Raw genomic sequence first — 72089 nt, forward strand, 5'->3', positions numbered from 1 at the left:
TATCAAAAGTGGTCAACATAAAAGTTTTAGCCATATGTGTTTTCTTGCATCTCCAACTAGTTTCATATCATTTGGAGGTCTGAGTAAAAAGTTATGCTCAATCTACCAAAATGTGTCATTGTAGGTATGACGATACACACGACAAACTTCAGGACGCTTTTGGCTTGTTTTTCCCAATGATTTGGACAAAACCCAAAACATGAAAGTTGTAGAATTATATCTTAGCTTTCTAATGGTTGTGGCCTCACACAATTTGGATCAATATTCAAATCATTATGTTAAAACCCGTAAGAACTGCCGTATTTTCATCTCATTTCCTGCATTGCTATACCAACTTTATTACACTACTTCTACCTACACATCTTACTATCGTTATTTATACACATATTGGTTCTCAATAAACCATGGACAATATAAAAATCATGTTCAATCTCAATATTGATACTTCAATCATCACGTGAAATCTAATGAACTAAAGAGCTACATGATAAACGACATAAACGTATCATTATCATTTGTACGAGTAACCGGGCATTACATAGTGGGTGCTCGGTTTTTTTTTCATGTTCTTGTTGAAACAAATTTTAAACTTCCGTTGCGCAACCGGGCACCGTAACTGATCCCCTTTCAAAGAAAGCCAGTGATTTTTTGAATTTGAAGCAATGAACCATGTCAATGACTGAATATATACAACAATTCGAGGCTGGAGTCCAATATGTACCATATATTGCACAGGATGACACAAGTAAGGGCGAACATTTCATGCGGGGACTTCGCTCTGAAATCAAAAGAGATGTACGAATGTCGAAGGTTGTTACGTATTGAGAGATAGTAGAAATAGCACTTATGGCAGAACAGATTGAACAAGACATTGACAGAAATAGACAACAACGAAGGCAGCAATACTTTCAAAAGAGCCAAGGAACCGGACAAGGCAAAAATACCGATAGCAGAGATACTCGACCAGAGGAACAACGTGGCAAGGGTCCTCCTCCACGTAAAGAATAGGACATACCACCTTGTCATAAATGTGGCAAACTTCACGGCGGGGAATGTATGCAGGGTTCCAATGTTTGTTATCATTGCAAAAAGCTAGGACATCTCGCCAGGAATTGTCCAGGGAGTTCTGCAAAAGTACCGGGATGCTTTTTCTCCATGACTAAAGAAGAAGTGGATGCGGATACATCGATGATCACTGGTATGTTCTTGATTTCTGGTATCACTGCTATTGTTTTACTAGATTCAGGAGCCACCCATTCCTTTATTTCGGAATCGTTTGTAAGGAGACTGGGCATTACAGCAAGAACAACAGAGACACAACTCGCCATAGCCTTACCTTCTAGGCAAAAATTACACACAGATCAGATTGTGCGAGAGTGTCCAATATATGTCCAAGGCCATCAGATGTATGCTGAATTGATAGTTCTGAGGATGACTGATTTTGATGTGATATTGTGAATGGATTGGCTCTCCAAGTACAGAGTTACTATTGATTGTGGCATAAAGATGACCAAGTTTGCACCAATAGGAGCTGAACCATTCACAGTAGCAAGTGCAGGTATATCCTTACATGTTCAGATAATCTCTTGTACGAAGGCTTGTAGATTATTACAGAAGAGGTGTCAAGGATATTTAGCATCTGTTTTAGTTATTGCTCCACTGATTCGTGACCTAAAAGATACAGATGTTGTGTGTGAGTTTCCAGAAGTATTTCCTGATGATGTAACAGGCTTACCTCCAGATAGATAGATCGAATTTGTAATTCATGTTGTGGCAGGAACTCATCCGATCTCAAAAGCTCCTTATCGATTAGCTCCTACAGAAATGAAAGGATTGAAAGAACAATTACAGGATTTGCTTGATAAAGGTTTATTAGACCGAGCTTTTCACCGTGGGGTGCACCTGTTTTATTTGTGAAGAAGAAAGACGGTACCATCCGTCTATGTATTGATTATCGGGAGTTGAACAAAGTGACAATCAAAAATAAGTATCCACTCCCCAGAATTGATGATTTGTTTGATCAATTACAAGGAGCTGCCATCTTTTCGAAAATTGATTTACGATCAGGCTATCATCAACTAAAAGTGAAATCAGATGATATCTCAAAGACTGCCTTCCGAACGAGGTATGTGCATTATGAATTTCTTGTAATGTCATTTGGACTAACAAATGTACCAGCTGCTTTTATGGATTTAATGAACAGAATTTTCAAGCCATTTTTAGACAAGTTCCGTTAGAGTAGGTGCACGTCGAGCCAAGTGTTGGCCGAGTGTTCACAATGACACTCTATGTATAAACAGTCTTTATTTTAATAATATTTGAAATTATTGTTTTGGCACTTCTTTATCTATATACCCATGCTAGTTGCATAGATAAAGTCCTTGAATATACAAATAGTAGAAAGCATATGAGAATCATGAAACTCATATTTGCAATATTGTATATTCTAAACAGTTCCTAGTCTATTCAGCCGCCGCTAAGAAGGATATAGGCCGCTCGTGTTCGAGACTAGTATCTGCGATGTGAGTACCATGTTTCATTGGTAGGGGACATTGTGATGTCCAAGAATGCAGATAGGTGCTCCTGATAGAGTGCACTGAACAACCCTCCATAAAGGACTTTCCAAGGGGTTCTCACTTATCGAGTGGAAACGTCCTAGTTTATGGTTGTACACCATTAGTCCTTATGACCCGGGACAACATTGAGACTCTATATGCTAGCGTTGCACTTTGACTTGTTTACCGACTCTCATGGGGTCATTAGGTGGCAAGGTTGGGTGTTCTGTCGAAACATATAGGAGTCGATACATTGTAGTCGGGGATTCACCGCTTACCTTCGGGTATGGATATCCTATGTGATCTCATGTGTATGTAGTTTGAAATCTCTGATCAGAGTACGGTGGTAATTATGAAACGGGTTTCATAGATTACACCATCGATGCAACTACGACATGACACATAGTATCGATTCATTGACAACTCTCGATATACCAATGGTTGTCGAATCGGTCGGGATATATGAGTTGAAGGGACCGTACTGTATTCTAACCATAATAGAATGGTTCTTGCAGGCACTATCATTTGATATGTAGGGAATCATGTAAGCGATGCTGCCAGGCGTTTAACATGATTGGTTGGGTACTATAAGACTTGAGTTCTGACGTTCTTGTTATCAAGGAGCTGATAAGTAAGAATGGGACAATTGGGGTATGCTCAAATAAGGACATGTTTAGTCCGAATCACATGGAGATGTGAACCCACGGCTGGTTGTATCAATGAACCATTGAGGGTCACACAAGTGCTAACTTTCTAGATCCAGTTGAGAAGTAAAATAGTTCAATGAGTTGAACGGTTTATAAAGGAGTTTATAAGCGTAAGGAAAAATAGAAGTATGACTTCTATAAGGAGAATGTAACTTTTAATTTATGAATGTGTTCCTAAATTAAAAGTTGGCCAAACAAATAATGTATTTGAAAATTGTGATTTTCATAAACATTATTATGGACTAAATTAAATTTATTCAAGTGTTGAATTAATTAAACACTAGTGGACCTAGTAGAGTTCAAATAATTAAATTAATTCGAGTGTTGGATTAATTAAATTACATTGGGCCTTGTAGAGCCCAATTAGAAATAATTATTTACCTAGTGGGCTTGAGTAAATTCAAGTAAAGTTTAAATGATCTCAAATGTGTTTGAGATATTTAAATAAAAGTCCATGGGCTTTGTAATTGTTACAAACCCAAATAGATTGCATGCATGGGAGATGAAAGGGTGAGAGACAACTTTTTGTATAAAAAAGGCAGGGCATGCACATGCTTAACTCAACTTTTTCAAGGACCAACAAAAGTCTTCCAACCTCATTCTACATACCTTGATGGCCGATACTTTCTTCAAAAAAATTCTCTCCAATTTTTCTCTTCATTTTGGTTGAGGAAAATATACTCTACTCAATGAAAAATACTCTAATTTTTCTAGTGCAAAATTAGAGTGGTTCTAATTTGTTAGTGGTGGACCTAATTTGAAGAAAGGAGTCCAAGAACAAGGAAGCTTGAAGATTTGCCTTGCCATTCAAGAGCTTAGTTGTATATCAACTAAGTTGGAGCCAACATCAATCTTTTAAGATTGATAGGTATTTTTCTTAAACACACTATGCAGGTAATTTTTGTGTTTTCGTATTTGCTACACTACTAGAAGGTGCTCGATTTTGTTCTTGTTGAAACAAAAATTTTGAAACTTCCGTTGCGCTACCGGCACCGTAACCGATCCTCTTTCAAGTGGTATCAGAGCTATGGTCAAAATTTTAGTGTAGCAAATACATGATATTATATTGAGGTCGATTTCTAACCACATGAGCTGAAGTTTTGCAACAAAAATCAAGGCAATGTGAGGGGTTTTTGGGGCTGCATGTTGCTGCCCATTTCGGGCAGCAAGGGCAGCCCAAGGGCTGCTCGAACCCCCCTATGATTTTAATAAAAAAAAATTTTTTTGGTAAGTTGGCCGGAATCCGGCGACGGCGATGACGACTAGGGTTTCCAAAAGTGTTTTGGATTATCAAAGTGTCATGGGCCTTGAAGTTGTTGGGCCATTAGATGGCTAACATATTTGTGAAATTTAAATGGGCCAAAATGTTTTTGGTGAAAAATGATTTTTTGGGCCCTTAAGTTTAAATTTACAAAAGTTGCAAATATTTTCTCATTAAATAAATAATTGAAGTTGGACTTTAATTATTTATAGTAAATTGTGATTTACAAGAAATTAGGTTATAAATAAATTAATTGGAAAGTAGACAAAGGAGTTTGTATACTTTGTTAATTTAGTTTATAATCGTGGCGGTTTGTGATTGGATCAAGATATATAATATTGGATCAATTGATTATTGAGATAATTAATTGATGGTGTATGATATGTGATATTATGCATGAAGGATGATCAAAAGCTCAAGCCCAATTTGCTAGGTGTATGCTAGGATATTTTGTGTTGAATGATTGTAATAATTATCAAATTTAAAGTGGGCTTGGTTTATGGCCCGTTCCCACCCCATGAGATGTATCCCTATTTGCCATGGATATTTATTTGTAAATATTAGTTTAGTGGAAGATCAAGATTGGAAGATGGTGGCCTTGATGGTTATGAAGATCGAAGACATGTAAATATTGGAAGAATATGTAATAGTTTTATTTGCATCCCATGCATTTCCCTAGTGATGCAAACATGGGTGATCGAGCGCCAAGGAAAGCATGGGATCCTTTGGAGTTGCCGGAGGGACCGATCACGAGAGTACGGCTGAAGAAGTTAAAGGAAGCACTACAGGGAGTCATGAGCAATCAAGGAGGACTTACGTGCAAGGAGTCAAGTGCCGAAGGGTTCGTGATGCATGGGAGTGAGTTCGGGAACCAAAAGATAGGTTGTGCATCCCTAAATCATCCATTCGTGAATTACTTGTTAGGGAGGCACATGGGGGTGGTTTGATGGGACACTTTGGTGTGACAAAAACCTTGAATGCTTTGCATGAACATTTTTATTGGCCACATATGAAGCGTGATGTTGAGCGAGTTTGTGATAAGTGCATAACTTGCAGGCAAGCTAAGTCTACGACACAACCACATGGATTGTATACACCACTTCCTGTTCTTAATGAACCTTGGATTGACATTTCTATGGACTTTGTTTTGGGGTTGCCTAGGACTAAGCAGGGTAGGGATTCGATATTTGTTGTTGTTGATAGATTTTCTAAGATGGCACATTTTATTGCTTGTCGCAAAACTGATGATGCCTCTCACATTGCGGATTTGTTCTTTAGAGAAGTCGTTAGGTTGCATGGCATGCCTAGGACTATTGTTTCTGACCGTGATGTTAAGTTTTTGAGTTACTTTTGGAAAACGTTGTGGGCTAAACTTGGCACAAAATTGTTGTTTTCTACTACATGTCATCCTTAAATGGATGGACATACTGAAGTTGTTAATAGAACTTTAGGGACACTTTTGCGTGCTATTCTTAAGAAAAATTTAAAGATTTGGGAAGATTGTTTACCATTTGTTGAGTTTGCTTATAATCGTTGTGTGCATTCTACTACAAATTATTCGCCATTTGAAATTGTATATGGTTTTAATCCTTTGACTCCGTTGGATTTGATGTCTTTACCTTTGAGTGAAATGTTGAACATGGACGGCAAAAAGAAGGCTGAATTTGTTAGGGGGTTGCATGAAAAGGTCAAGGCCAACATTGAGAATAACACAACACTATACTTGATTCAAAAGATCGGGACAACATTGATTCCTTGTTCGTAATTGAATTGAGGGCGCGGTTATAAATTAATCGTGTTTGCTATTCTTACGTACGAGGATTCGTATCATTTGGTATCAGAGCTTAGGTTCATTGAATTCAAGTAAGTTTATCACGTTATTTTCTCGTCTATTATCTGATCTGTTATCATTTCGTTCCTTTTTCAGATCTATATTTTTAGTATATCGTTCTTCGTCAGTTTCTGAAATTTTTGATGATTTTTTTTCTTGGGATTTTCGAGTAAGTACTCAAAAAAAAATACCAAAAATCCGAAAATTCAGCATTATTTCTTTTTGGTATTTTGTTCTATTCCTTTTTGTGAGTCATATACAAGTGCCTCACACAGTCAAAAAAAATATATATTTACCTTCAAATTGCTTGGCTACGCAGTCTAAGTGAGTCGATCACATTTGTTCACAAGTTGAACTTGATTGTTTGATATACAAATACAAAGCTTGAGCACACCTTCGAGAATACTATCAAATTTGAGTGAAAATACTTGAGTGCGAGTGAATTTTCTTTGGAGTGAACGGTGAGAATTTGTTATGAGCAAAAAAAAAAACTAGAGAGGAGTGACGAGCGACTTTTCTTTGGAGAGACCGTGAGGATTTGGGTGAGAAATATTTTGTTTTCTACTAACGTTTTCTTGCAGGTACAAATGTGAAAATAAATGGAGAAAGAGGTAGGAGATAGTTCGAACCCGTGGTTGTCTAAGGTCCAAATGGAGGCGTTGTTTGGACATTTTAGTAGGATGATGAAGGTAGAGTTGGAGCCATTACATGAGCGGTTGGATAGGCTTGAAGTTAGTACTAGTGGAGATAAACCTAAGCCTAAAGATTTGGGTAGGATAGAAGAAGAGGAAGATTATGATTTGGGAGGAGATGAGGAGAGCCAAAATGAAAATTGGGGTAGGAATGGAAGAGGTAGAGGATTTGGTAGAGGAGGGAGAGAAGCCACACGGGGTAGATACAATGACGAGAATAGGGAGGATGGTAGTATGGGTAGTATTAAGATGAAGATTCCTTCGTTCCATGGGAAATCTGACCCGGAGGCATACTTAGAAATGGAAAAGAGGGTAGAGTTAGTGTTTGAATGTCACCACTACTCCGAACAAAAGAAGGTTAGGTTGGCGGTTGTGGAATTTCTAGACTATGCTCTCATTTGGTGGGATCAATTAGTGACCACTAGGAGGATGTATAATGAGAGACCCATTGAAACTTGGGATGAGATGAAGGGGGTCATGAGGAAGAGGTTTGTGCCCAACCACTACTATAGGGAGATGTTTAAGAGGCTACAAACTTTGAGGCAAGGAGTAAGGAGTGTTGAGGAATACTATAAGAAGATGGAGGTAGTCATGATTAGCGCAAATATTGAGGAAGATAGTGAGGCGACGATGGCTCGTTTTCTTTGTGGTTTGAACAGGGAGATTCAAGATCAAGTGGAGCTTCGGCACTACTTGGATCTAGACGAAATGGTGCAAATGGCCATAAAAGTGGAGCAACAACTCAAGAGGCGTGGAGTTGGCCGCACCAATCAAACCGGGGGTTAATCATCTTCTTGGCTACCAAATGTGGCAAAACGTGATGAAAATAAGGTGGTGATCAAGCCCAAGGTTGAGACCAAACAAGAGGCGCCTAAACAAGGAGTGCAAGGTAAATCTGAAACTCCTTCTAATCGATCTAGAGATGTTAAATGTTTTAGGTGTCAAGGGTTAGGTCATATTTCTAGTGAATGTCCTAATAAAAGGGTAATGATTCTAAATAACTATGGTGAATATGAGTCTCATAGTGAGGGTGATGAAGATGAGATGCCTGCATTAGAGGATCCTGATGAGGGATATGAGGCAGTTGTAGGTGAAGCACTAGTGACTAGGCTAATCATGAGTGCCCAAGTCAAGGAGGAGGAGACTAACCAAAGGGAGAACTTGTTCCATACTAGGTGTTCTGTTAACCAAAAAGTTTGCAATCTAATCATAGATGGGGGGAGTTGTACTAATGTGGCTAGTGTTGAAATGGTGGAGAAATTGGGGTTACCTACATTAAAGCACCCTCAACCATATAGGCTCCAATGGTTGAATGATTGTGCGGAGGTGAAGGTTACAAAACAAGTGCTAGTGCCTTTTGCTTTTGGGAAGTATGTGGATGAGATCTTGTCTGATGTGGTACCCATGCATGCATGTCATATCTTGTTGGGTAGACCTTGGCAATATGATAGGCGGGTGACAAAAGATGGGTTTAAGAATAGGTACTCCTTTGTATTGAAGAAAGAAACCATTGTATTACTTCCTTTGGCCCCGAAGCAAGTGTTGGAGGACCATTTGAAAAAAAAGAAGAGAGATGAGGCCGAAAAAAAGAGTGAACTAAAAAGTGAGATGGCCTTTGAGAATAAAAATGAAATGGCTGAAAAAAGAGTGATCAAAAGAGTGAGACGGCCATACAAAAGAAAAATGAGAGGAAAGAAAATGAGCGGAAAGAGGCCAAAAATAAAATCATATATGGCCCAAAAAAGTGAGTTGAAGCAATTGATGCACACACATGAACCACTTGTGTTGATTCTTTATAAAGAGATCCTCTTTAACACAAGTGATATAGCCTGGACCCTTGCGAGCATTGTTGTTTCACTTTTGCAGGAATTTGAAGACGTATTTCCGGAAGAGTTACCTCAAGGCTTACCACCATTGAAGGGAATCGTGCACCAAATGGATTTTGTGCCTAGGAGAGCATTGCCAAATCGTCCAGCTTATAGGAGCAACCCGGAGGAGACCAAGGAGCTTCAACGGCAGGTAAGTGAGTTGTTAGATAGGGGTTTTGTGCGTGAGTCCATGTCTCCTTGTGCTGTACCTGTTTTGCTAGTACCTAAGAAGGATGGATCATGACGTATGTGTGTAGATTGTAGGACAATCAATTACATAACCATTAAGTATAGGCATCTCATACCTAGACTAGATGATTTGTTAGATGAATTCATGGTGCATGTGTCTTTAGTAAAATTGACTTGCAGAGTGGTTATCACCAAATTAGGATGAGGGAAGGTGATGAGTGGAAAACTGATTTTAAAACCAAGTATGAGTTATATGAGTGGATGGTAATGCCATTTGGCTTAACTAACGCCCCTAGCACCTTTATGAGGTTAATGAATTATGTTTTGCGTGCACACAAAGGAAAGTTTGTTGTTGTTTATTTTGATGATATCCTAATGTATAGCAAAAACTTGGATGAGCATGTTAATCACTTGGGACTTGTACTAATCACACTAAGTGCTGAAAATTTGTATGCTAACTTAAAGAAATGTGATTTTTGTACAAACAAACTTGTCTTTCTTGGTTTTGTGGTAAGCTCACAGGGTGTACAAGTGGATGAAGACAAGGTAAGTGTAATATCTCAACCTTTTAGCATTTTATTGTTTATAATATTATTTTTAATCGGGTGTTTAGAAAATATGGTTATTGGATATTTATGGTTTATTATGGTAATTGATATTTCATATAGTATTATGGTTGAGATTATGTGTAATGGTTATGTTTATTGGAATGGTTAATATATGGTCATTGTTTATGGTTATTGTTTTGGTATTATGTTCATAGTTGGTGATGATTATGGAAATGAATGGATATAATAGAAAGTTGATTTTGAGTCAAATAGGAAATGGAAGTGCAGAAACAGTATGAAAAATTTGAGAGTAGTTGTATTTTTTAGCATAATGTTTTGTATATTGATCCAATTGATGTGAGGTTACTTTCATTAGAAAGACAAGATATAAGGCTATAACTTTCATGTTTTGAGTTTTGTTCAAATTATTAGGGAAGACGAGCCAAAAGTGGCCCGAAGTGTGTCGTGTGTTTCGTTGTTCCTGCACTGACACATGTTGGGAGAAAGAGCGTAACTTTTTACTCAGACCTTCAAATGACATGAGGCTAATTGAAGATGCAAGAAAACACATAGGGCTACAACTTTCATGTTGACCACTTTCGAAAATTCTGAAGCCAAAAATGAGTTTTTCGGCAGAATGTGGCGCGCATAGGCGCCATAACTCGCGCATATGCGCCGGGTGCTGAAGTTTAATGTTTGGGCAGAAGGGGCCGCACATATTCGCCCGGAAAGTCGCGCATATGCGCCCGACAGCCTGTATAAAAAATAAAACACGTTTTTTATGGATTTGAAGTCTTTTATACCCATTTCTAGATAATTCATCACACTTCTCATTTCTCTCCTTTCCTTTGATCGTTCCCAACCCTTTTCTCTCAAAGTTTTCTTTCCTGCATTTCTCTACTCCAAGTGCTAGGATTTTAGTTGAATTCTTAGGTTTCTATCTAATTCTCCAAGATTCAAGGTAAGAACTTTTATATTCTTGGAATTGGAAGGGTTTGAAGTGATGAAGGGTTAAGTTGAATTCTTTGATTTATGGTGATGATTTATGGTTATTATTAGGTTTATTGTTGTAGGATTCATTCAAGATCACTTTAGCCATCATTTACTTGTTGGGTTGTAAGTAGAAGCTTCCTTTCAAGTGCTCACATGATTTTATATGTATCAAGCCATGTTATTGCTAATTAGCTCCTTTCATTGGTATATAGTTGATCTATATATTGTCATATGTTCATTGTTCAAGAATTTCCATTGAATTCATTGAACAAAGAGCTAATACACCATTGTGCCTACCAAGTGTTTGTTTAAATGTCTCAATGAGATTTCCTATGATTAAAGCCAAGGAATGATAGTAATTCATGCATGTCATTGGCCAATTTCATGATTATGAGTATCTCTAACAGTTTTGGTATATTTATATATCAAAGAGATACTATCCACAGGTCACAGAACTATCATTTCTTTTCCTTTAATTCATGCCATGAAATACCATCTATATTGCTTTGTTATCTATTGTTCATTGAAGATGGTATTATTCATTGTTTATTGCTATTTATTTATTGTCCATTGCCACTGATTCATTGTTCATTGTCATTGCTATAGCCATGTTTCAAGCCAATCCTATGTATATGTATTTGTTATGTACAGCTTTCTACTTACTGAGTTTTATATCATTCCAGTTAATATCATGTGATGCAGGTGATAAAAAGGATTGAAGCGGATTGTCTGAGGTCGGAGAAGTCATATAAAAGGCAATGGGAAAGATTTTATTTGGTCATGTCACTTTTGTTTTGGCTTTAGTGAACATGTGATATTTTAAAATATCATGTAGTTTGCTAAATGAATGATGGGGAAAAATTTATGTTGGCTTTTGGCTATGTGTTGAAGGATATGATTGTGAATGGTTATGTATATTAGTTTTGGACATGTTTATGAGGTACATGGTATATTGTTCTTTCCCTTTCAAATGTTAATGCTTCCGCATATGTTTTTGCTTTTAAATTTAAATGTCATGAGAGGGGGTTGTTTTGTGGGGACCCGGACGCTAATCATGTTCTTAATCGTCATTGGGACTAATTAATCAATTATAATAAACAGGGTCTAAATTTTTTTTTGGTTAAATATAATATCAAATGCGGAACGTAATGGAATCACTCTACTATACATATCAGTATAAAAGTAAAGTACAAGTCTTGTACTATATACAATGATTTACAAACTAAGGTTCAATCACTAAATATCAAGTGTTCAACCCTATCTCAGATCAAGTCCGTAGTCTCCACTCTAATCACGATCTCTCTCTCTTCATCTCCTCGACCCTGAACCTGTCCCACCTGTTGTCATGCACACATACAAACACAACAACAGCCGGATAACTCCGGTGAGAATAACTCCCAGTATAAATCAACGAAACATGCAATCATATAATTAATATAAGCATGAAGCAGATATCAGATATATATCAAAATCTGAAACATAATTAATATCAAACTATCAATCATACTCGTGACTCCACGACTCAGACTAGACTCCATCCTAGTATAGGGATCCCGGTTTCCAGACGTTGGTATTCCTATATCGACCAACAGTAATAGAAGGAACTCCGATTCTATCCACGTCGATAAAACCAAACATCCAGTGTCTTGACCTATCCGTCACAGACTGTGGCACTATCGCCAATACACTATCTTGTGACATCGTGCAATGTGCTCGTGGCGATCCCACCACTATCAGGTACTTATGTCACAAGATCACTCATCAATTATGCATCTAACACATGCTCTCTATACATCAATAGAACAAGCATATCAAATCAAATCAATGCAATTAATAACAAATAGTATGTGATTTAGGGAAACACAAGTATATCTTACTTGTGTCAATCTCCCAATACCACATTGACTTATACCTTTCGTTTGTAGCAGTTCTGACGACGTTCCCGTTTAGAATTCACAGTCTGTCAATACACGATCTGGCAATGTACAATATCAATTAATCTCATATCAATATACTGTTCAAATCAATACCAATCTGATCAATCTGGATTTAACTTAAAATCAACGGCATAACGGGACAATCTCAATATCTCCGTAAATACCATATCAACATATATCAATTACCAATCATAACCTATATCCAATACAATCTGTAATTCAACCATAATCCAAATCTGTCCAATACCACTCAATATAATCTGAAAAATTATAACAAATCCGTAATCAATATGTTTCTTAATCTTACTTCGATTCTATGATGTCTAACATGTCAAGAACATCATATATGAATTTTATTCAATTCTGACAATAGCATAATTTCAACACATATCAAAACATAACAAAACTTACGTCCAGTTGTAGCCCGCGTAGACAGGAACACCGTACTGAAGTCAGATTTAAAATCTAACGGGCGGATCGAAATATAAAGGCGTAAGGATTTTCTATAGCTTTTCTCGTTTCCTTTCTCGATTTCTTCTTTCTTCCTCTTGAATTCTGAAGAAGAATTGTTATATATATATATATATATAACAATTCTTCTTCAGAATTCAATTGCATGCTTGAAGAAACGTGGCACAATTCCTTGAATTTCAGTCGGCGCTCGGGCGGTTGCAATCTACCGCTCGGGCGCGGATGTTCTGTCCGNCAATCTACCGCTCGGGCGCGGGATGTTCTGTCCGATACATATCCTTATTGAACATTGGCGCTCGGGCGGTCAAAAACTACCGCTCGGGCGCGGAAGGTTCTGTCCGAGCTCTTGCTTGTTATCCACTGGCGCTCGGGCGGTCAAAAACTACCGCTCGGGCGCCAAACGTTCTGTCAAAAGGCAAAGCTGGTGGTGCACTGGCGCTCGGGCGGTCCTTTTCTACCGCTCGAGTGCCAAAGGTTCTGTACAAAAGATTAGTTTTGTGATGTACCGACGCCTGGCTATCCCACTCAAGCTCCTATACCCTCAATACTGTTAATTAATCCACTTATGATTACAGTAATTAAATCTCGGGCATTACATGTTTCAATTGGTATCAGAGCGAAAGTTCTTTGGACCTTTTATGACTTCTTCTACCTAGGACAAACCGGTATGTTTTCGATCCTGCATCTATTGATATTAACTTTGAGAATTGATTCCATTTCATGGTCATTGATGTACTCTTTCTTCCTATCTATGTTAATGTGAGCTTATGTGTAGGACATGCCTCCCAAGCGAAAGACTATTGAAGGGGATGATAGGACCCCTCCCATTAATAAGACGGTAAAAGTTGTAGATGAATTTAGTAGGTTATTGAAAGAACAAGCGAAGGTTCATGGTGAGCAAATCCAGCAGTTACTGAGCATGCATACCTCGACTCAGGGTCATGGTCGTGGAAGAGTACAATGCACAACGGAAAGTTCTGAAGATGGTGCATATGATCGTTTCAGAAGTACGAACCCTCCAGAGTTTATAGGTGGTGCCGATCCACTCGTAGCTCTTGAATGGGTCAAATCATTGGAGGCTATATTTGATTACTTGAAGTTCATGGATCAAGACAAGGTTAGTTGTGCTGTCTTTATGTTAGTCAAAGCTGCTCGCATCTGGTGGGAAGCTACGAAAGTGACTGTCAATGTTCACGAGTTAAAATGGGATGAGTTCAAAGAGTTATTTTACGCCAAATTCTTTTCACGTGAAGTAAAAGCCAAGAAGGTGAAGGAATTTCTGGAATTGATGCAGGATGCTTTGTCTGTTACTGAATATACGTTGAAGTTTGAGAAAGGATGTGTTTTTGTTCCTTTTATTGCTGAGAATGATAAAGATAAAGGAGAACACTTCTTTCGTGGGTTGAAGCCAAAAATTCGAAGGGATGTTCATATGTCCAAGGTAGTCACGTATCAAGATATCGTGGAGCGAGCTTTGCTTGCGGAACATGATGAGCAAGAAATTGAGAAAGAGAGACAATTAAGAAGGCAAGCTTTCCAGGATAGAGGACAAGGTGCAAATGCAAATGTTAAGGGTAAGATGGAGCAGCGCTCTAAACCTCCTGTGCCTTCTTCTGATACTGGACGACCGGTATGTCCTAAGTGTGGAAAGCCACACAAGGGTGAGTGTTTGGTGGGTAGTGGAAGATGTTTTAGATGCTAGGAGATGGGGCACACGGCACTGAAATGTCCTCTCTCCTCAGGCAAAGGAAAAGTCCAGAGCAGAATTTTTGCTATGACGAAGGAAAGTGTTAATCCTGATTCTTCTGTGATATCAGGTAATATTTTAATCTATGGCAAAGAAGCAATTACATTGATTGACACCCATCCTTTTATGTCTGAAGTGTTTATGCATTCTATATCTGTGGAACCTACTGTTATGCCATTGCACTTCACTATTATGTTGCCTTCTGGTGATGAGATTTGTCCTACTAGTATTCTTAAGGCATGTCCCGTACAGATGGGTACGAGATTGTTGTTTGCTGATCTTTTTATTATTCTGATGGTTGCATTCGATGTTATATTGGTTATGGATTGGTTATCTACGTATCGTGCGGTGATTAATAGTGTGGGCAAGACGGTGAAATTTTTAGCCGATAACCATGATAGTGATGTTTTTGTTGTTCTAGTCTCTTCGGTGGATATTCCTATTATTTCTTGCCTTCAAGCTAATAAGTTGTTGCACAAAGGTTGTATGGGTTATCTAGCTTCAGTGGTGGATGTGAGAAAGCAAAGTAATTTGCAATTTCAGGACATTGATGTGGTTCAGGATTATCCTGATGTTTTGGCTGATGATGTGCCTGGTTTACCACCTGATCGAGAGGTGGAGTTTGTTATTGACTTAATTCCAGGTACAAATCCAATTTCCAAGGCTCCATACAGAATGGCTTCTACTGAAATGAAAGAATTGAAGACTCCATTGCAGGAGCTATTAGATAAAGGTTTTATCCGACCTAGTTCCTCATCGTGGGGAGCTCCAGTTTTGTTCGTAAAGAAGAAGGATGGATCATTGCGATTATGTATTGACTACCGAGAACTCAACAAGGTAACAATGAAGAATAAATATCATTTGCCACGCATTGATGATTTCTTTGATCAATTGCAAGGAGCGGCAATATTTTCGAAGATCGACCTTCGGTCCGGTTACCATCAACTGAAGGTGAAAAATGAGGACATACCCAAGACTGCGTTTAGAACGAGGTATGGCCATTATGAGTTTTTGGTGATGTCGTTTGGGCTAACCAATGCTCCTTCAGTTTTTATGGATTTGATGAATCTTGTCTTTAAGCCGTATTTGGATACTTTTGTCATTGTTTTTATTGATGACATCTTGATCTACTCAAAGACACGAGAACTCCATCGTGAGCATTTGAGGATTGTGTTGCAGCTGTTGAGGGATAAGCAAGTGTATGCCAAGTTAAAGAAATGTGACTTCTGGTTAGAGCAGGTGGCATTTTTGGGCCATATTGTTTTGAAAGAAGGAATATATTTTGATCCATCCAAGATTGAGTCCATCAAGCAATGGTCTATTCCAAAGACAGTTTCAGAGGTAAGGAGTTTTCTTGGTTTAGCAGGGTATTACAGACGGTTCATAGCGAACTTTTCGAAGATAGCATTGCCACTGACGAGTTTGACACGGAAGGCTACCAAGTTCGAATGGACCATCGAGTGCCAAAGAGCATTCCAAACATTGAAAGATAAGTTGACTTCTGCTCTTGTTTTAGTACTTCCTTGTGGTACTAAAGATTTTGTTGTATATACAGATGCTTCAAAGCAGGGGTTAGGTGCCGTGTTGATGCAGCGTGGGAAAGTGATAGCATATGCTTCTCGTCAGTTGAAGGAATACGAGAAGAACTATCCCACTCATGACTTGGAGTTGGCGGCTGTGGTTTTTGCTTTAAAGATTTGGCGGCATTATCTATATGGTGAAAAATGTGAAATATTTACAGATCACAAAAGTTTGAGTTATTTGTTTTCGCAGAAGGATTTGAATATGCGGCAGCGGAGATGGTTAGAACTAGTGAAAGACTACGATTTCACCATTAGCTATCATCCTGGAAAAGCTAATGTGGTTGCGGATGCTTTGAGTCGCAAATCGAGTTCTTTATTGGGTTCCATGATTTTTAAACCTTTGCTGCTTGATTTGCAAAGAAATGAGATCAATTTGGTATCTTCAGGTACTGTTGCTCGATTGTTTGCTCTAGTTCTTCACTCAACTTTATTTGATCGAATTTTGAAGGGACAACAGCTGGATGCTCAGTTATTAGAGTTGAAGAGGAAAAGTGATCTGACAGGAGTTTCTGAATTTGGGTCGAATCGGGATTGGTTACTGACCTTTCGAGGCAGGATATGTGTTCCTATGGGTGATGATATTCAAAAAGAGGTACTTCTTGAAGCTCATACAGCGCCATATTCTGTACATCCCTGTAGTACCAAGATGTACCAAGATCTTCGACGTCTTTACTGGTGGCCAGGTATGAAGAAAGATATCATGCTATTTGTTTCTGAATGTCTAACCTGTCAGCAGGTTAAGATTGAGCACCAGAGACCGACGGGATTGTTGCAATCCTTGCCTATACCGCAATGGAAGTGGGAGCATATAACTATGGATTTTGTTGTTGGGTTGCCAAGGACTCAGAAAGGCTTCAATTCTATTTGGGTGATCGTGGATCGATTGACCAAGTCATCACATTTTCTTCATGTCAAGACGACTTATTCTATGAATCAATATGCTGAGGCGTATATTCAAGAGATTGTGAGACTTCATGGGATACCGGTGACGATAGTTTCAGATCGTGATCCAAGGTTTACATCCTTGTTTTGGACGAGTTTGCATCGAGCTTTGGGAACGAAATTGGCTTTTAGCACCGCGTATCATCCTCAAAGTGACGGTCAATCAGAAAGGGTTATCCAAATTCTTGAAGATATGCTAAGGGCTTGTACGATTGATTTCCCGGGAAGTTGGGATTCTAAGTTGCCTTTGGTGGAGTTCACATATAATAACAGTTTCCAGTCTTCAATCGGCATGGCACCTTATGAAGCTTTATATGGAAGAAAGTGCCGCTTTCCTTTGTATTGGGAAGAGGTAAGTGAAAGAAAGATGTTGGGCCCGGAGTTGGTTCAACAGACAGCAGATGTTGTGGCCTTGATCCAAGAAAGAATGAAGACAGCTCAGTCTAGACAGAAGAGTTATGCTGATGTTCATCGGTGGCCTTTGGCATTCGAGGTGGGTGATCATTTATTTATCAAAATAGCTCCTATTAAGGAATTATGCGATTTGGAAAGAAAGGTAAGTTAAGTCCTCGATACATTGGACCGTTCGAGATTCTTGATAAGATTGGAGACCGAGCCTATCGTCTTGCATTGCCACCGGACTTGGATCGAGTTCATAACGTATTTCATGTTTCAATGCTACGTAGGTACCTTTCTAATCCATCTCATGTTCTTCGTTACGAATCATTGGATCTTTTGCCTAACATAAGCTACGAGGAAATGCCAGTTCAAATTCTTGATCGCAAATTTAAAGTGTTGAGGAACAAAGAAATTTGCCTTGTCAAAGTTCTTTGGAGGAATCATGTTATTGAAGAGGCCACATGGGAACCGGAAGAGGAGTTGAAACATCGTTAACCGATTTTATTTGACGGTAAGCAAATTTCGGGGACGAAAATTTTATAAGGAGGGGAGATTGTAATATCTCAACCTTTTAGCATTTTATTGTTTATAATATTATTCTTGGTTGGGTGTTTAGGAAATATGGTTATTGGATATTTATGGTTTATTATGGTAATGGATATTTCATATAGTTTGATGGTTGAGATTATGTGTAATGGTTATGTTTATTGGAATGGTTAATATATGGTCATTGTTTATGGTTATTGTTTTGTTATTATGTTCATAGTTGGTGATGATTATGGAAATGAATGGATAGAATAGAAAGTTGATTTTGAGCCAAATAGGAAATGGGAGTGAAGAAACAGTATGAAAAATTTGGCAGTAGTTGTGGTTTTTAGCATAATATTTTGTATATTGATCCAATTGATGTGAGGACACTTTCATTAGAAAGATAAGATATAAGGCTATAACTTTCATGTTTTGAGTTTTGTTCAAATCATTAGGGAAGACGAGCCAAAAGTCGCCCGAAGTGTGTCGTGTGTTTCGTTGTTCCTGCACTGACACATGTTGGGAGAAAGAGTATAACTTTTTACTCAGACATTCAAATGACATGAGGCTAATTGCAGATGCAAGAAAACACATAGGACTACAACTTTCATGTTGACCACTTTCGCAAATTCAGAAGCCAAAAATGAGTTTTTTGGCAGAATGTGACGTGCATATGCGCCGGGTGCAGAAGTTTAATGTTTGGGTAGAAGGGGCCGCACATATGCGCCCGGAAAGTCGCGCATATGCGCCCGGCAGCCTGTATAAAAAATAAAACACGTTTTTTATGGATTGGAAGTCTTTTATACCCATTTCTAGATACTTCCTCACACTTCTCATTTCTCTCCTTTCCTTTGATCGTTCCCAACCCTTTTCTCTCAAAGTTTTCTTTCCTTCATTTCTCTACTCCAAGTGCTAGGATTTTAGTTGAATTCTTAGTGGTTTCTACCTAATTCTCCAAGATTCAAGGTAAGAACTTTTATATTCTTGGAATTGGAAGGGTTTGAGGTGATGAAGGGTTAAGTTGAATTCTTTGATTTATGGTGATGATTTATGGTTATTATTATGTTTATTGTTGTAGGATTCATTCAAGATCACTTTAGCCATCATTTACTTGTTGGGTTGTAAGTAGAAGCTTTATTTCAAGTGCTCACATGATTTTATATGTATCAACCCATGTTATTGCTAATTAGCTCCTTTCATTGGTATATAGTTGATCTATATATTGTTATATGTTCATTGTTCAAGCATTTCCATTGAATTCATTGATCAAGGAGCTAATACACCATTGTGCCTACCAAGTGTTTGTTTAAATGCCTCAATGAGATTTCCTATGATTAAAGCCAATGAATGATAGTAATTCATGCATGTCATTGGCCAATTTCATGATTATGAGTATCTCTCACAGTTTTGATATATTTATGTATCAAAGAGATAATATCCACAGGTCACAGGTCACAGAACTATCATTTCTTTTCCTTTAATTCATGCCATGAAATACGATCTATATTGTTTTGTTATCTATTGTTCATTGAAGATGGTATTATTCATTGTTTATTGCTATTGATTTATTGTCCATTGCCACTGATTCATTGTTCATTGCCATTGCTATAGCCATGTTTCAAGCCAATCCTATGTATATGTATTTGTTATGTACAGCTTTCTGCTTACTGAGTTTTATCTCATTCCAGTTAATATCATGTGATGCAGGTGATAAAAAGGATTGAAGCGGATTGTCTGAGGCCGGAGAAGTCATATAAAAGGCAATGGGAAAGATTTTATTTGGTCATGTCACTTTTGATTTGGGTTTAGTGAACATGTGAAGTTTTAAATATCATGTATATTGCTAAATGAATGATGGGGAAAAATTTATGTTGGCTTTTGGCTATGTGTTGAAGGATATGATTGTGAATGGTTATGTATATTAGTTTTGGACATGTTTATGAGGTACATGGTATATTGTTCTTTCCCTTTCAAATGTTAATGCTTCCGCGTATGTTTTTCCTTTTAAATTTAAATGTCATGAGAGGGGGTTGTTTCAGTAAGTGCCATTCGAGATTGGCCAACGCCTACTACTGTTGGTCAAGTTCGAAGTTTTCATGGTCTTGCAAGCTTCTATAGGAGGTTGGTAAAGGATTTTAGTACACTGGCAGCACCAATGACGGCGGTGATCATGAAGAACGTCCCATTCCATTGGGGCGAGGAGCAAGAGAAGTCTTTTATTCTTATTAAGCAAAAGTTAATTAATGCTCCTTTACTTGTTTTACCTGATTTTGCTAATACCTTTGAAATTGAATGTGATGCTTCAGGTGTAGGTATTGGTGGAGTCTTGATGCAAGGAGGTCGACCGATGGCGTACTTTAGCGAGAAACTAAATGGGGCCGCCCTGAACTATCCCAAGTATGATAAGGAGTTCTACGCTCTTGTGAGGACTCTAGAGACGTGGCAGCACTACTTAAGGCCTAAGGAGTTTGTGATTCATACGGATCATGAATCCCTAAAGCACCTTAAGGGGCAACAAAAGCTGAACAAGCGGCATGCTAAGTGGGTGGCGTTCATTGAAACGTTCCCATACATCATCAAGTACAAACAAGGTAAGGAAAATGTAGTGGCCGACGCACTATCACGGAAGTACGTACTAATTTCTACCTTGGAGTCTAAAATTTTGGGTTTGAGCATGTGAAAGAATTATATGTACTAGATGAGGATTTTAAGGAAGTATTTGAAACTTGTATGCATGGTTCACATGAAAAATTCTATTTGCATAATGGTTTCTTGTTTAGAAGAGATAGGTTGTGCATCCCTAAATTATCCATTCGTGAATTACTTGTTAGGGAGGCACATGAGTGTGGTTTGATGGGACACTTTGGTGTGGCAAAAACCTTGAATGCTTTGCATGAACATTTTTATTGGCCACATATGAAGCGTGATGTTGAGCTAGTTTGTGATAAGTGCATAACTTGTAGGCAAGCTAAGTCTAGGACACAACCACATGGATTGTATACACCACTTCCTGTTCCTAGTGAGCCTTGGATTGACATTTCTATGGACTTTGTTTTGGGGTTGCCAAGGACTAAGAAGGGGAGGGATTCAATATTTGTTGTTGTTGATAGATTTTCTAAGATGACACATTTTATTGCTTGTCACAAAACTGATGATGCATCTCACATTGCGAATTTGTTTTTTTAGAGAAGTCGTTAGGTTGCATGGAATGCCTAGGACTATTGTTTCTGACCGTGATGTTAAGTTTTTGAGTTACTTTTGGAAAACGTTGTGGGCTAAACTTGTCACAAAACAGTTGTTTTCTACAACATGTCATCCTCAAACGGATGGACAGACTGAAGTTGTTAATAGAACTTTAGGGACACTTTTGCGTGCTATTCTTAAGAAGAACTTAAAGAATTGGGAAGATTGTTTACCATTTGTTGAGTTTGCTTATAATCGTTGTGTGCATTCTACTACAAATTATTCGCCATTTGAAATTGTATATGGTTTTAATCCTTGGACTCCGTTGGATTTGATGTCTTTACCTGTGAGTGAAAGGTTGAACATGGACGGCAAAAAGAAGGCTGAATTTATTAGGGGGTTGCATGAAAAGATAAAGGCCAACATTGAGAAGAGAAATGAGCAATATGCCAAGCAAGCCATTAAAGGGAAGAAGAAGGTGATATTTGAGAAGGGAGATTGGGTGTGGCTCCACTTGCGGAAGGAAAGGTTCCCTGAGAAACGACGTTCAATGCTACTACTGAGGGGTGGTGGACCATTCTAAACAGTTCCTAGTCGATTCAGCCGCCTTTAAGAAGGATATAAGCCGCTCGAGTTCGAGACTAGTATCTGCGATGTGAGTACCATGTTTCATTGGTAGGGGACATTGTGATGTCCGAGCATGCAGATAGGTGCTCCTGGTAGAGTGCACTGAACAACCCTCCATAAATGACTTTTCAAGTGGTTCTCACTTATCGAGTGGAAACGTCCTAGTTTATGGTTGTACACCATTAGTCCTTATGACCCGGGACAACATTGAGACTCTATGAGCTAGCATTACACTTTGACTTGTTTACCGACTCTCATGGGGTCGTCAGGTGGCAAGGTTGGGTGTTTTGGCGAAACATATAGGAGTCGATGCATTGTAGTCGGGGATTAACCACTTAACTTCGGTTATGGATATCCTACGTGTATGTAGTATGAAATCTCTGATCAGAGTATGGTGGTAATTATGAAAGTGCTTTCATAGATTACACCATCGATGCAACTACGACTTGACACATAGTATCGATTCATTGACAACTCTCGATATACCAATGGTTGTCGAATCGGTCGGGATATATGAGGTGAAGGGACCGTACTGTACGCTAACCATAATTGAATGCTTCTTGCAGGCACTATCATTTGATACATAGGGAATCATGTAAGCGATCTGCTAGGCGTTTAACATGATTGGTTGGGTACTATCAGACTTGAGTTTTGACGTTTTTGTTATCAAGGATTTGATAATTAGGAATGGAGCAATTGGGGTATGCTCGTATAAGGACATGTTTAGTCCGAATCACATAGAGATGTGAACCCACGGCTAGTTGTATCAGTGAACTATTGAGGGCCACACAAGTACTAGCTTTCTAGATCCCATTGAGAAGTAAAATAGTTCAATGTATTGAACGGATTATAAATGAGTTTATAAGCGTAAGGAAAAATAGAAGTATGATTTCTATGAGAGAATGTAACTTTTAATTTATGAATGTGTTCCTAAAATTAAAAGTTGGCCAAATAAATAATGTATTTGAAAATTGTGTTTTCATAAACATTATTATGGACTAAATTAAATTAATTCAAGTGTTGAATTAATTAAACACTAGTGGACCTAATAGAGTCCAAATAATTAAATTAATTCAAGTGTTGAATTAATTAAATAACATTGGGTCTTGTAGAGTCCAATTGGAATAATTATTTAACTAGTAGACTTGAGTATAAATTAAGTCCATGGATTTTTAATTGTTAAAAATCAAATAACATTGCATGCATAGGAGGTGAAGGGTTGGAGACTACTTTTTCAATCTCCAAGGCTTGGGATGCTAAAAAGTGGTTTTAGCTTTTCCCACAACCAAGACAACTCATTCCCTTCCCCATTCTACTCACCATGGCCGAAAATTTCACACACCATTCTCTCAAAAATTTTCTTCTTCAATTGTTGAGGAAAGCAATCACTTCTCCTTGAAAAATCTTTTTATTTTTCTAGTGCAAAATAAGAAGGGATAAGAAGGTCAGTGGGAGTGCTGTGACATTCCTAGTGCTTTATTTTGATGACATTCTACTCATTGGAAATGATGTAGGAATGTTGCAATCAACTAAAATATGGTTAGCAAGTAAGTTCTCGATGCAGGACTTGGGTGAAGCATCTTTTGTATTGGGAATACAGATCTATAGAGATAGATCGAGAAGATTGCTAGGTCTCACCCAGTCCACATACATTGATACCATCGTGAAGCGGTTCTCGATGGATAATAACAAGAGAGGACATCTACCAATGTGTCATGGCGTGTCCCTATCCAAGTCTAGGTGCTCCTGATAGAGTGCACTGAACAACCCTCCATAAAGGACTTTCCAAGTGGTACTCACTTATAGAGTGGAAACGTCCTAGTTTATGGTTGTACACCATTAGTCCTTATGACCCGGGACAACGTTGAGACTCTATATGCTAGCGTTCCACTTTGACTTGTTTACCGACTCTCATGGGGTCACTAGGTGGCAAGGTTGGGTGTTCTGTCGAAACATATAGGAGTCGATGCATTGTAGTCGAGGATTCACCGCTTACCTTCGGGTAAGAATATCCTATGTGACCTCATGTGTATGTAGTTTGAAATCTCTGATCAGAGTATGGTGGTAATTATGAAAGGGGTTTCATAGATTACACCATCGATGCAACTACGACATGACACATAGTATCGATTCATTGATAACTCTCGATATGGCAATGGTTGTCGAATCGGTCGGGATATATGAGTGGAAGGGACCGTACTGTAAGCTAACCATAATAGAATGGTTCTTGCAGGCACTATCATTTGATACCTAGGGAATCATGTAAGCGATGCTGCCAGGCATTTAACATGATTGGTTGGGTACTATCAAACTTGAGTTCTGACGTTCTTGTTATCAAGGAGGTGATAAGTAAAAATGGAGCAATTGGGTATGCTCAAATAAGGACATGTTTAGTCCGAATCACATGGAGATGTGAACTCACTGCTAGTTGTATCAATGAACCATTGAGGGTCACACAAGTGCTTACTTTCTAGATCGCGTTGAGAAGTAAAATAGTTCAATGTGTTGAACGGCTTATAAAGGAGTTTATAAGCGTAAGGAAAAATAGAAGTATGACTTCTATAAGGAGAATGTAACTTTTAATTTATGAATGTGTTCCTAAATTAAAAGTTGGCCAAACAAATAATGTATTTGAAAATTGTGATTTTCATAAACATTAATATGGGCTAAATTAAATTAATTCAAGTGTTAAATTAATTAAACACTAGTGGACCTAGTAGAGTCCAAATAACTAAATTAATTCAAGTGTTGGATTATTTAAATTACATTGGGCCTTGTAGAGCCCAATTAGAAATAATTATTTAACTAGTGAGCTTGAGTAAATTTAAGTAAAGTTTATATGGTCTCAAATGTGTTTGAGATATTTAAATAAAAGTCCATGAGCGTTGTAATTGTTACAAACCCAAATAGATTGCATGCATGGGAGACGAAAGGGTGGGAGACAACTTTTTGTATAAGCAAGGCATGGCATGCACATGCTTAACTCAACTTTTTCAAGAACCAAGAAAAGTCTTCCAACCTCATTCTACGCACCTTGATGGCCGAAACTTTTTTCAAAAAAATTCTCTCCAATTTTTCTCTTCATTTTGGTTGAGGAAAATATACTCTTCTCAATAAAAAATACTCTAATTTTTCTAGTGCAAAATAGAGTGGTTCTAATTTGCTAGTGGTGGACCTAATTTGAAGAAAAGAGTCCAAGAACAAGGAAGCTTGAAGATTTGCCTTGCCATTCAAGAGCTTTGTTGTATATCAACTAAGTTGGAGCCAACATCAATCTTTTAAGATTGATAGGTATTTTTCTTAAACCCACTATGCATGTCATTTTTGTGTTTTCGTATTTGCTACACTACTAGAAGGTGCTCGATTTTGTTCTTGTTGAAACAAAAATTTTGAAACTTCCGTTGCGCTACCGGCACCGTAACCGATCCCCTTTCAAGTTCGTGATTGTGTTTATAGATGATATTCTCATCTACTCACGAACTACAGAGGAGCATCGAGAACATCTGAAATTAGTTTTGCAAACTTTGAAAGATAAAAAATTATATGCCAAATGGAAGAAATGCGAATTTTGGCTTGAACAAGTATCATTATTAGGTCATATCATTTCAGAAGAAGGCATATCAGTGGATCCAAGTAAGATTGAAGCTATTAATAACTGGCTACGACCTACCACTGTTACCGAGGAACATAGTTTTCTTGGGCTAGCTGGTTATTACCGTCGGTTTATAGCGGGATTTTCTAAGATAGCATTGCCTTTGACTGCGTTAACATGAAAGAATGTGAAATTCGTATCACATGTTTCCAAGAGTTAAAGACAAAATTGACCTCAGCACCGGTCCTTGCTATTCCAGAAGGATCAGGAGATTTTGTAGTATACAGTGATGCTTCGAAACAAGGTTTAGGAGCAGTTTTAATGCAGCACGGGAAGGTGATTTCTTATGCCTCAAGACAGTTAAAGGAATATGAAAAGAATTATCCCACACATGATTTAGAACTGGCAGCAGTGGTATTTGCATGGAAAATATGACGCCATTATCTGTATGGTGAACGGTGTGAAATTTACACGGACCAAAAGAGTTTAAAATATTTATTCACGCAAAAAGAATTGAATATGTGTCAACGACGTTGGTTGGAATTAGTAAAAGATTATGATTGTGTTATTGCCTATCATCCAGGTAAAGCCAATGTTGTTGCATATGCATTAAGTCGAAAGTCCAGTTCTATTGCTACAATGCAAGTACAAGAACAAATTTTATGGGATTTACGGAATTTGAAGATTGATGTTTTGCCAAAAGGCACTGCAATTCAATTATCATATCTCATGGTTCGACCAACACCTACAGACAAAATTAAGTTCGAACAAAGTACAGATAATGAATTACAACAACTGAGGCAACGAGATAAAGAAAAAGGAAATTTGAACTTTGATTTGAATGGGGAAGGAATATGGACATATCGAGGGAGATTGTGTGTGCCAAAGCAAGGAACGATTAGAACAGAAATTCTTATTGATGCTCATGATACTTCCTATTCGATCCATCCAGGAGGCACAAAATGTACAAGGATTTGAAACCATTATTTTGGTGGCCAGGTATGAAAAAAGACATTGCTCAATTTGTTGCACAATGTCTAACTTGTCAACATGTCAAGACTGAACATCAAAGACCAGCAGGACTTCTGAAACCACTTCCCATTCCTGAGTGGAAATGGGAACATATCACAATGGATTTTATCCTTGGTTTGCCAAGAACACAAAGAGGATTCAATGCTATATGGGTTATTGTGGATAGACTTACGAAATCAGCTCACTTCCTTCCTGTGAAGACCACATACACGATGAATCAATATGCTGAAGAATACATCAAAGAGATAGTGAGACTTCATGATATCCCAGTGTCCATTGTATCTGATAGAGATCCAAAATTTACGTCTGCATTTTGGAAGAGGTTATATCATGCTATGGGAACTCGATTGGCATTTAGTACAACATTCCACCCTCAAACTGATGGACAATCAGAACGGGTGAATCAGATCTTAGAAGATATGTTGAGGGCCTGTACTATTGACTTCACAGGTAGTTGGGACAGTAAACTACCATTGGCTGAGTTTACATATAACAATAGCTATCAGTCAAGTATTGGAATGGCACCATATACTGCATTATATGGCAGAAAATGTCGCTCTCCGGTACATTGGGATAAAGTAGGGGAAAGAAAATTATTAGGCCCTGAATTGGTACAACAGACAGCCGAATTAGTAACCAAGATTAAAGAAAGAATGCATACTGCCCAGAGCCGACAGAAAAGCTATGCTGATGTGCGACGTCGTCAATTGGAATTTTCAGGTTGGTGACCATGTATTTGTAAAGATATCACCATTGAAGGGCATTTTGCGTTTTGGTAAGAAGGGAAAATTGATTCCAAGATATATCGGTCCATTTGAAATCTTGGAAAGAATAGGAGACAGGGTCTACCGAGTTGCTTTACCACCGAACATATCAAATGTTTATAATGTTTTTCACGTTTCCTTGCTACGAAAGTATTTGGCCAATCCTTCTCACGTTCTTCATTATGAACCATTGGAGCTTGCATCAATTCTCTCGTATGAAGAACGACCGGTCCAAATCCTCGATAGGAAATCAAAAGTGCTACGAGGCAAGAAAATACCCTTGGTTAAACTATTATGGCGCAATCATGCAATTGAAGAAAAAACTTGGGAGCGAGAAGACGAGATCCATCAGAGATATAATGAACTATATGGTACGTCAAATTTCGAGGACGAAATTCTTTGAAGGAGGGGAGAATTGTAATGCCCGGTTACTCGTACAAATGATAATAATACGTTTATGTCATTTATTATGCAGTTATTTGCCTCATTATGTTTTACATGTTGATTGAGCTATCGATATTGAGATTGAATATGGTTTTTGTATTGTCCCTGGTGTATTGAGAATGAATATGTGTTAAAATAGTGATAGTAAGATGTGTAGGTAGAAGTAGGGTAAGGAAGTTGATAGGAAATGAGATGAAATTGTGGTAGGTTTTACGAGTTTTAGCATACTAATTTGCATATTGATCCAAATTGTGTGAGGCCATAACCATTAGAAACTAAGATATAATGTTACAACTTTCATTTTTTGAGTTTTGTTCAAATCATTAGGGAAGACGAGCCAAAAGTGGCCCGAAGTGTGTCATGTGTATCGTAGTTCCTGCGCTGACACATGTTGGGAGAATGAGCATAACTTTTTACTTAGACCTTCAAATGACATGAGGCCAATTGGAGATGCACGAAAACACTAAGGGCTACAACTTTCATGTCACTTTTGCTAATTCGGAAGTTAAAAATAAGTTTTTTGGCAGAATGTGGCGCGCATATGCGTCCAGCAGTGTATAAAAAGATAAGGATCAAATTTTCTAAGCAATTTTCCCATTCTTACCTTCTTCCTCAGCAAGAACATGAAGCAAACCTAGAAAACTTCCTCCCAAACACTCCCTTCTTCATTTCTTTCATCATTTTGAAGTTAGAATACAATTTCATCTCATTTCCTATCAACTTCCTTACCCTACTTCTACCTACACATCTTACTATCACTATTTTTACACATATTCATTCTCAATAGACCATGGACAATATAAAAATCATGTTCAATCTCAATATCGATACTTCAATCAACATGTAAAATATAATGAGGCAATTAACTACATAATAAACGACATAAACGTATTATTATCATTTGTACGAGTAACCGGGCATTACCATCCTCCCCTCCTTCAAAGAATTTTGTCCTCGAAATTTGACATACCATATAGTTCAGGATATCTCTGTTGGATCTCGTCTTCTCGCTCCCAAGTTGCTTCTTCAATTGCATGATTACGCCATAACAATTTCACCAAGGGTATTTCCTTGCATCGTAACACTTGATTTCCTGTCGAGGATTTGAACCGGTTGTTCTTCATATGAGAGATTCGATGCAAGCTCCAACGGTTCGTAATGAAAAACGTGAGAAGGATTGGCTAAATACTTTCGTAGCAAGGAAACATGAAAAACATTACGAACGTTTGATAAACTCGGTGGTAATGCAACTCGGTAGGCTCTGTCTCCTATTCTTTCCAAGATTTTAAATGGACCGATATATCTTGGACTCAATTTTCCTTTCGTGCCAAAACGTAAAATGCCCTTCAATGGTGATATCTTTACAAATACATGGTCACCAACCTGAAATTCCAATCGACGACTTCGCACATCAGCATAATTTTTCTGTCGACTCTGGGCAGTGTGCATTTTATCTCTAATCTTGGTTACCAATTCGGCTGTCTGTTGCACCAATTCAGGGCCTAATAACTTTCGTTCTCCTACTTCATCCCAATGTACTGGAGAGCGACATTTTTTACCATATAATGCAGTATATGGTGCCATTCCAATGCTTGATTGATAACTATTGTTATATGTAAACTCAACCAACGGTAGTTTACTGTTCCAACTACCTGAAAAGTCAATAGTACATGCCCTCAACATATCTTCTAAGATTTGATTCACTCGTTCTGATTGTCCATCAGTTTCAGGGTGGAATGCTGTACTAAATGCTAATCGAGTTCCCATAGCATGATGTAAACTTTTACAAAATGCAGAAGGAAATTTTGGATCTCTATCAGATACAATGGACACTGGGATGCCATGAAGCCTCAATATCTCCTTGATGTATTCTTCAGCATATTGATTCATCGTGTATGTGGTCTTCAACGGAAGAAAGTGAGCTGATTTCGTAATTCAATCCACAATAACCCATATAGCATTGAATCATCTTTGTGTTCTTGGCAAAACAAGGATGAAATCCATTGTGATATGTTCCCATTTCCACTCAGGAATGGGTAGCGGTGTCAGAAGTCCTGCTGGTCTTTGATGTTCAATCTTGAGCTGTTGCCAAGTTAGACATTGTGCAACAAATTGAGCAATGTCTTTTTTCATACCTGGCCACCAAAATAATGGTTTCAAATCCTTGTACATTTTCGTGCCTCCTGGATGGATCGAATAGGGAGTAGCATAAGCATCAATAAGAATGTCGGTTCTGATCGTTCCATGTTTTGGCACACATAGTCTCCTTTGATATGTCCATATTCCTTCTCCATTAAATTCAAAGTTTGAATGTCCTTTATCTTCATCTCGCTGTCTCAATTGCTATAATTCATTATCTGCACTTTGTTCGACCTTAATCCTATCTGCAAGTTTTGGTCGAACCATGAGGGATGATAACTGGATTGCAGTGCCCTTTGGCATAACATCAATCTTCAATTTCTGTAAATCCCATAAAATTTGTTCTTGTACTTGCATTGTGGATATAGAACTTGATTTTCGACTTAACGCATCTGCAACAACATTGGCTTTACCTGGATGATAATTAATAACACAATCATAATCTTTCACTAATTCCAACCAACGTCGTTGTCGCATATTCAGTTTTTTTTTGCGTGAATAAATATTTCAAACTCTTGTGGTCTGTGTATATTTCACACCGTTCACCATACAGATAATGGCACCATATTTTCAACGCAAATACCACTACTACCAGTTCTAAGTCATGTGTAGGATTGTTATTTTCCTATTCTTTCAATTGTCTTGAGGCATAAGCAATGACCTTCCCATGCTGCATTAAAATTGCTCCTAATCCTTGTTTCGAAGCATCACTGTATACCACAAAATCTCCTGATCCTTCTGGAATAGCAAGAACTGGTGCTGATGTCAGTTTTGCCTTTGACTCTTGGAAACTGCGATCACATGCTTCGTCCCATACAAATTTCACATTCTTTTGAGTTAAAGCAGTCAAAGGCAATGCTATCTTAGAAAATCTCGCTATAAACCGACGGTAATAACAAGTTAGCCCAAGAAAACTACGTACCTCGGTAACAGTGGTAGGTCGTAGCCAGTTATTAATAGCTTCAATCTTATTTGGATCCACTGATATGCCTTCTTTTGAAATGATATGACCCAAGAATGATTCTTGTTCAAGCCAAAATTCGCATTTCTTTCATTTGGCATATAATTGTTTATCTTTCAAAGTTTGCAAAACTAATTTCAAATGTTCCCGATGCTCCTCTACAGTTCACGAGTAGATGAGAATATCACCTATAAACACAATCACGAACTTGTCTAGAAATGGCTTGAAAATTCTGTTCATTAAATCCATGAAGGCAGCTAGTGCATTCGTTAGTCCAAATGGCATTACAAGAAAGTCATAATGCCCATACCTGGTTCGGAAGGCAGTCTTTGAGATATCTTCTGATTTCACTTTTAGTTGATGATAGCATGATCGTAAATCAATCTTCGGAAAGATGGCAGCTCCTTGTAATTGATCAAACAAATCATCAATTCTGGAGAGTGGATACTTATTTTTGATTGTCAATTTTTTCAACTCCCGATAATCAATACATAGACGGAGGGTATCGTCTTTCTTCTCCACAAATAAAACAGGTGCACCCCACGGTGAAAAGCTCGGTCTAATAAACCCTTTTTCAAGCAACTCCTGTAACTGTTCTTTCAATTATTTCATTTCTGTAGGAGCTAATCGATAAGGAGCTTTTGAGATCGGATGAGTTCCTGCCACAACATCAATTACAAATTCGATCTCTCTATCTGGGGGTAAGCCTGTTACATCATCCGAAAATACCTCTGAAATTCACAAACAACATCTTTATCTTTTAATTCACGAATTGGTGGATCAATAACTAAAATAGATGCTAAATATCCTTGACACCCCTTCTGTAGAAATTTACAATCCTTCATACAAGATATTATCTGAAGAGGTAAGGATATACCTGCACTTGCTATTGTGAATGGTTCAGCTCCTACTGGCGCAAACCTGATCATCTTTAAGCCACAGTCAATAGTAACTCTGTACTTCGAAAGCCAATCCATTCTCAATATCACATCAAAATCAGTCATCCTCAGAACTATCAAGTCGGCATACATCTGATATCTTTGGACATATAACGGACACCCTCGCACAATCTGATCTGTATGTAATTCTTGTCCAGAAGGTAAAGCTATGGCGAGCTGTATTTCTTTTGTACTTGCTGTAATGCCCAGTCTCCTTACAAACTGTAATGCCCGAGATTTAATCACTGTAATCAGACGTTGATTAAATGACAGAATTAAGATTTCAGGAACCAGAGTAGGAACTTAAGTGGAGAAGCCGGGCGTCGGTGCATTATAAGTTAAGATGTTGGACAGAACATCTGGCGCCCGAGCGGTAGAAAAGAACCGCCCGAGCGCCAGTGCACCATAAGTTTATCACTCGGACAGAACGTTTGGCACCCGAGCGGTAGAATATTACCGCCCGAGCGCCAGTGGATAACAATGGAAGGCTCGGACAGAAAGTGCCGCGCCCGAGCGGTAAATTTCAACCGCTCGAGCGCCGACAGAAATGTGTGGAGAGTGAGCCACGTATCTTAACCATGCATGCTATATATATATAAAGTTATTGCTCAGAAATGATAATCGAGGAATCGAGAAAAGTTTCAGAGAAAGCTTTTGAAATCCTTACGCCTTTTTATTTCGATCCGTCCGTCTGATTTTGAATCTGACTTCAGTACTTTGTTCCTATCGACGTAGACTACAACTGGACGTAAGTTTTGCTACGTTTTGATATGATTTGAAATTATGGTATTGTCAGAATCTGATATGATTCATATATGATGTTCTTGGCATGGTAGACATCGTATAATCGAAACCGGAGTGAAGAACAGATACCATATGAAATTGTTATGAATTTTGGATTTGATTTGATACCAGAATTGATTTGTTATCGATTACGAGGTGTTGGGATTGATATCTGATTGATATGATATTGCTGGGTACATTGAGATTATGACGTTATGCTGTTAAAACGGAATTTGATTGAATTCTGATTATATCCAGTATTGATTGAGTGGTGTATTGATACCATATATTGTGATGGCCAGATTGATATTAACAGGCTTTGAATCAGGGACTTCGACTTAGTCAGAGTAACAGAGTGAAAGGTATAAATTAATGTTGAGTTGGGATTACACAACTCGAGTGAGGTTTGACTCGAGTTTCCCTAAATCACATACTTTAGTTTATTGCATTGATATTTGCAATTTATGACAATTGATGTGTGTGATCTATTGATATAGACAATGTATGTATTGAGTTATAGGCTGATTCGCCTAGTCTTTGGCTGATTCGCCTAGTCTTCGGCTGATTCGCTGAGTCCTTGGGCTGATTCGCTTATTCTATTGGCTGATTCGCTTATTCTATTGACTGATTCGCTTATTCTGTTGGCTGATTCGCCCAGATACTGGATATATGCATTATATAGATGCTTTTTAGGGTTGATTCAGTCCTATCGACTGAGATTCGATATATTTGTCAATATCCAGACCCCGGGATCCCTAGATTAGGAATGAGTCGAGTCTGAGATGACACGTCGATTGAGTCGAGTCTGAGATGACTAGTTGATTTACAGTTTTATATCATTCATGTTTGTTGATTTGCTACATGTTAATGATAGTTGTTATATGCTTTTATATATGTTTTTATATGATTGCATGTCTACATTGTTTATACTGGGATGTATTTCTCACCGGAGTTATCCGGCTGTTGTCTTGTTTTGTATGTGTGCATGACAACAGGTGGGGCAGGACCTGGAGCAGGAAGAGGATGAGAGATTCAGGATTAGCGTGGAGATCCGGACTTAGAGTAGAGTGGTTTAGTACTTGATCTAGTAACTAAACTTTAGTTGAAATAAATAAATGGTGTACAGGATTTGTATCATTAGATGTATATGTGTATTAGCATTGATTACCTTACGTTTCCGCACTTGTATATCTTGTATAAAAAAAAATGTTATGTCCCACATTACTTAGTTGTTATATTTGATCCTAATAACAATTAAATGTTGAATTAGGTTCGGGTCCCCACACAAACGATTCCGAAATAAAAGAATGCGTGGCTCCTGAATCTAGTAAAAAATAGCAGTAATACCAGAAATCAAGAACATCCCAGTGATCATCGATGTATCCGCATTCACTTCCTCTTTAGTCATGGAGAAAAGGCGTCCCTGTACTTTCTCAGAACTCCCTGGACAATTCCTGGCGAGATGCCCTGGCTTTTTGCAACGATAAAAAACATTGGAACCTTGCATACATTCCCCGCCATGAAGTTAGCCACATTTAGGACCAGGTGGTCTGTCCTGTTCTTTACGAGGAGTGGGACCCTTGCCACGAGGTTCCGTCTGGTCTAGTACCCTTGCTATCAGTCTTTTTGCCTTGTCCCGTTCCTTGGCTCTTCTGAAAGTACTGCTGCCGTCGTTGTTGCCTGTCCCTGTCAATGTCATGTTCATCTTGTTCCGCCATAAGTGCTCTTTCTACTATCTCCCCGTATGTAGAAACTTTCGACATCTGTACATCTCTTTTAATTTCAGAGCGAAGTCCCCGCATGAAGTGTTCGCCCTTACTTGTGTCATCTTGTGCAATATACGGTACATATTGGACTCCAGCCTCAAATTGTTGTATGTATTCTGTCATTGACAAGGTTCCTTGCTTCAGGTTAAGGAAATCGTTGGCTTTCTTGGCTCGTACATCTTTACTGAAATACTTGTTGTAAAATACGGTTTTGAAAGTTTCCCATGTCAATGGTCCAACCGGTAATGCAACCCTTGCACTCTCCCACCATATTCTTGCATGTTTTGTTAATAAAAAGACGGCACAAGTTACTTTGTCAATATCTTCCATATGAAGGTAAGAGAAGATGGACTCCAATGACTTAATCCACTCTTCTGCTACTACTGGATCGGTGCTTCCCATGAATTCAGGAGGATTCAGACGTCAAAAATGATCATACACATCAGTTTGAACAGGCCCTTGTCTGGGGATCATGGCTTGTGCATGTGCCTGCTCATGTGTAGTCCGTTGTATCTCCAGTAATTGTTGTATCTGCTCCCCATGGACTTTCGCTTGTTGTTGGAGCAGCTGAGCAAAATCATCTATAGGTCGTGGTGCACTGCCCTCACCTTCGACCGCTGGGGCTTTGCCCTTAGATGACTCTCCTTCATGTACCTTACGTTTAGGTGGCATCGTCGCTTATCTTAACCTACATATAGATCACATAGACACATAACTTAGCATAAATTATGGGATACAAAGATACTTACTTGCGGAGTTCTCCATGTGGATGAAGTGCAGTGTCTTCCCTGTCGAAGAACCGTGGGCTCTGATACCATTTAAAATGTCACACCCTTACTCTATACTTAGCATAATTATCATAATCAAAATAGGGTTTGACTGATATAACTGTAGTATGAAGCAAATCAAACAAGGGGCATCACTTTGACGGTTTATAAAAATTTTGGCATGATGTCCCTACATTCTTGTAAAAACCAAAAACTCAACTCAAGCATCAACATCAACACATATATATAATCGTATTCTTACATACAAACATATTCTGTATCATCATACACCTAGACATAAACATTGTAAAACTTGTTTCAAACCCTGACATATTTTCGTACAATACATATGCGGAAGCTATACAATAAGAAGTCGCGGTTCTTGTCGAGGTAAGGCACGTCACAAGCATCCATTGGCGAACCGGCATCCTATATATCCTCATTACCTGAACCTGTAATACATGAGTTACGTGAGTTTATAAAACTCAATAAGTTGGCACTTGTATGTATCAATATGCATCGAAGGAACATACGTATCAAGTCGTGACAACAATGAATCTTTAAATTATGTCATATTATAGCATATATTCATGTTCATTTTTGTACTTGAGCCTCATTAGTTGACCTGTACTACAGTGCTTGCTTTATTATATAGCTACTACTGTGTTGGACGTCAGAGAGCAACCTTTGGCAACCCCACGCCCCATGAACATATATTCGTCAATAGCTTTGGTTGACTTAAAACCACCCATGATGTCAACAAGCTCTATATCATGTAAAAATCAATCATTTTTCCTTTCATGTTCATGTTCTTGTTCATTACATAGCTCCCAACATCAATATTCATGAGTTCCTTTCGTAATTAGTACATAACAATGGAATATGGTGCTATGTTTCATCAATAAGTACACTAACAATGTACATATATCAATAATCAATGCAAGGCATTTGAATTCATAATATTCCTCATGTATTACATCAATAACATGCCAACTTACAGTCCAAGCTTAAGAACACTGGTTTGAGACGGTGTTTCTCGCTCCTATATTGTCAAATATACCAATAATTCAGTCACTATTGTATAAACTAGATGAAAATCATTCATCTACATGTAGAACAACTAAAAGAGAAGAAAACTTACACCTCTATGATGTTCTTTTGATGGATAACTAAGATCTATCTTCAAAATGATGAAGGAAGGGAAGAAGAGAGCTTTGGGAGGAAGTTTTCTTGATTTCTTTCGTGTTTTGCTGAATAAGAGATGAAAGAAGTTGATGGAAATGTTCAGAACTTCGAAACTTATCATCTTATATATAAGTCGGCGCTCAAGCGATCATTTTCTACCGCCCGGGCGCGGAATGTTCGGTCCGGATACTAAATTTTTCATGCACTGGCGCTCGGGCGGTCATTTTCTACCGCTCGGGCGCCACATGTTCGGTAAAATTTGTGAGCTTGTAATGTACCGGCGCTCGGGCGGTAAAATCTTACCGCTCGGGGGCCACCTGTTCTGACTCTGCGCACTGTTTCATCAAAGATCGCTCCAGAAATGTCTTTTTCGTTCATAATCTGCAAAAATGATAAATTAAAAAGTTGGAGCTCTATGTCTTGACTTGAATCTCCAAAAAGTTTCAGGTCATTTATAGGTCTGAGTAAAAAGTTATACTCATTCTCCTAACATGTGTCAGTGAGGGAATGATGGTATACACGACACACTTCGGGGCACTTTTGGCTTGTTTTCTACAATGATTTGGACAAAACCCTAAACATAAAAGTTGTTTCATTATATCTTAGCTTTCTAATGGTTATAGCCTCACTCAATTTGGATCAATATTCAAATAATTATGCTAAAACTCGTAAAAACTACCACAATTTCATCTCATTTCCTATCAACTTCCTTACCCTACTTCTACCTACACATCTTACTATCACTATTTTAACACATATTCATTCTCAATAGACCATGGACAACATAAAAATCATGTTCAATCTCAATATCGATACTTCAATCAACATGTAAAACATAATGAGGCAATTAACTACATAATAAACGACATAAACGTATTATTATCATTTGTACGAGTAACTAGGCATTACAATATGAATCTAGCCAGCCAATATGCGTTCCAAGAACCAATTGCGAGAGGACGCTTGAAGATGTTGAATGTTTCCCTTCATCCAACAAATGAAAGCTTGGAAACAAGGCTCGAGGGGTTCGGGTTGCATCACAATCAAGTAGAGGATGAATTGGAAGCTTGCGCTTTAGCGTGTTGCGGGAAGTTTGAGCCGCCAGAATACTATTTTATTAACCTAGTTTCCTTAGTTTAATTAATTCTAAATTAAGTATTGATTGTTATCTTTAAATATGCAATTTTCTATATTTAGGTTTTCGTTATCAATATTTAAGCTAGGATACCATGTAAACAATTCAACTTTGATTCATTATTGATTTAATATAAAATTGTGAGATTTTCTCTCAAATACACTTCGGTGTTTTCAAAATCGAACTTTCAAAGGTGGAATCTTTCGTCGTTCGTTTATCGATTTTCACGAGGGTTGCCAAGGGCGGGTTCTTTGGAGGTTCTCTTGAATGCGATTGTTTCTACCGTTGATTAATTGTTGCTAGACCGCGTGATCTACAGGCGATTATCACGCCTATCAATTACTTGTTTCAAATATCGGGACAAATCAAAGATCTCGTGGGCGGGATCGTATCTATTACATGAGCGGATGAGTAGGCTTGAAGTTAGTACTAGTGGAGATAAATGTAAGCCTAAAAATACGGGTAGAGGAGAAGAAAAGGAAGAGTATGATTTGGGAATAGATGAGGAGAGCGAAAATGAGAATTGGGAAAGGAATGGAAGGGGTAGAGGATTTAGTAGAGGAATAAGAGAAGCCGTACGTGGTAGATATGATGGGAATAGGGAAGATGGTAACATGGGTAGCATTAAGATGAAAATTCTTTCGTTCCATGGAAAATCTGATCCGGAGGCCTACTTAGAATGAGAAAAGAGGGTAGAGTTTGTGTTTGAATGTCACCACTACTCCGAACAAAAGAAGGTTAGGTTGGCGGTGGTGGAATTTCTAGACTATGCTCTCATCTGGTGGGATCAATTAATGACCACTAGGAAGAGATATAATGAGAGACCCATTGAAACTTGGGATGAGATGAAGAGGGGCATGAAGAAGAGGTTTGTGCCCAATCACTACTATACGGAGATGTTTAAGAGGTTACAAACTTTGAGGCAAGGGGTAAAGAGTGTTGAGGACTACTATAAGGAGATGGAAGTAGTCATGATTAGGGAAAATATTCAGGAAGATAGTGAGGCGACGATGGCTCGTTTTCTTTGTGGTTTCAACAGGGAGATTCAAGATCAAGTGGAACTTCGGCACTACTTGGATCTAGACGAGATGGTGCAAATGGCCATAAAGGTGGAGCAACAACTCAAGAGGCGAGGAGTTGGCCGTACCAATCAAATTGGATGTTCATCATCTTCTTGGCAATCAAACATTGTTTCACGTGAAGAAGGCACAGTGGTGGCCAAGCCCAAAGCAGAAATTAATCAAGATACGCTTAAACAAGGAGTTCAAGGTAAATCTGAAACTCTTCTTAATCGTTCTAGAGACACTAAATGTTTTAGGTGTCAAGGGTTGGGTCATATTGTTAGCCAATGTCCTAACAAGAGAGTAATGATTATGAATGCTTATGGGGATTATGAATCTCAAAGTGATGGGGATGATGATAATAGTGATGATAGGATGCATGAATTGGACGATCCAGTTGAGAGATATGAAGTGGTGGTAGGTGAAGCATTGGTGACTAGGCGCATCATGAGTGCCCAAGTCGAGGAGGAGGAGACCAATCAAAGAGGGAACTTGTTCCATACTAGGTGCTTTGTAAACGAAAAAGTTTGCAATGTTATTATAGATGGAAGGAGTTTTACCAATGTAGCAAGTTGTGAGATGGTGGAGAAGTTGAATTCGCCCACTTTAAAACATCCACAACCATATAGGATTCAATGGTTGAATGATTGTGCGGAGGTGAAAGTGAACAAGCAAGTTTTGGTGGCTTTTTCTATTGGTAAGTATGTTGATGAGATATTGTGTGATGTGGTACCAATGCATGCTTGTCATATATTGTTGGGTAGGCCTTGGCAGTATGATAGGAAAGTGACACATGATGGTTTCAAGAATAGGTACTCCTTTGTCCTAAACAAAGAACCGATTGTATTATTTCCCTTGTCCCCAAAACAAATATTTGAGGATCAATTAAAGAAAAGAAAAAGGGATGAGGCCGAAAAAATGAGTGTTCAAAAAAGTGAGATGGCCTTAGAAAAAGGAAGAGAAATGGTCGAAAGAAAGACTGAACAAAAGAGTGAGATGACCATAGAAAAGAAAAAAGAGAGAGAAAAAGAGGCCAAAGAAAAATAATTTGAAGGCCCAAAAGAGCGAGAAGAGTGAGGTTGAGAGTTGTTTATTCTTGCATAAACCATGTCATGTACCTTTGTACAAGGTGGTTTATTCTTATTGTGATGATATAGCTGGTTCAATCCCGAGCATTGTTAACCCTTTGCAGGATTCTAGTAGTGTGATGATGAGGAGGCGAGCGAATGTTGATGGTACAAAAATGCATTGGGGTGACCCATATGATGTTGAAACCAATCAACGTGTGGTAAAGGTAGTTGACGCCGCAACGACTATGAGGTATGACCTTCTTCGTTACCTTAGTTCCTTGTGTTGTCGTTTTCAAGGGTTTGGAGAGCGTATTGAACATGTGATATTTAGGAGGTATAACTGTGACTTATCCTTTTTGCCTAAGTGTCATAGAATTAAGGATGATAAAATATTTCATGAATCAAATTCAACTATTATTGATTTTGAGTTTTCAAAAATTGTCAAATTGATAAGACTTTGTTATGGAAATGAAATGATTGCGTTGGTATTAAACTCATATAATGTGATAAATGAAAGCATGGTTAGTACATTTAGCGTGTCACATTTGAAAGATTTATACTTGGTTGGTGGTGATTTTGAAAGGTGCATGATCGAATATGATAATTCCTCCATTCATGATGGATATATGTTTAAAGAGAATAAATTTTTCAATCTATATTCATTGCATGAGGTAAATTTTATTCCTATTGAACCGTGGATGTACACGTGTATGGATTTTATTTTTGTGTTAACTAGGTCTAAGAAGGGGAGGAATCTGATATTTGTGATACATAATCATATTTTATCATTTGGTGTCATTTATTATTTGGTGCATGTTGAGGTTGGTGAGTTGATAGTGAAGGCAACCTTGGAGTTGGAGTTCACGGTGTTGATGGAGCACATGGGCGATAGCACCTACCGACTTGAGTTTAAAGGTAAGCATGTTGGTCATATAATCCTTGTTATTACTAACTTGCCTCATTTTTGTGTAGGAAGCAAAGATTTGAGGACAAATCCTTTTCAAGAAGGGGAGAATGATGCAATCATAATCGGCCAAGCTCCGAGGGAAGCATGGGATCCATTAGATTTGCCGGGGCGAGACGTAGAAGGGCCACCGAATACACCAAAACAGAAGGTATCGCGCAATAGGACAGAAAACCTCGCGCACATGCACCAAGATTGGGCGCGCATATGCGCGAGAAGTACTGGACACCGAAGATTTTAACAGTGGGCTTCGCGCATATGCGCCGGACTAGGGCGCGCATATGCGCGACTGTAATGCCCGAGATTTATAGTATGTTAATCTGAGATTATTGATTATAAATTGATGTGATTATAGACAGAAAGTAACAGACCGGGGAAAACAAGAGAAGACTTTAGATATGTGCAAGGACAGAACCCCTCGCGCATATGCGCGACACGAGGCGCGCATATGCGCGAGCATGGCAGAGAACCTCGCGCATATGCGCGAGAAAGGGCGCGCATATGCTCGAGCTGGTGGACTGACATTGTGTCAAGATAGTAAGTCTCGCGCATATGCGCGGAGACAGGTCCCACATATGCGCAAGCAGATGAGAAGCCAAGCGCCGAGACAGTAGGTCTCGCGCATATGCGCCGATGATGGTCGTGCATATGCGTGAGACGTGCAGCACAAAGAATGAGCCACTTGGTCCTTGGCATGCATATTTAATATATAAAAATTTTTCATTTCCTTCCAACTTAGCAAGAAAGAACCGAGGAACGCTTGCGAGAGTTTCAAACTTTTCCTTTGAGAAATTTGAATTGTGTGCAAGATCCGTACGTTCAAATTATAATTCGAGTTCAGGACCGGACTCATCTTGACAAAGGCTTCACACGGACGTAAGTTTTCTTATGTTTTGATAGGATTTGAAAATATGATAGTGAAGGAATCAGATATGATTGATATATGGTGTTCTTGAGATAGTAGACATCGTATAATCGAAATCGGATTGAAGAACGGATACCGTATGAAATTGTTATCAGTTTCAGATTGAATTTGATTTACATTATACAGATTTTGTATCAGATTGAGTGTGTTGTTTGATTATGGATTATAATTTGTATCTGTTGTTATTATATTGCTGGGTATATCAAGATTGTGCTATTATGCAGTCGAAACAGAAGTAGATTGAGTTCTGATTATATCCAGTATTTATTTGAGTTGTATATTGATATTGTACTCCCCGATATTGTCCTTCTCAGATTGAGTATTGACAGGCTTCGAATTCCAGACTTCGACTTCGACTTCGACGAACAGCGACAAGAAAAAGTATAAATCAATGTTGAGCCGGGAGGATATAACTCGAGTTAGATATGACTTGAGTTTTCCTAAATCAGATACTTATTTGCTTGCATTGATGTTTGCAAGTTATGAGATTAATATGCTTAGTCTATTGAGTTATAGCAAAGCATGTATTGAGTCAGGGCGGAGGTGCCTAGTCAATGGCGGAGGTGCCAAGTCTTTGGCGGATATGTCAAGACACTGGATGCTTGGTTTATATCGATGTTGCGTAGGAGAGGATCGGCTTCTATTGCGGAGATTCGGTATCTTATGCCAATGTCCAGGAATCGGGATACCTAGATTAGACATGAGTTGAGTCTGAGATGTTGAGTTACAAGTTTATTTACAGTTTTATATTGATTCAGATTATGATACATGTTATTGATATCTGTTGCATGCTTTTATATCGATTCATATGATTGCGTGTACACATTGTTTATACTGGGAATATTATTCTCACCGGAGTTATCCGGCTATTGTTGTGTCTGTATGTGTGCATGACAACAGGTGGGGCAGGATCAGGGTCCAGAAGAGGATGAGAGAACAAGATTAGCGTGGAGATCAGGACCCAGAAGTAGAATAGGTTTCATCACTTGATATGTAGTTGTTGAACCCTAGTTGATATGGATCTATGTTTACAAGCACTACAAGAAAAGAGGGTTTCCGCGGCCGCAATATGCGCCGCGGAAAAATATCCGCGGCGTGCATGGCACGCTGCGACGCACGCTGTAAAGTTCAAAGCCGTCTTAAGTTTGAAACTATTGACAGCGTGCGGTTTACGATGCGGTTTACTCTAATAACGGCGTGCGGAGTGTGCTATTGATAGTTTTTCTTTCGGCAGCTTGCCCCGCACACTATGCTTAAAAGTTTCAACGTCGTGCAAAACATGCTGTTGATATGTTGACAAATTGGAAGCGTGCATTGCACGCCGCGGTTAAAATTATCCATGGCGTGCGAAATATGCTGTTCATGATTCATTGGCCGCGTGTACTGCACGCTGCGGTTAAAAGTAACCATGGCATGCGCAATATGTTGTTGATAAGGTGAGCTATTGACAGCGTGCAGCACGCTGCAATTAAAAGTAGTGATATGTTTGTAGGGTGCAATGCAAGCTGTAATCGATATATTATTGTACGCTGTCGATTTGGTTTATCAGCAACGTTATTTATATTATTATGAACCAAATATTAAACAATAATATCGAAACTCAAAAGATTTATCACACCACATCCAACCAATCACCGGAATTAAAGCAAAATAATAAGATAACATAAAAACTTATAAGTAATTAATGTCAATTCTCCTTTATCCAATAAGACAAAAAACTTGATAAACTAAACAAAATACCCAGAGGAAGCCAATATACTAATTTTTTTTATCTCAAACAAAAATCTCCAATGTAAGAAGCTTCATTATAATTTCATTATTTAGTAATGAAGCCAATATACAAATTATTATAAACACATAAAACAAATTAAACATAAAAATTCATGTGCAAAAAAAAAATACATTAAAGCTACAAAGTAAACTAAATAAGACTAGTGAAACTAATACCATTTTTCTTCCCAACAATAAAACAAAAAAATGATCAAGACAAAATCATAGGTCACTAAACAAAAATTCTCAACAGCATCAATACAAATTATTTTATCTATTGTTATTTAATTACTAACCTGTTCTTGCTCATTTCGTTCCCTCATATTTTGGAAAACAATGGACCTCATTTGTTGCACTTCTTGTTGAAGGTTGTGCATCATACTTTGAAGTTGTTTAATAGTTCCATTTTGTTGCAAAGATGCTCCAACTTTTGAAGGTGTAACTCCAAAGCCCATTCCACGCACTCTACCTCGAATTTCCTTCCCAAATACAAGGCTAATTGCATCCTCAGCAATGTTAGTAGTGTTTTGAGATTCAGGTGCACATTCTTCTATTTCTTTCTGCAAATAACAAACAAATAATTTTTGAGAAAATAATGAATTTAAGTTGACAATTTTTTGTTACAGAAATAATTTTATTACAATTTTTTCTCCAACAGCTTCACCACTAGGTTGTCCATTTTTCTTCTTATTGCCTTCCACCTATACTTTTGTTCTTGTAATTGGTATATCAACAGAACTTGTTTTCTCCTTGATTAAGAGGCATATAGAAATATATGAAAAATTCATTAGGAACATAATTCAAAAAATGTATCATTACAATTAAAAATAAAAAAAACTTTGAGAAGAACTTTTCATAAGGTTTTTCAAACAATAATAATTACCATAATGTAAGCCAAACGGGCATAACCTCTCCTGCTCATTGTGTGGTTGTGTATTTGCTTTCCCCTCATTGCCTTAAATTTTTCACTCTTTTCTTGAAAATAGAAAACATATAACATATTCATATATAATTGATTAGTCACATGATTGCTAAAAATTAAAGAATTGATCCAATGCATGAATGTCACATAATGGGTATAAATGAAAAATGAAGGCCCTTACAACACAACAACAGAATCTCTACAACATCACATTGTCAAGAAGTCCCTCGAGGGATTACTGCAAATACCCGAACAATGATTGATGAAGAACAGAAAACTTCTACCTCACATGAAAAGTAACTTAGTAGAGTGCTTAGTAGAATATTTACCAAAAGCAAATCTTCAAATGTAAAGATCCAAGAGTTAATGCAGTATAGCAGCACCAAAGGTGCTTAAAACACTGAGCGGGATCTTAATCAAGAATTCATCTTAACCAACAAAAATACATTACAGATTCTTTGTTTTCGTTGATAATTCTAAAAGAAAAATTCAGCATTTCCAATTCATACCCACCAAAAACCCAACTAACAAAAAGAAGAAGACTTTAGCAACAAACATAGAAAAAGACAAAAATCAGAAAGAACAGAATAAGGTGTGGAATAAACTCCACACCAGATCTACCAAGCCCACTAACATTAAACCATTACCACTGTAAGATACAGATTCAAAAACCCATTTCCACTTTACACCCGATGCAGCATTACAACCAATTAATGGCACACAACATTCTCAAATCTGTACCTTCTGCCTCCAGATCAATGGGAAAAATTGGAATCTAACCCTACTCAGTACTAAACACTAACCTTTATTTTAGAGCTTCCGAAGGACCAACAGATTCAAAGGTCGCGAAATCAACAAAGGAGCAAAAAGATCTGATCGAATTCTTAAGTGGGAATGAAGAACTCAATTTTGAGGAAGCAACAGAAGAAAAAGGCCCCAAAACCGAAGGCATTATCTGTTGTGTGATTCATTACTTCTTGGAATTATTAAATTTAAGCACAAAAATAATAACAATTATATGCATGTATCAAAAAGTCAAAAAATCCATAACAATGAATTGATACTTACTTGAAATGGTGATGATCGTGTCTTCTTTACAAACAAGTCCCATTGGTTTTGATCCATAAATTCGGGCTTCAAAAGACAAAGATCCCGTGAAGCCACTCGACCATCATCAACTTCTCGTATAAGTATTTGGAGTTTGGACTTTCTATCACGCCACAATTTACCTAACTTTTGAAAGATTGAATGTTTCTCCCACTCCTCAACTTTATAGTTCAACTACACATTAACAAGCATAAAAATATTTCTACATTTTGTAATAAAATAGGAATAAAAAAACAGTGATAAGTATTACCTGAAGATAACACATCTTATTCTTCATTTCCTCGTCTAAGTCATTCCATCGATCTAATGTGTATGGCACAAATTTTTTTACCATGCAACCTAGAAAAGTGGCGTACTTGACCGAATTATCTCCTATTGCCTGTCCAAACTCATTACGTTCCAGATCTTTGGGCTGTTGTTGGCCACTAACCAAATTAAACTTTGATGGACCTCGTCCTTTTTTCTTATTAGTTTTGGCGTCATCAACTAGCTCTTTATCACGCAAATATTCTGATGAATTAGGTGGAGTGTTGGAGTCCACTCTTGATAGCTTATTAGCTATATTTTCCTATAAAATAGCATAAAGAGATATTATCATGTAAAATTGAGACTTCGTTAAAATTAAAACAAACCAAAATCTACAAAATAATAAAATATCACCTGAACTTCACCTACAGATACCTTGCTGCGTTTCTCGCCCAATCTGCTCATTTTTTAATGCTGCATATGAAGATATAGTCAAACATGTAATATGACATGATAATTCATTGAAAATAAAAAGAAAACAAACAAATATATTGCAACAGTAAATAAAGTGTAATGGAACCTTTTAAGTTAACTACAAACTCGACAACCGAAAATTTCAATCACGGATCAGTCACGTCAATTCCCTCACGCTCATTTCTCGCATACGGTTCTTTCTCAGTGATGTTAATCTCAAGTGTGGACACATCAAGAGGTGTGGATGATGTATAGGCTTCCTCTTGAAGCAAATTCATGTTATGCATACCCCGAGGCGGCGCTTTCAACAACACATACCAGTTTGATTCGTCATTGTCTCTAGAATAGAATACTTGTTTTGCTTGTGATGCTAAAATGAAAGGATCGCCTTCAAAAGTTCTTAGACCTTGGTGTAAGTTGACCAATGTAAAACCATCTTCCATTTTGATTCCAGTTTCATGATTTGCCCAATCACACCTAAAAACAGGAACTTTGAAAGAATAGTAGTCTAGTAAAACAATATTTCGTATAACTCCATAGTATAATACTCTTCCAATAGTATGTGAATAATCAGTCGCACTAGACTGACAAACAGTATCTGCTTCAATCGAAACACCACTATCTTGTGTCGACCTTTCAACATCAATTGTGTGGAATCGATATCCATTTATAATATAACCCATATAAGATATGACATGTTTTCTTGGACCATGTGCTAGCCATTGAATTCTGTCTGATGAGTTATCACAAACATGTTTTGATAACCATTGAGCAAATGTTTCCATATGTCGCTTCTGTAATAATGTTTCATTAATTAAGAAACGACGATCTGTTTGTTTCAGCTCCTCAATGTGCATCCTATTTAAAATCATTAAAGGGTGATTATTATAATATTTGAATTATGTAATAGACAAAGGCTAATATGATATGTAATTAACTATACTCACTGTAAGTAAAGCTCAACTTCAGCAGTATTGAACAACACATATCGATGTGCAGCTTGCAACACATGGTCATCTAACATTTTTTCTTTTCCTTGAGAAATTGGGCGACCTTCCACTAATCCATTCTCCAAATCCTGATTCCGATTAGAACGGATACTGATACCAGCCGCTTTTTCTATATAGGCACTACAAAATCGTATTCGTTCTTCTGCAAGGTAACACTCAGCTATGCAACCATCTGGCCTTGCTCGGTTCTTCACATACTCTTTAAGTGTTTTCATAAAACTAAAAAAAAAAACAAATTTCACATGAAACTAGTGTTTGTAGCAAATTTAAATTATTTGTATAACATAATATTGGTCTGAAAATAAATTAATATCTATTACCTTTCAAATGGATACATCCAACGGAATTGGACAGGCCCGCACAAGCGAGCCTCTCTTGCTAAATGAATTGTCAAATGAACCGAGATAGTGAAGAAAGCGGGTGGAAAGTACCTTTCCAACATGCATAGAGTTTCAGCAATATTCTCCTCGAGTTGTTCTAAACGGTTCCTAACTAACACTCTTTGACATAATTCATTGTAAAATGCACACAATAGAAATAGAGCACTACGTGGACCTTTAGGTAAAAGACTTCTCAATGCTACTGATAGCAATTGTTGCATTAGAACATGGCAATCATGAGAATTCAGCCGAATAAGCTTATGATCTTCTAAAGAAACACAATTACCAATATTTGAGCTATAGCCATCGGGTAACTTTATTTTCTTCAATCTAGAGCAAAATACATTCATCTCTTTTTTAGACAATGTGAGGTGCAGCAGGCAAGTGATACATATTTTCCCCTTTCTCTTGAAGATGTAATTCTTTTCTAATATTTAAGTGCATCAAATCTTTGCGAGCATTCACACCATCTTTGGATTTTTTCTTCACGTTTAACAATGTGCCTATAATATTTTCGCAAACATTCTTTTCAACATGCATCACATCTAAATTATGACGTAGCAGCAGTCCCTGCGCGTAACAATTAACACATTTCATAGTATTAGTTCATGATTCATAAAATTTATGAACAAAAAAACAAATTTTAAAAACTTGATGCATATAGTGCAAAATAACTCATACTCCAGTATGGCAAACTGAAAAAAATTGACTTCTTCTTCCACATTTGATCTGATTTTTGTACATTTTTTGAACTATCATGCGTCTTTCTCTTTCTCTTTGCATTATTGATAGTCTGACTCTTTTGTTTTTTCCCCCAGTCATTTTCAATGACTTTTACCGCATTGAGAATTTCTAAACCAGTCAAAGTCCTCGGTTTTCCTTTTCTCTCTTTTTTCCCATTGAACCACTTCTTTTTCTCACGAAATGGATGATCAGGAGCAAGAAATCTTCGGTGGCCTAAGTATGAAAACTTTCTACTGTACTTAAGCCACATAGAACATACGTCTTCACCATATATTGGGCAACCAAATTTTCCTTTTGTGGCACATCCAGCTAGGTTTCCATAAGTTGGAAAATCATTGATTGTCCACATCAAGATAGCCTTTAGTTGAACATTGACTTGCTAAATGCATCAAATGCCTCCACACCTATGTCCCACACCTCCTTCAAATCTTCCACAAGAGGTTCCAAGTACACATCTATATCATTTCCCGGTTGCTTTGGACCTGGTATTAGTAATGTTAACATAAGATTTTCCTTCGACATGCACTTCAATGGAGGAAGATTGTAATTGACCAAGATAACGGGCCAACAACTATATCTGGAACTAAGGTCACCAAAAGGGTTGAATCCATCTGTTGCAAGACCAAGACGAAGATTTCTAGGATCTGATGCAAATGCAGGCCACTTGTGATTTATTGTATCCCAAGCTACTGAATCTACTAGATGACGCATCATATGATCTTGACTTTTGTGATTGGAGTGCCAAATCAAATCTTCAGCCATTTCTTCTGATTTAAACATCCTTTTAAACCTTGGTATCACAGGAAAATACCTTAACACCTTTTCAGGAACTCCTTGACGAACTTTGAAGGTAACTTTGTCCACCTTCCATCTTGAGGAACCACACTTTGGACATGAGTCTAATTCTTTGAGCTCCTTTCTAAATAGACAACAATCGTTTGGGCAAGCATGAATCTTCTCATATCCTAAATCAAATGGTTTCAACAACTTTTTCATCGAGTAAACACTTTGTGGAAGTGTGGTTTTTTCTGGAAGCATGTCACCTAAGATCTTTAGGAGCTCATTGAAACTACTATCAGTGTGACCATTGGTAGACTTGTAATTGTATAATGTGACAGATGCTGACAACTTTGTATAAGTCGTACATCCGGGGAAGAGAGGAGTTTCTGCATCTTCTAATAAATTAGTAAACTCATAATCTCTTGCGTCAGACGTAGTGTGTCCAACCTGTTCATCTGAGACAAATGCATCCCTATATAAGTGAAATGCCTCTCTACTTTCATCATCCGCTTCTTGAACTCCTCCTAAACTACCTTCACCTTCAAATGGTGAGGTATCAGTTTCACCATGGAAGAACCAAATCGTGTAAGAAGGATCGAACCCCTTGAATATTAAGTGCTCATACACTTTGTCAAATGTCATATACTTCTTATTTTTACAACGTATGCAAGGACATAATATTACGTCACGTGTTTTGGCGTAGTCCTTGGCTTGTGCAAGAAATTTTTTAACCCCTTCTTCATACTCGGGTAGAAGTCTTGAAGGCAAATGAATCCATTCTTTATCCATTTCGTAAATGACCCAAACCTTAACATTCAAATTAATATATGACTTCAAATAATTTTCATTACTTCATAAATAAAATGAGAAAATGAATAAAAATATAACCTCAACTTCTGCCATAAATATTAAAAACTAGCCACAAAATTGTTAAAGTAGAAATAATTCAAATCCAAAAATAATTACTTGTCATCTAGCTCTAATATTAGCCACATAAATTGAAGACCAATAATGCAAAATTTAGAACCTAAAGATTCATCAAGCAATACACTTAATATATGGAAAAGGAATAGCACCAACACCAAGAAATGTGATTTTTCAAAAGGACAATTAATATTGCGAATCAAAAAAATGAAAGGAATGCTTCTTTTTTTTTTGTCTTTATTTTTATTTTTTTATGATAAGAAAAATAAATTCTTTCAATAACATGCATCATTAATTGGCCCATAGGTTGTGGAGGCAGGGGATGGGAAGTGCATGCTTTTATGATTAGGAAATCTATTTTTTTCTACTTCATTAACTTACGTGAAAAAGAATGCATCCAATTTTAACAGTAAAACCAAATCTAGGAATCTAATGTTGTCCGAAACATTTTTTCTCTTTTACTACAATAAATTTCATTTACACCACAAAAGTTAATTAAATATTCATAAATCAGCGAAAAGTAAGCAATAAAAAAGAATGGAACCTGTGTTTCTGGGAGAGCAGCTTGTTCTCGTTGATCTTATGCGCTGCCACGAGTTGAACTAGAACTATAATGCAAGCAAACAAAGCAATTGATCGAAAAGCCAAAATTTTTGTGTCACTTGAGAAAAAAAGAAGAGAAACACACAAATTAAAGGATGCTTAAGAAATTTGTTTATGCTTAAGAAATATGTGTTAAAACCACGTAGTCATGCATATTAATATGCAATTTTTGTGTCACTTCTAGATAATTTCCAAACCTCTCTATAGCCTCACATGTAATTTAAGAAATATCTTGAAAGAGGAAACAACATATAGGATATAATTATGATTTTTAAATCTAAACCACTCGACACTTGTTTAAAATTGTAGACATGGGGGCTCCACCCGACCCACCAAAATAGACGTTATAATTATGATTTGTAAAATCTTGATTCTTGATATGTGATTGTCTCCAATTTCAATATTAATTAAGTGGATGAGATTTAAATTAATTTTGTTTCTTTTTTCAAAAAAACAAAATACATCTTTGATGTAAAAAGTAATGTTAAATATTATCGTGGAAGGATACTATTATGATCAAGAATTAATAATTTTCTTGATCGAACTAACAACTCATACAAATGTAACTACATCAATGAATCTAGGCAATAATTAATCATTTTTCATAGTTATATTTCACCCCTATTCAACAACCCCAACAACCACTTTTATAGATGAAATTTAAAATTTTTCCCAATTATTATCATGTAAAATATCTACCTGACACACAAGTGATGCAAATATGTGGCAGAGGGAGACTAGATTGGATGGCAAATATTTTTGTGAGGCTTACATTAAAATGGGAGGGGACAAAAACATATAATGATATGAAATTATCTACGTGACAGACAAGCGATGCAAATAACAATAGAGCCCCAGGTAAAGATCACTGGGCCAATCCTGGATAATCCTTGTCGCAAAAGAGCTTCAATTGGTATATTCGCCCTTCATGTACAGACTAACAGGAAAAAAATTTCAACACATTCGAGTTATTGGGATGGATTAGGTGAAAATATTTAACAAACTACAGTCAGCTCGACATTTAATGGGGGCAATATGCATTAGAAAACTTGTATTCTCTCGAGAATTGAAAGCACACTTGCTGAAATTAGAGCCATTCTACTGAAATATGATCACAATCTAAAACTAAAGGGATTACAGTGCAAAATATTTTTTTAAGGAGTATACAAGTTTGTAAGAGGAACGTCAAGTACTAGCGCAGCGCTGTCATCTAATGTAGCATTAAACTTTTAGTGTGATTCATCCCAACACAAACGGATGAATTCATATCCACTGAACAATCGCCACGGGCAATGGCTTCTAGCATTACTAACTAACAGAACTGAAACTTAAAAACTAATCCACTTAGCATTACTAACTAACAGAACTTAAACCTAAAAACTAATCCACTTAGCATGTTCAACCATGTTTGAACATAAAACTGAAGGATCTATGTTTTTCGACCACATCTAAAAAGAAAATCTTCTAAACCAAAAATAACAATCTTGCACACAAGGATTCAAGAGAAAAACAAATATTTTTTGGGAAACGGCTAAAGAACCTGAGAGAAGGCGAGATTCTGAGCGAAATCGATATGATTAATTTTGAAAAAAAATAAACATAAACGACACACAGCTGAATGATTGTAAGAAGCAAAGTTCTTGGAAAGGCGTAACCAGGGCAAACACACGACCATGGAGGGTCGCGGCGAGTGGCTCGTGGTTGCAGCTTGGGCGGCGTCTGATGGGATAGCAGATGGAGCAGCGACGGAGTTTGGATGGGTCGTGTAAACAGAACGCGAAGAGGCTGGCCGTAGGCGGACGGTGAGACGGCGCTGGTAGAGGAGCGATGAAAAATTACGAAGAAATTTGTTAAAATTCTGATAATTTTGAAGCGATGAAATTAAGGGACGATGATTGAGAGAATTTGGCGATGAACGATGGGAATAAGAGAAGAAGATTGGAGGGTTTTGATCGGGAAAAAAAAGAAAGGCGCGATTATTTGGGGATTGGCGCCTCAATTGTAAAGTATTAATTTTATTGCCAATATTTACAGCATGCATTGCGCGCCGTAAATATGATTTTTAACAGCTTACTAAATGCACGCCGTTGAAATAAAATATTTTAACAGCACACTTTCCGGTACGTCGTTGATAAATATATTTACAGCGTTTTTGTTTTGCACGTCGTGGTTGGTGTAAGGTGCAACCACATTAACGGCGTGCATTTTAAAGTACGCCTTTAAAAATTATATTAACGGCGTGCTTTTAATGCACGCCATTAATGTCGTGCCGCAAAAAACCAGTTTTGTTGTAGTGAAGACTTGTACTTGTAACTTGTGATATGTATATCAGATTGATTACATTATGTTCTGCATGGTATTTTTTTTGCAACCACATTAACGGCGTGCATTTTAAAGTACGCCTTTAAAAATTATATTAACGGCGTGCTTTTAATGCACGCCATTAATGTCGTGCCGCAAAAAACTAGTTTTGTTGTAGTGAAGACTTGTACTTGTAACTTGTGATATGTATATCAGATTGATTACATTATGTTCTGCATGGTATTTTTTTTGCAACCACATTAACGGCGTGCATTTTAAAGTACGCCTTTAAAAATTATATTAACGGCGTGCTTTTAATGCACGCCATTAATGTCGTGCCGCAAAAAACTAGTTTTGTTGTAGTGAAGACTTGTACTTGTAACTTGTGATATGTATATCAGATTGATTACATTATGTTCTGCATGGTATTTTTTTTGCAACCACATTAACGGCGTGCATTTTAAAGTACGCCTTTAAAAATTATATTAACGGCGTGCTTTTAATGCACGCCATTAATGTCGTGCCGCAAAAAACTAGTTTTGTTGTAGTGAAGACTTGTACTTGTAACTTGTGATATGTATATCAGATTGATTACATTATGTTCTGCATGGTATTTTTTTTGCAAAAAATTTTAGACCCAATTGATTTAATTGATCCAATTATTCCCAAGAATGATTAAGAACTGAATTAGCGTCCGGTTCCCCACAGCAGGTGGTATCAGAGCAGTAGGTTCCTTTAGCCTGAGCTAGAAGCTAGTGAGCGGGGTAGATTGAGTTTTCTTTCCTGCTTCTGTGTGCTAGCATGGTTAATGCTTTGAAATATACATGTTTACCTGATTATCTGATTTGATTGGTAACCTGTATTATTGAGAATGAATCAGAACTGATTCTAGATCAGAGGTAAGATGATCAGAAGGGGACTGAGACAGATTTGTCAATTATGATTGCTAACTCTTTTTATAATCAGAGATGCCTTCTCGAAGAATCCTAGAACAGGGTAGTACCTCTGCGAATCCGATGGATGTGACAGCAACACCGATGGAAACCCTGCTGAAGAGATTTCTGTCGTTCCATCCACCGACTCTGAAGGGTACTGAGACTTCAGTTGAGTGTGAGAGTTGGCTAGATGACATTAAGATGCTGTTTGATTCATTGGACTACACAGATGAGGGGAGTGTTAAACTGATTGGGCACCAATTGCATGACGTTGCAAAGAATTGGTGGATCACAACGAAGAGAGCATTGGAGCATCAAGGTATGACTATCACTTGGAAGGTCTTTAAATATGAATTCTATCAAAGATTTTTTCCAGTATCGTACAAAAAAGACAAGGGAACAGAGTTTGCCAATTTGAGACAGGGTCAGTTGAATGTTGAGGAATATCGTACAGAAAAGACAAAGCTCATGGACTTTTATTTAAATATCTCAAACACATTTGAGACCATTTAAACTTTACTTGATTTAAATCAAGTCCACTAGTTGAATAATTATTTACAATTGGGTTCTTCAAGGCCCAATGTTATTTACTTAATTCAACACTTGAATTAATTTAATTATTTGAACTCTACTAGGTCCACTAGTGTTTAATTAATTCAACACTTGAATTAATTTAATTTAGTCCATAATAATATTTATGAAAATCACAATTTTCAAATACATTATTTATTTGGTCAACTTTTAATTTAGGAACACTTCCACAAATTAAAAGTCACATTCCCCTTATAGAAGTCATACTTCTATTTATCCTTACGCTTATAAACTCCTTTATAAGCCGTTCAACACATTGAACTATTTTACTTTTCAACGGGATCTAGAAAGCTAGTACTTGTGTGGCCCTCAATGGTTCATTGATACAACTAACCATGGGTTCACATCTCCATGTGATTCGGACTAAACATGTCCTTATACGAGCATACCCCAATTGCTCCATTTTTAATTTTCAACTCCTTGATAACAAGAACTGAAACAACCCCCTCTCATGACATTTAAATTTAAAAGGAAAAACATACGCGGAAGCATTAACATTTGAAAGGGAAAGAACAATATTGTAATATCCAAGCCTGGTGAACGGTACGGTTTAAGATTTCCTATGTTTATGGATTATTTGGTTAAGATTAAGTTTGATTTAGATGTTAAGAGTTGTGATTATGGGACATAGTATTGTTGGTTATTATTGTTTTGTGGTATTTTTGATATTAGTTGATGGGTAATTGTGTTGTATCAGCGTTGCTATTCGATTTCAGTTGCATAGAGTTGTTTTGGCCGAAGAGACACCGCACGCGCGGTGGGATAGGTACCGCACCGGCGGTCGTCATTTTCAGAAATTTGGTGGAGGTGCCGAAGGCACACCGCACCCGCGGTGAGGTCGGTAGCGCACCCGCGGTGCATGAACAGTAAAAGCGTGTTTCGAGATTTTAAGTGTTTAAATGGATGAGTTGGTCTCATTTTTCTCATTCTTTCCCCTCATTCTCGATTCTTCAGTCCTTGGGAGAGCTAGGGTTCCATTTCCTTTCTTTTCCTTCCTTTGATTCAAGCTACTTGTTGGATTATTGAAGTGTGATTAAGGTTCTTATGGGTTCAAGGAGCTAAGGTAATCTTGTGGTATAGTTTATTCTTGGTTTTGGTGTTGGGAGAAATCATGGGTTTGTTGATGGTGTTGGTTTAATGGATTTAATGTTATAGGTTGATGATTATTGAGATGTTAATGGTGCAATACTTGGTTTATTGTTGTAGGAATCCAACCAAGGGTATAGATTCAAGGTTCCAAGTGTAGTAAGTGGAATTCATTTCCTTGTGCTCACATGATAATATATGTATTGTGTTTCAATGGTTTTAAAGTGTTATTCGCTTCAATTTGATTCATGCTATGTATTAATACACCTTGTTGTATATTAGAGACATTCTTATGTCTCAATTATGTTAAAAGGAATATAAAAGAAAATAGAGTCTTCAAAGTGTTTGTTTTAATGCCAAAGAGAGAATTCAAATGTTTTATTGGATTGATAGATACATAGTCAGAGATTGCATGCAATTAGTTGATCAACGACCATAGGCTTATATCCCTCGGAGTTATCGATGTATATCGATGGGATATAGGTACAGAGACAGAGTTACTATATAGATATCAATCCAACAGAGAAAAGAGAAATACCATCGTTATTGTTATTCATTCTATGATATTCATGTTTCAGAGTTGATGGTATTTAATGTTTTCAAAGCCATGTTTTCAGAGTGTGATATGTACATTGCTATGTAAGAGTTCCACTTGCTGAGTTTTATACTCATTTCAGTTATTTCATGTGATGCAGATAAGAGCGACGAGCCGGGACGTTGATTGAGGCCGGAGTCATATGCATATAGAGATGGAGGAAGGAAAGATTATTTTGATAGCATTTTGGACATGATCATAAAAATGATATTTTGTTTTTTTGTTGTATCATTTGATTGATCATGTGTATACTTTTGACTATATGGAAATGTATTTTAAACCTTCTTTCCTTCAAGAAAAATTTTAAATTCCGCTGTTATTTTATGAAATCGGGTCAGAGGGTTACANAGGATAGTTCTTCCTCTAGAGTTGTCGATGAGTTCAGCAAGCTACAGAAAGAGATTGTCCATAGTGAGCAGATCCAACAGTTGTTACGTTTGCAAGGAACAGGCCAAGGTAGAGGTCAAGGGAGAGGCGAAGTGGCTCAGGCAGTTGGGACCGATGGGATCTTTACTGCTTTCAAGAGAATGGATCCGTCGGAATTTGCAGGAAGCATTGATCCATTGGTGGCTGTAGAGTGGATCAAAGCTCTTGAGGCGATTTTCGATCATCTCAACTATGAAGATAAGGACAGAATCAGTTGTGCAGTGTTCATGTTAGTCAAAGCTGCTCACATTTGGTGGAATGCTACCAAGGTAAGTGTTGATGTTCCAGCATTGAAGTGGCACGAGTTCACTGATCTTTTCTATGACAAGTATTTCCCAGATGCACTTCGAGCTCGGAAAGTGACTGAGTTTTTAGAGCTTCGTCAAGGAGGTATGAATGTTGATGAGTATATTCTGAAGTTTGACGAGGGCTGTCTGTTTGCTCCGTATATTGCCTCCAATGACAAAGACAAGGGTGCTCATTTCATTAGAGGCCTTCGAGCAGAAATCAGAAGGGACATCAATATGTCGAAGGCGGTGACATTCAAAGAGATTGTGTCTAAGGCTTTGTTGGCCGAGCAAGATGAGAAAGACATTGCCAGAGAGAGACAGGCGAGGCAGCAGTTTGTTGCTCAAAGAGGTCAAGGTTCGAGCCAAAGAGGAAAGGACCATTTTAAAGGGAAAGGCAAGTTGGAGCCGAGTCCTAAACCACCGACAGTTCCATCTGATCCTGAGAAGCCATTGTGTCCCAAGTGCAGTAGACATCATCGGGGAGAGTGCAGATTTGGTACTCATACTTGTTACCGTTGTGGCACTGCAGGCCATATAGCCAAGGATTGTCCAAGAGGCTCGAGTAAAGAGAAGGTGCAGGGTCGCATCTTTACCATGACAAAGGAAGGTATAAACCATGATTCTTCTGTGATCTCTAGCACTATTTTAATTTCAGGCAGAGTAGCTACGACATTGATTGATACAGGTGCTACTCATTCTTTTATGTCTGAACTATTTTTGAGATCTTTGGGTATAGTTCCTTCTGTTATTCCCCTCCAGTTTAATGTTGTTTTGCCTTCGGGAGATGTGTTGTGCCCAACATCTATTGTGTATGCGTGCTCTGTTCAAATTGATGGGCGAGTTGTTTATGCCGACTTGATTGTTATTCCGATGGTTGCGTTTGATATTATACTTGGCATGGATTGGCTATCAACTTACCGTGCAGTGATTGATTGCATTGCTAAGACGGTGAAATTTGCAGATGATGGCAATAGGGAAGGTTTGTTCGCCAGTGCAGGTACTTCGCTGATCCTTCCTTTTATTTCGTGTCTTGAGGCTAAGAAGTTGTTGTTTAGAGGTTGTGATGGGTTTTTGGCTTCGATTGTGGATATGGATAGAATTGTGAAGTTGAATATTGATGATATTGATGTTGTGAGAGAGTTCTCTGATGTATTTGAGGATGATGTGCCGGGTTTACCGCCGGACAGAGATGTAGAGTTTGTGATTGATCTAGTTCCAGGTACGGTTCCTATTTCTAAGGCTCCGTACAGAATGGCCCCTTCAGAGATGAAAGAGTTGAAGACGCAATTGCAGGATTTATTGGATAAAGGTTTTATTCGGCCGAGTTCTTCGCCTTGGGGAGCTCCGGTTCTTTTCGTCAAGAAGAAAGATGGGTCGTTGCGGCTGTGTATTGATTATAGAGAGATCAACAAAGTGACGATTAAGAATAAGTATCCGTTGCCACGGATAGATGACCTTTTTGACCAACTGCAAGGGGCTACAGTGTTCTCGAAGATTGATTTGCGATCTGGTTATTATCAGTTGAAGGTTAGGGAGTCTGATATCCCTAAGACGGCGTTCCGGACCAGGTACGGTCACTATGAATTTCTTGTGATGTCTTTTGGTCTGACCAATGCTCCTTCAGTCTTCATGGATCTTATGAACCGTGTGTTCAAGCCGTATTTGGATAGCTTTGTCATTGTTTTTATCGATGACATTTTGATTTACTCCAAGACCAGAGAGCTTCATTCAGAGCACCTCAGAGTTGTTCTTCAGTTGCTGAGAGAGAAGAGGTTGTATGCTAAGTTGAAGAAGTGTGAGTTCTGGTTGGAGCAGATTTCTTTCTTAGGCCATGTTGTCTCGAAGGATGGTATAGCTGTTGATCCAGTGAAAATAGAGGCGATTCAGAAGTGGCCTATTCCTACCACTGTACCAGAGGTACGCAGTTTTCTTGGTTTGGCGGGTTATTATCGTCGTTTTATTTCAGACTTTTCCAAGATTGCCCTGCCGTTAACTAATCTGACGAGGAAGACTGTGAAGTTTGAGTGGTCCAATGATTGCCAAAGAGGATTCCAGGAGTTGAAAGATAAGTTGACGACAGCTCCAGTACTTGCTTTGCCCAGTGGTTCAGAGGACTTTGTTGTTTTTACCGATGCGTCGAAGAAGGGCCTCGGTGCAGTGTTGATGCAACGAGGTAAAGTTATAGCCTATGCTTCTCGCCAGTTGAAGGATTACGAGAAGAATTATCCTACGCATGATTTGGAGCTGGCAGCTGTGGTTTTCGCCCTGAAAATCTGGAGACATTATTTGTATGGCGAAAAGTGTGAAATTTTCACAGACCACAAGAGTTTAAAGTATTTGTTTTCACAGAAAGAACTTAATATGCGACAGAGACGGTGGTTAGAGCTTGTCAAAGACTATGATGTGACCATTAGTTACCACCCAGGGAAGGCGAATGTTGTAGCGGATGCATTAAGCCGTAAGTCGAGTTCTTCTTTAAGTTCTATGATTCCGCAGCCGTTGTTGTTAGATTTGCAGCGAGAGGAGATAGCTTTGGTGGTTCCTGGAACCATTGCTCGTTTTTCAGAGTTGGTTATTCGGGCTACATTGACGGACAGGATCCGTAGAGAGCAGGATATTGATGTATAGTTGTTAGAGTTGAGAGCTAGAGCAGAGGAGAGAGGTAATTCAGAGTTCGCGGCGAATAGAGATGGTTCGGTGACGTTTAGAGGCCGTATTTGCATTCCTGCTGGTGATGATATTCGGTGAGACGTCTTGACAGAGGCACATACAGCGCCATACTCGATACATGCAGGCAGCACTCAGATGTATCAGGATCTTCGTAGACTCTATTGGTGGCCAGGTATGAAGAAAGATATTGTCATGTTTATTTCTCAGTGCCTAACTTGTCAGCAGGTGAAGATCGAGCACCAGAGACCTGCTGAGACATTGTTATCATTGCCGATTCCTCAATAGAAATGGGAGGACATTACGATGGATTTCGTGACTGGTCTTCCCAGAACGCAGAAAGGTTTTAACTCTATTTGGGTTATTGTTGATCGATTGACCAAGTCGGCGCATTTTCTTCCAGTCAAGACGACATATTCCATGAACCAGTATGCCGAAGAGTACATAGCAGAGATTGTTAGACTTCATGGTGTTCCTGTGTCGATCGTGTCTGATCGTGATCCTAGATTTTCTTCAGAGTTTTGGAAGAGTTTGCACAGAGCTATGGGTACACGGTTAGCATTTAGTACAGCATATCACCCCAGAGCGATGGTCAATCAGAGAGAGTTATTCAGATTTTAGAGGATATGCTCAGAGCTTGTACTATCGATTATCCTGGTAGCTGGAATTCTAAATTTCCTCTTGTTGAGTTCACGTATAATAATAGCTACCAAGCGACAATTGGCATGGCACCGTATGAAGCACTTTATGGTAGGAAGTTTAGATCTCCCTTGTATTGGGATGAGATTGGTGAGAGGAAGATGCTGGGTCCAGAGTTAGTCCAACAGACTGCTGATGTTGTTGCTGTTATCCGAGAGAGAATGAAGACAGCGCTGTCGAGACAGAAGAGTTATGCCGATGTGCGTCGTAGGCCATTGCAGTTTGAGATTGGAGATCATGTGTTCTTGAAGATAGCTGTAACGACCCATTACAGGCCCAGTGGACCGCCCATACGGCCCACTGCCCCAATCGACCCAAGGCTATCCCGATCTTGGGCTCTGCTTCATGGGTTCGAGATTTGGGGAGGTATCACTCCACCAACTTGGTGTGGAGAGTCCTATGAGTAACCCATACGACGCCTATGGAAAGCCCGTGAGGGAAGAGTTCCATAGATGGGCCTGTAATGGGTAGTTACAATAGCACCTCTTAAGGGTGTGATGCGGTTTGGCAAGAAGGGAAAGCTGATTCCGAGATTTATTGGCCCATTTGAGATCTTGGATATAATTGGTGATCGAGCTTACAGGTTAGCCCTACCGCCAGATCTTGACAGAGTTCATAATGTTTTTCACGTATCTATGCTCAGGAAATATATTGCGAATCCTTCCCATGTTCTTCGCCACGAGCCATTGGATTTGACGCCGAATTTGACGTACCAATAGATTCCGGTCCAGATTCTGGATCGCAAAGTTAAAGTGTTGAGGAACAAAGAGATCGGCATTGTTAAAGTCCTTTGGAGGAATCATTTTATTGAAGAAGCCGCGTGAGAACCAGAGGATGAGATGAAAGAGAAGTATCCTGAGTTGTTTGTGCAGTGACATCAATTTCGAGGACGAAATTTCCTCTAAGGAGGGGAGATTGTAATATCCAAGCCTGGTGAACGGTACGGTTTAAGATTTCGTATGTTTATGGATTATTTGGTTAAGATTAAGTTTGATTTAGATGTTAAGAGTTGTGATTATGGGTCATAGTATTGTTGGTTATTATTGTTTTGTGGTATTGTTGATATTAGTTGATGGTAGTTGTGTTGTATCAGCGTTACGATTCGATTTCAGTTGCATAGAGTTGTTTTGGCCGAAGAGACACCGCACCCGCGGTGGGATAGGTACCGTACCCGCTGTCGTCATTTTCTGAAATTTGGTTGAGGTGCCGAAGGCACACCGCACCCACGGTGAGGTAGGTAGCGCACCCGCGGTGCATGAACAGTAGAAGCGTGTTTCGAGATTTTAAGTGTTTAAATGGATGAGTTGGTCTCATTTTTCTCGATCTTTCCCCTCATTCTCGATTCTTCAGTCCTTGGGAGAGCTAGGGTTCCATTTCCTTTCTTTTCCTTCCTTTGATTCAAGCTACTTGTTGGATTATTGAAGTGTGATCAAGGTTTTTATGGGTTCGAGGAGCTAAGTTAAGCTTGTGGTATAGTTTATTCTTGGTTTTGGTGTTGGGAGAAATCATGGGTTTGTTGATGGTGTTGGTTTAATGGATTTAATGTTATAAGTTGGTGATTATTGAGATGTTAATGGTGCAATACTTGGTTTATTGTTGTAGGAATCCAACCAAGGGTATAGATTCAAGGTTCCAAGTGTAGTAAGTGGAATTCATTTCCTTGTGCCCACATGATGATATATGTATTGTGTTTCAATGGTTTTAAAGTGTTATTTCCTTCTATTTGATTCATGCTATGTATTAATACACCTTGTTGTATATTAGAGACATTCTTATGTCTCAATTATGTTAAAGGGAATACAAAAGAAAATAGAGTCTTCAAAGTGTTTGTTTTAATGCCAAAGAGAGAGTTCAAATGTTTTATTGGATTGTTAGATACATAGTCAGAGATTGAATGCAATTAGTTAATCAACGACCATAGGCTTATATCCCTCAGAGTTATCGATGTATATCAATGGGATATAGGTACAGAGATAGAGTTACTATATCGATATCAATCCAACCGAGAACAGAGAAATACCATCGTTATTGTTATTCATTCTATGATATTCATGTTTCAGAGTTGATGGTATTTAATGTTTTCAAAGCCATGTTTTCAGAGTGTGATATGTACATTGCTATGTAAGAGTTCCACTTGCTGAGTTTTATACTCATTTCAGTTATTTCATGTGATGCAGATAAGAGCGACGAGCCGGGACGTTGATTGAGGCCGGAGTCATATGCATATACAGATGGAGGAAGGAAAGATTATTTTGATAGCATTTTGGACATGATCATAAAAATGATATTTTGTTTTTTTGTTGTATCATTTGATTGATCATGTGTCTACTTTTGACTATATGGAAATGTATTTTAAACCTTCTTTCCTTCAAGAAAAATTTTAAATTCCGCTGTTATTTTATGAAATCGGGTCAGAGCGTTACATATACCATGTACCTCATAAACATGTCCAAAACTAATATACATAACCATTCACAATCATATCCTTCAAATGCTCATAGCCAAAAGCCAACATAAATTTTTCCTCATCATTCATTTAGCAACATACATGATATTTTAAAACTTCACATGTTCACTAAACCCAAAACAAAAGTGACATGACCAAATAAAATCTTTCGCATTGCCTTTTATATGACTTCTCCGGCCTCAGACAATCCGCCTCAATCCTTTTTATCACCTGCATCACATGATATTAACTGGAATGAGATGAAACTCAGTAAGCACAAAGCTGTACATAACAAATACATATACATAGGATTGGCTTGAAACATGGCTATAGCAATGACAATGAACAATGAATAAGTGGAAATGGACAATGAATCAATAGCAATTATGTAATGCCCGGTTACTCGTACAAATGATTAGTAATACGTTTATGTCATTATAGATAGTTATTTAGCTCATTATGTTTTACATATTGATTGAGGTATCAATATTGAGATTGAACATGACTTTTATATTGTTCATGGTGTATTGATGATGCGAACACGGATGTGCACGTCCCAAGGAAAGCATGGGATCCCTTAGAGTTACCTGCGTGACCAATCACGAGGGGACGACTGAAGAAGTTTAAAGAGGCGTTACATGGGCTTATGAGCAAGGAAGAAGGACTTACAAGCAAGGTGCAAAGTGCTGAAGGGTTCATGATGCATGGGAATAAGTTTGGGAGCCAAAGGAACATTATTCAGGTGATAAATGAAGAGGAGTCCAGCAGCTTCGGCGCCCGAGCGGCCAAACATTACCGCCCGAGCGCCACACTTACTGTCCAAGGAGAAAATTTCCAGAACCCTCGGCGCCCGAGCGGTCACATTCTACCGCCCGAGCGCGAATAGTCCAGAGCCTTCGGCGCTCGAGCGGTCACATTATACCGCCCGAGCGCGAGTCATATTCGGGAAATTATTTGTTTCTTTATTTAGAGTTTTAATTATCTTGGTAACTAGATTTGATATCTTTTGATATGTAAACCTATGATGAACAAAATTTGAAGGGACTTTTCAGAATATTATTGATTGAATATCAAACTTTGAGATTTTTCTCTCAACTTTCAAGGCTCTTGCTTTGTTCTTCAAAAACAAAAAAAAATCAAACTTCTCAAAGTTTTTAACTTTGTGGCGTTTGTCGATCGTGCTTGTGCGGATTGTCTTAGACTTGTTCTTTGAAGGTTCGTCATAATTTTCGATTGTTTATCTCGTGATTATTTGTTGCTAAACTTTTCATATTTTAGAGGTGAAAATCACAACACACACACTTGATTCAAAAGATCAGGACAACACGAATTCCTTGTTCGATATTAAATTGAGGGCGCGATTCTTATTTAATCGTGTTTACTTTTATTCGTACGTGGATTCACATCAATTGAGAATGAAAATATGTCTAAATAGTTATAGTAAGATGTGTAGGTAGAAGTAGTGTTATGAAGTTGGTAGGAAATGAGATGAAATTGTGGTAGTTTTTACGAGTTTTAGCATAATGATTTGAATATTGGTCCAAATTGAGTGAGGCTATAACCATTAGAAAGCTAAGATATAATGCAACAACTTTCATGTTTTGGGTTTTGTCCAAATCATTATGGAAGACAAGCCAAAAGTGCCCTGAAGTGTGTCGTGTATACCATCATTCCCTCACTAACACATGTTAGGAAAATGAGCATAACGTTTTACTCAGACCTCTAAATGACTTGAAATTAATTGGAGATTCAAGCCAAGACATAGGGCTACAACTTTTATGTTTATTACGTTTTCCGATTATGAACGGAAAATATGTTTCTGGAGCAATCTTTGATGACGTAAGTGTGCAGAGGTAGAACAGGTGGCGCTCGAGCGGTAGAAAATGACCGCCCGAGCGACGGTGCACGAACTTTTCATCTTTTGGGCAGAATGTTTAGCGCTCGAGCAGTAATATATTACCGCCCGAGCGCCACAGGGTATAAATAAGGATAAGTTTCGAGTTTCTAAGCCATTTCTTCAGTACCTTCCTTTCTTTATCTGCAAAAACTCGAAGTAAACCAAGAAACCCTTCCTGCAAAAGCTCTCTTCTTCATTTCTTTCATCACTTTGAGGTAAGAACTTAGTTCTCCATCACAAGAACTTCATAAGGGTGTAAGTTTTCCTCTTTTTTGGTTATTAATAATGTAGAGGAGCAAACTTCACCTAGAATAGACATAGTAATTGAATTATTGATATGTTTGACAGCATAGGAAAGAGAAAAATCGTCTCAAACCAGTGTTCTTGCGCTTGGACTGTAAGTTGGCATGTTCTTGAAGTAATACATGAGTAATATTATGATTTCAAATACTTCTCATTGATTATTGATATATGTATATTGTTAGTATCTTATTGATGAAAACATAGCACCATATTCTATTGTTATGTATTAAATATGTAAGAAACTCATGAATATGGATGATGGGTGCTATGTTATAAACATGAACATGAACATGAATAGAAAAGGATTGATTTTTAAATGATATAGAGCTTGTTGACATCATGGGGCGTGGGGTTGCCAAAGGTTGCTCCCTGACGTCCAACACTGTAATAGCTATATAATAAAGCAAGCACGGTAGTACAGGTCAACAAATGAGGCTCAAGTACAAAAATGAACATGAATATATGTTTTGATATGACATGGTTTAAAGATTCATTGTTGATCACGTCTTGATATGTATACTCCTTCTACGCATATTGATACGTACAAGTGCCAAATTATTGAGTTTTATAAACTCACGTAGCTCATGTATTACAGGATGAGGTAGTGGAGAGACGTAGGATGCCGGTTTGCCAATGGATGCTTGTGACGTGCCTTACCTCGACAAGAACCAGAATATCTTATTGTATAGCTTCCGCATATGTATTGTAGTAAATTTTATGTCAGGGTTTGAAACAAGTTCTATGTTATGTATGATGATACAAAGTATGTTTGTAAATGAGAATATGTTTATAAGTGTGTATAAATAGTATTGCTTGAGTTTTTGGTGTATACAAAATATAGGGACATCATGCCAAAATTTTTATAAACGGTCAAAGTGATGTCTCTTGTTTGATTTGCTTCATACAATAGTTATATCATTCAAACCTTATTTTGATTATGGTAATTGTGCTAAGTATAGAGTAAGGGTGTGACATTTTAAATTGTATCAGAGCCCACGGTTCTTCGATAGGGAAGACACTGCATTTCATCCACATGGGGAACTCGGCAAGTTAGTAACTTTGTATCCCATAGTTTATGCTAAGTTATGTGCCTATGTGAACTATATGTAGGTTAAGATAAGCGACGATGCCACCTAAACGAAAGGTACATGAAGGAGAGTCATCTAAGGGCAAAGCCCCAGCGGTCGAAGGTGAGGGCAGTGCACCACGACCTATAGATGATTTTGCTCAGCTGCTCCAAAAACAAGCGAAAGTCCATGGGGAGCAGATACAGCAATTACTGGAGATGCAACGGACTACACATGAGCAGGCAAATGCGCAAGCCATGATCCCCAGACAAGGGCCTGTTCAAACTGATGTGTATGATCGTTTTCGACGTCTGAATCCTCCTTAATTCATGGGAAGCACCAATCCAGCAGTAGTAGAAGAGTGGATTAAGTCATTGGAGTCCATCTTCTCCTACCTTCATATTGAAGATGTTGACAAAGTAACTTGTGCCGTCTTTTTATTAACAAAACATGCAAGAATATGTTGGGAGAGTTCAAGGGTTGCATTACCGGTTGGACCATTGACATGGGAAACTTTCAAAACCGTATTTTACAACAAGTATTTTAGTAAAGATGTACGAGCCAAGAAAGCCAACGATTTCCTTAACCTGAAGCAAGGAACCATGTCAATGACAGAATACATACAACAATTTGAGGCTGGAGTCCAATATGTACCGTATATTACATAAGATGACACAAGTAAGGGCGAACACTTCATGGGGGGACTTCGCTCTGAAATTAAAAGAGATGTACGGATGTCGAAAGTTGCTACATATAGGGAGATAGTAGAAAGATCACTTATGGCAGAACAAGACGAACATGACAATGACAGGGACAGGCAACAACGAAGGCAGCAGTACTTTCAGAAGAGCAAAGGAACGGGACAAGGCAAAAAGACTGATAGCAGGAGTACTAGACCAGAGGAACCCCGTGGCAAGGGTCTCCCTCCACGTAAGGAACAAGATAGACCACCTTGTCCTAAATGTGGCAAACTTCATGGCGGGGAATGTATGCAGAGTTCCAATGTTTGTTATCGTTGTAAAAAGCCATGGCATCTCGCCAGGAATTGTCCAGGGAGTTCTGAGAAAGTACGGCGACGCCTTTTCTCCATGACTAAAGAGGAAGTGGATGCGGATACATCGATGATCACTTGTATGTTCCTGATTTCTGGTATTACTGCTATTGTTTTTCTAGATTCAGGAGCCACGCATTCCTTTATTTCGGAATCGTTTGTAAGGAGACTGGGCATTACAGCAAGTACAACAGAGGCACAACTCGCCATAGCCTTACCTTCAGGGCAAGAATTACAGACAAATCAAATTGTGCGAGAGTGTCCAATATATGTCCAAGGCCATCAGATGTATGCTGATTTGATAGTTCTGAGGATGACTGATTTTGATGTGATATTGGGAATGGATTGGCTCTCGAAGTACAGAGTTACTATTGACTGTGGCATAAATATGATCAAATTTGCGCCGATAGGAGCGGAACCATTCACAGTAGCAAGTGCAGGTATATCCTTACCTCTTCGGATAATCTCTTGTTTGAAAGCTTGTAAATTACTACAGAAGGGGTGTCAAGGATATTTAGCATCTGTGTTAACTATTGTTCCACCTATTTGTGAGTTAAAAGATACAGATGTTGTTTGTGAATTTCCAGAGGTATTTCCGGATGATGTAACAGGCTTACCCCCAGATAGAGAGATCAAATTTGTAATTTATATTGTGGCAGGAACTCATCCGATTTCAAAAGCTCCTTATCGATAACCTCCTACAGAAATGAAATAATTGAAAGAACAGTTACAGGAGTTGCTTGATAAAGGGTTTATTACACCGAGCTTTTCACCGTGGGGTGCACCTGTTTTATTTGTGAAGAAGAAAGACGGTACCCTCCGTCTATGTATTGATTATCGGGAGTTGAACAAAGTGACAATCAAAAATAAGTATCCACTCCCCAGAATTGATGATTTGTTTGATCAACTACAAGGAGCTGCCATCTTTTCGAAGATTGATTTACGATCAGGCTATCATCAACTAAAAGTGAAATCAGATGATATCTCAAAGACTGCCTTCCGAACCAGGTACGGGCATTATGAATTTCTTGCAATGCCATTTGGACTAACAAATGCACCAGCTGCTTTTATGGATTTGATGAACAGAATTTTCGAGCCATTTTTAGACAAGTTCGTGATTGTGTTTATAGACGATATTCTCTTCTACTCACGAACTGTAGAAGAGCATCGAGAACATTTGCAATTAGTTTTGCAAACTTTGAAAGATAAACAATTATATGCCAAATGGAAGAAATGCGAATTTTTGCTTGAACAAGTATCATTCTTGGGTCATATCATTTTAAAAGAAGGCATATCATTGGATCCAAGTAAGATTGAAGCTATTAATAACTGGCTACGACCTACCACTGTTACCGAGGAATGTAGTTTTCTTGGGCTAGCTGGTTATTACCGTCGGTTTATAGCGGGATTTTCTAAGATAGCATTGCCTTTGACTGCGTTAACACGAAAGAATGTGAAATTTGTATGGAATGAAGCATGTGATCACAGTTTCCAAGAGTTAAAGACAAAATTGACCTCAGCACCGGTCCTTGCTATTCCAGAAGGATCAGGAGATTTTGTGGTATACAGTGATGCTTCGAAACAAGGATTAGGAGCAGTTTTTGTAACGACCCATTACAGGCCCAGTGGACCGCCCATACGGGCCACTGCCCCAATCGACCCAAGGCTATCCCGATCTTGGGCTCTGCTCTATGGGCCTTGGCCTATCTATGGAACTCTTCCCTCACGGGCTTTCCATAGGCGTCGTATGGGTTCCTCATAGAACTCTCCAGCCCATGCACTGGAGCTTGTGCCTCCCCAGACTCGAACCTGAGATCACATGGATATATAGATACTCAGCACAAGTTTGGTACCAATTGAGCTAGTAGATGGGCCAAGGCCCATAGAGCAGAGCCCAAGATCGGGATAGCCTTGGGTCGATTGGGGCAGTGGGCCGTATGGGCGGTCCACTGGGCATGTAATGGGTCGTTACAATAAAAGGCGCCTTTTATTGTAATGACCATGGGCTATCCCGATCTTGGGCTCTGCTCTGAACTCTTGGGCCTTGGCCCCTCTAGACTCTGGGCTCTCCCCCTCACGGGCTTTCCCATGCATCATTACTCATAGGACTCTCCACACCAGGTTGGTGGAGTGATACCTCCCCAAGTCTCGAACCCATGACCTCCTGGCTTAAGTACATAGTTCAAATAGACTTGGTACCAATTGAGAATGTAACACCTCTAGCCGGTATTAATAAAAATAGCAGCGGAAATTAAAGTTTTCTTTGAAGGGAGGAAGGAAGGATTCAAAATACATTTTCAATATATAACCAAAAGTATAAACACATGACCAATAAAATGATACAACAAAATACAAAATGTCATTTTGATCATGTATATCAAAATATCTTTCTTCCTTCCATCTTTCATACATATGACCTCGGCTCCAATCAACGTCCTAGCTCGTCGCTCTTATCTGCATCACATGAATAACTGAAATGAGTATAAAACTCAGCAAGTGGAACTCTTACATAGCAATGAATACATATACCATACTTTGTAAAACGTGGCTTTGAAAACATTAAAATACCATCAACTCTGAAACACGAATAACATAGTATATTATAACAATAACGATGGTATTTCTCTTTTCTCTGTTGGATTGATATCTATATAGTATCTCTGTCTCTGTGCCTCTATCCCATCAATATGAATCGATAACTCTGAGGGATATAAGCCTATGGTCGTTGATCAACTTATTGCATGCAATCTCAGACTATGTATCTATCAATCCAATAAAACATTTGAATTCTCTCTTTGGCATTAAAACAAACACTTTGAAGACTATCTTTTCTCTTGTATTCCCTTTGACATGGTTGAGACATAAAATGCCTCTAATATACAACAAGGTGTATTAATACATAGCATGAATCAAATGGAAGGGAATAACACTTTAAAACCATTGAAACACAATACATATATTATCATGTGAGCACAAGAAATGAAATTCCACTTACAACACTTGCAACACTTGGTTCTAAACTCTTGGTACAAAACCTACAACAATAAACCATGAATAGAACCATCAACAACTCAATAATCCAACAACCATACCATAGAATCCATAAAACCAACACAATCACAATCTCCATAATTTCCCACAACATCAAAATCCAACAATAACTAAACCATAAGCTTACCTTAGCTCCTTGAACCCAAAATGAACTTGATCTCACTTAAAAATTCCAACAAGAAGCTTGAATCAAAGGAATAAAAGAAAGAAAATGGAACCCTAGCTTCCCTTGAGCTGAAGAAATCGAGAAGTGAGGAGAGAAATGAGGGAAAAGTGAACCAACTCATGTATTTAAGCACTTAAATCCAAAAACACGACTTTACTACTCACAGACCGCGGGTGCGCTCTCTCTTGCACCGCGGGTGCGGTGTGCCTTCGGCACCTCAACCAAATTTCTGAAATCGACGACCGCGGGTGCGGTACCTATTCCACCGCGGGTGCGGTGTCTCTTCGGAAATTCCACAAATTCTGCAATAACGACCGCGGGTGCACTGCACAGATCACCGCGGGTGCGGTCTGCTCTCGGCCAAAACAACGCTATGCAACAAAAATCGAATCGCAACGCTGATACAACACAACTCCCCCTCGACTATAAACAACAATACTATAAACCATATATCACAACTCTTAACATCAAAACTATACATAAACTTAACCAAATAGTCCATAAGCATACAAAATCTTAAACCGTACCATTCACCAGGCTTGGATATTACAGTTTTGATGCAACACGGAAAGGTCATTGTTTATGCCTCAAGACAATTGAAAGAATATGAAAAGAACTATCCCACACATGATTTAGAATTGGCAGCAGTGGTATTTGCGTTGAAAATATGGCGCCATTATCTGTATGGTTAACGGTGTGAAATATACACGGACCACAAGAGTTTGAAATATTTATTCACACAAAAAGAACTGAATATTAGACAACGACGTTGGTTGGAATTAGTGAAAGATTATGATTGTGTTATTAATTATCATCCAGGTAAAGCCAATGTTGTTGCAGATGCGTTAAGTCGAAAATCAAGTTCTATACCCACAATGCAAGTACAAGAACAAATTTTATGGGATTTACAGAACTTGAAGATTGATGTTATGCCAAAGGGCACTACAATCCAGTTATCATCCCTCATGGTTCGACCAACACTTGCAGATAGGATTAAGGTCGAACAAAGTGCAGATAATGAAATACAACAATTAAGACAGCGAGATGAAGATAAAGGACATTCAAACTTTGAATTGAATGGGGAAGGAATATGGACATATCAAAGGAGACTGTGTGAAAAAACAAGGAACGATCACAACCGACATTCTTATTGATACACATGCTACACCCTACTCAATCCATCCAGGAGGCTCCAAAATGTACAAAGATTTGAAACAATTATTTTGGTGGCCAGGTATGAAAAAGGACATTTCTCAATTTGTTGCACAATGTCTAACTTGTCAACAGGTCAAGACTGAACATCAAAGGCCAGTAGGACTCCTGAAACCACTACCCATTCCTGGGTGGAAATGGGAACATATCACAATGGATTTCATCCTTGGTTTGCCAAGAACACAAAGTAAATTCAATGCTATATGGGTTTTTGTGGATCGACTTACGAAATCAGCTCACTTTCTTTCAGTGAAAACCACATATACGATGAATCAATATGCTGAAGAATATATCAAGGAGATAGTGAGGCTTCGTGGCATCCCAATGTCCATTGTATCTGATAGAGATCCCAAATTTACATCTGCATTTTGGAAGAGTTTACATCATGCTATGGGAACTCGATTGGCATTCAGTACAGCATTTCACCCTCAAACTGATGGACGATCAGAACGAGTGAATCAGATCTTAGAAGAAATGTTGAGGGCCTGTACTATTGACTTTCCAAGTAGTTGGGACAGTAAACTACCGTTGGTTGAGTTTACATATAACAATAGTAATCAATCAAGCATTGGAATGGCACCATATACTGCATTATATGGTATAAAATGTCGCTCTCCAGTACATTGGGATGAATTAGGAGAACGAAAGTTATTAGGCCCTGAATTGGTGCAACAGACAGCCGAATTGGTAACCAAGATCAGATAAAGAATGCACACTGCCCAGATTCGACAGAAAAGCTATGCTGATGTGCGACATCGA

At 38.2% G+C, this 72089-nt stretch overlaps 3 protein-coding genes across 4 annotated transcripts; 1 reads left to right on the forward strand and 2 right to left on the reverse strand.

Annotated features, from left to right (window-relative positions):
• The first annotated feature begins 13830 nt into the window (after positions 1-13830).
• On the forward strand, positions 13831-14754 carry LOC140981613 (uncharacterized). Its single transcript, XM_073448037.1, has one exon. The coding sequence runs from the start codon at positions 13831-13833 to the stop codon at positions 14752-14754; it is 924 nt and encodes a 307-aa protein (XP_073304138.1).
• Positions 14755-43533: 28779 nt separating this feature from the next.
• LOC140980147 (uncharacterized) lies at positions 43534-50619 on the reverse strand. Of its 2 annotated transcripts, XR_012175888.1 has the most exons (5): positions 50489-50598; positions 46047-46106; positions 45348-45954; positions 43999-44332; positions 43534-43917 (listed from the first exon to the last, which is right to left on the reverse strand). XR_012175888.1 is itself a non-coding variant. In XM_073445841.1 (2 exons), exon 2 carries the CDS (start codon positions 49807-49809, stop codon positions 48601-48603), a length of 1209 nt encoding a protein of 402 aa, XP_073301942.1. In that variant the 5' UTR covers positions 49810-49827; positions 50489-50619; the 3' UTR covers positions 48354-48600. The 2 variants fall into 2 exon arrangements, 1 of the variants encoding a protein (XP_073301942.1); XM_073445841.1 differs by lacking the exons at positions 43534-43917; positions 43999-44332; positions 45348-45954; positions 46047-46106 and adding an exon at positions 48354-49827 and having other exon boundaries at positions 50489-50619.
• On the reverse strand, positions 46253-47846 carry LOC140980148 (uncharacterized). The gene is made up of 2 exons (XM_073445843.1): positions 47054-47846; positions 46253-46964 (listed from the first exon to the last, which is right to left on the reverse strand). The coding sequence occupies exons 1-2, from the start codon at positions 47329-47331 to the stop codon at positions 46253-46255; spliced, it is 990 nt and encodes a 329-aa protein (XP_073301944.1). The 5' UTR covers positions 47332-47846.
• Positions 50620-72089: the final 21470 nt, after the last annotated feature.

This window comes from Primulina huaijiensis, chromosome 7 (genome assembly GCF_012295235.1).
Source record: "Primulina huaijiensis isolate GDHJ02 chromosome 7, ASM1229523v2, whole genome shotgun sequence".
Classification (NCBI taxonomy): Eukaryota; Viridiplantae; Streptophyta; class Magnoliopsida; order Lamiales; family Gesneriaceae; genus Primulina; species Primulina huaijiensis.

Excerpts from the sequence above, each read along its gene's own strand:
- LOC140981613 (XM_073448037.1), top strand. The coding sequence starts at position 13,831 with ATGCCTCCCAAGCGAAAGACTATTGAAGGGGATGATAGGACCCCTCCC.
- LOC140980147 (XM_073445841.1), bottom strand. The coding sequence starts at position 49,809 with ATGGATAAAGAATGGATTCATTTGCCTTCAAGACTTCTACCCGAGTAT.
- LOC140980148 (XM_073445843.1), bottom strand. The coding sequence starts at position 47,331 with ATGAAAACACTTAAAGAGTATGTGAAGAACCGAGCAAGGCCAGATGGT. Across the intron at positions 46,965-47,053 it reads GAAGTTGAGCTTTACTTACA|GATGCACATTGAGGAGCTGA; the intron begins GTGAGTATAGTT and ends GATTTTAAATAG.